Source organism: Lepidochelys olivacea (assembly GCF_965140295.1).
Source record: "Lepidochelys olivacea isolate rLepOli2 genome assembly, chromosome: 3".
NCBI lineage: Eukaryota > Metazoa > Chordata > Testudines > Cheloniidae > Lepidochelys > Lepidochelys olivacea.
In genome coordinates, this window is record NC_140413.1 from 908,188 (window position 1) to 959,718 (window position 51,531).

At 59.8% G+C, this 51,531-nt stretch overlaps 1 protein-coding gene across 1 annotated transcript; it reads right to left on the reverse strand.

Annotated features, from left to right (window-relative positions):
• Nucleotides 1–5,130: 5,130 nt before the first annotated feature.
• Nucleotides 5,131–39,305, reverse strand: SLC30A3 (solute carrier family 30 member 3). Its single transcript, XM_084623457.1, has 8 exons — nt 39,071–39,305; nt 26,240–26,448; nt 25,685–25,831; nt 24,382–24,535; nt 21,075–21,276; nt 16,207–16,312; nt 6,655–6,789; nt 5,131–6,197 (listed from the first exon to the last, which is right to left on the reverse strand). Exons 1-8 carry the CDS (start codon nt 39,160–39,162, stop codon nt 6,052–6,054), a joined length of 1,191 nt encoding a protein of 396 aa, XP_084479583.1. The 5' UTR covers nt 39,163–39,305; the 3' UTR covers nt 5,131–6,051.
• Between the last annotated feature and the right edge of the window lie 12,226 nt (nt 39,306–51,531).

The window sequence follows — 51,531 nt, forward strand, 5'->3', positions numbered from 1 at the left end:
TAAAGTGTTTGTTTTTTAAAGGGTCTGTGTGGTTTCCTTCTCCTTGGGGCAGGAGGGACGGGGGATGGGTGGGGCGCTGCGAGGGACTGGTAGGGAGCAGTGGGGGGCATTAGATGTGGGGGCCGGATGGGGCTGGTAGAGAGCAGGTGGGGGGCATGGTGTAGGCAGGACGCCGGGCAGGTCTGGTAGGGAGTAGGTGGGGGGCACTGGATGGGGCTGGTAGGGAGCAGTGGCGGGTCTGGTAGGGAGTAGGTGGGGGGCACTGGATGGGGCTGGTAGGGAGCAGTGGCGGGGGAACTGGGCAGGTAGGGAGCAGGCAGGGGGTACCGGTTGGGGTTGGTAGGGAGGTGGCGGGGGACACAAGGTGGGTGGGGTGCCATGTGGGGCTGGTAGAGACCAAGTGAGGGGCACCAGATGGGGCTGGTAGGGAGGAGGCGGGGTGGGACGCTGTGTGGGGCCGGTGGGGAGCAGGCAGGTGGTGGGCACAGCTCCATGTGGGGCTGGTGGGGAGCAGGTGAGAGAGTGCCATGTGGGGCTGGTGGGAGGGTGCAGTGTGGGGCTGACGGGGAGCAGTGGTGGCCAGCACATTCAGGGTCTGACTTGCGATCGGGTGATGGCGGAAGAGTCCCCTGGCTTGCACATGGTGGCGGTGGGGCCCAGGGATGGGCAGGAGTCCCCTGGCTTGCACTATAAGGTGGGTAGAAAGCTGGCTAAATTGTCGGGCTCAACGGGTAGTGATCAATGGCTCCATGTCTAGTTGGCAGCCGGTATCAAGTGGAGTGCCCCAAGGGTCGGTCCTGGGGCCGGTTTTATTCAATATCTTCATAAATGATCTGGAGGATGGTGTGGATTGCACTCTCAGCAAATTTGCGGATGATACTAAACTGGGAGGAGTGGTAGATACGCTGGAGGGGAGGGATAGGATACAGAAGGACCTAGACCAATTGGAAGATTGGGCCAAAAGGAATCTGATGAGGTTCAATAAGGATAAGTGCAGGGTCCTGCACTTAGGACGGAAGAACCCAATGCACAGCTACAGACTAGGGACCGAATGGCTAGGCAGCAGTTCTGCAGAAAAGGACCTAGGGGTGACAGTGGACGAGAAGCTGGATATGAGTCAGCAGTGTGCCCTTGTTGCCAAGAAGGCCAATGGCATTTTGGGATGTATAAGTAGGGGCATAGCGAGCAGATCGAGGGACGTGATCGTTCCCCTCTATTCGACATTGGTGAGGCCTCATCTGGAGTACTGTGTCCAGTTTTGGGCCCCACACTTCAAGAAGGATGTGGATAAATTGGAGAGAGTCCAGCGAAGGGCAACAAAAATGATTAGGGGACTGGAACACATGAGTTATGAGGAGAGGCTGAGGGAGCTGGGATTGTTTAGCCTGCAGAAGAGAAGAATGAGGGGGGATTTGATAGCTGCTTTCAACTACCTGAAAGGGGGTTCCAAAGAGGATGGCTCTAGACTGTTCTCAATGGTAGCAGATGACAGAACGAGGAGTAATGGTCTCAAGTTGCAGTGGGGGAGGTTTAGATTGGATATTAGGAAAAACTTTTTCACTAAGAGGGTGGTGAAACACTGGAATGCGTTACCTAGGGAGGTGGTAGAATCTCCTTCCTTAGAGGTTTTTAAGGTCAGGCTTGACAAAGCCCTGGCTGGGATGATTTAACTGGGAATTGGTCCTGCTTTGAGCAGGGGGTTGGACTAGATGACCTTCTGGGGTCCCTTCCAACCCTGATATTCTATGATTCTATGAGTCTGCCCTGGTGCCCCAGGTCTGGTCAGTGCCCCACTGCAGGAGGCCCTTGTCCTTGCTTCAGCCCCTGACTCGAGGCTCCGGCTCGGCCCCAGGGCAGGGGGTCGTGGCCCGCCTGGCCCCGGCTCGTGTTGGCTACTGGCCTGGCGGTGTCTGTTCCCAGCGGAGATCCCCTGCCCCACAGCTGGGCCCCACTTGCTGCCTTGTCCTCTGAAAGGCCAGTTGCCTGGTCCGCCAGCGAAGGGCAATGCTGGGGGCCCCCGGGTCTCCGTCACAGAGCCGGGCCGACTGGCTGGCACAGGGCAGGTTGTGCCCCACCCCGCTAGGCACATGAGCCCCCTACCCCCCCACCCCATCCTGGGCTGCGTGTAGCCAGCGCAGCCCACAAACAGCAGCGAAGACTATGGGGGGCTTGTCTGAGGGCGACCGTTTATTGGAGTCCTTGGTGGTGTCTCCTCGGCCTTACAGTTTGGACCCCGGTTTCCTCACCCCAGACAGACCCACAGACAGACACGGACGCACGGCACGGGGTGACGGACACCAACACCCCCCGCGGGGCGACACTGACCAAGCCGTGACATGGGCTGGGGCAGCGCGGCAGGGGGCTCGGCAGTACCTTGGCGGGGGGGGCGTGCGAAGCAAAGCGGGGGCGTGCAGGGGGCAGGGGGGCCCTGAGCCAGCCCCCTCCCTGGCTTGTTCAGGGAACCACAACTGCTGCCATCACAGCAGCCGAGGGGGGTTCCTGGCTTGGGCCTGTTGGCCCCTCCTAGGGCAGGGCAGCGCCCGGCACTTTCTGGGATCCCAGGCCAGAAGGGTCCATTGTCCTCTCGTCTGAGCCCCTGCATCTCGCAGGCCCGTGACCTGCCCCAGGGCCGAGCTGTTAGAAGAACATCCCCTCTGGAGTGAAAAAATCCACCAAGACCCTGGAGAAATGGTTCCCATGGGTAATTCCCCCCGCAGCATTCAACATTTACATCTTCTCTCCAGTCTGTGTCTCGCTTCAGCTTCCAGCCCTGGCCCCGTTCCACCTCCTTGGCTAGACTAGGAGCCGGGTGTTAAATATTTGTTCCCCATGTCGGCACTTCCAGCCTGGGCTCAAATCATCCCTTCACCTTCTCTTTGCTGGAGTCTATCGTTATCGGGCAGGTTTTCTAATCCTTTAATCATTCTCCTGAGTCTTCTCTGACCCCTCTCCAGTTGATCAACCTCCTTCCAGAACTGTGGGCACCAGACCTGGACGAGGGATCCCAGCAGTGGTCGCACCGATACCAGATACAAAGAGAAAGTAACCACAACTTCTACTCGAAATTCCTCTGCTTGTCCACCCCAGGGTCACATTAGCTTTTTTGGCCACAGCATTGCACTGGCAGCTCATGTTACAATGTAAGAACGGCCAGACTGGGTCAGAGCAAAGGTCCATCTGGCCCCGTGTCCTGTCTGCCGACAGTGGCCAGTGCCAGGTGCCCCAGAGGGAACGAACAGAACAGGGAATCGCCCAGTGATCCATCCCGTCGCCCATTCCCAGCTCCTGGCAAGCAGGTCTAGGGACGCCCCAAACAAGGCGTAGTGCCCCTGACCATCTTGGCTGATGGATCTGTCCTCCAGGAATATATCTAATTCCTTTCACAACATCCCCTGGCAAGGAGTTCCACAGGTTCGCTGTGTGTTGTGTGAAGAAATACTGCCTTTTGTTTGTTTTCAACCTGCTGCCTAGTAATGTCATTGGGCGACCCCTAGTTCTTGGGTTATGAGGAGTCAATCACACGTCCTTTTCTACTTTCCCCACGCCTGTAGTGGTTTTAATGACCTCTATCGTCTCCCCCTTCGTCGTCTCTTTTCCACACTGAACGGTCCCAGTCTTAATCTCTCCTCAGACCCAGCCTGCTCCATGCCCCTCACCGTTGTTGTTGCCCGTCTCTGTGCTGGTCTCGGTTGTAACACAGTCTGTCCCTCTTGAGCTGGGCCACCAGAACTGCACGCAGGGCTCCCGGTGCGGGCGTCCCATGGATTTATCCAGAGGCATCATGGTATTTTCTGTCTTCTCCATCCCTCTCCTGATGGTCCCCAGCAGCGCTGGCTTTTTTCGAGGGCTGCTGCCATGGTGTTGGCCAGGAGCCAGTCCCGCAACTCTGCCGCCTGCTTTGGATGGAACGAGAGCGCTCTGGGCCAAAGGGGCCCGAGCGGGGCCCGCACAAGGCCTCACTCCTGGCCGGTGGCTGTGGCTCAGCCTGCAGCAGGTGGGATGCGGGGGGCTGGGCTTTGCCTGCCCAGCTGCTTCCCTGGCCTGGGCACTGCCAGCAGGAATCCAGCTTCCTTGTCCACTTCCCCTCCCCACCAGCATGGGGGCCACACCCCCTCTTGGGTCACGCCCCATTCTCTGCAGCCCCGTAAGGTGTAAGGAAACTTCTGCGTGGGTCTGTCCTGCTCCCCACAGAGCTCAAGGGGGGCTGGCGGTTGCTGCAGCTCCTGGCCCCTGGCCCCGTTCTGGCAGCACAGGGGGCTTTGAGCGAGGGGCTCTGTGGGAATCCAGCCCCCTGGTCATGCTGCATGACCCAGGGCTCCCGGCCCCACCAGCGGCTCAGTCGGGGTTTGGCGGAGGGCAGGCAGACACGGGGCCATGGATCAGGCAAGGGGAGGGGGCCAGGCCTGGCCGTGAGTGGGGGCAAAGCCAGGAGCTGCATTTGCCCTGGCTGGGAGAGGCCCCTGGGTAGGGACTGCAGGGTGGGGGTGGGGGGCACGGGACAGCCCCTCTGCCCTAGCCTGGTGCTGCGGCCCCACCCTATCAGTGGTGCTGGCAGGGGGCTGCCAGGGAGGGGTTCCACGCAGGGAGCCTGCGTGGGGGCAAATACCCCTCTCTGGGGGTCCTGGTAGCCCCCCACCCTGCAGTCAGCTGGGTGCGGCAGGGAGCACGACAGACAGTGCAGGCCTGCCCCAGGGGACTGTAAGCCAGCCCCAGCCCCCCCTGGGGACCAGGCCCCTGCTGCTTAGAGGGCTGGAGATCTTTCAAAGCTCGCCCTGAGCCCAGGAGCCGCCCCCACCAAGGCACGGCTGGGCTGCAGCGGGCAGGATGGGGCCGTCCGGCTCCCTAACTCCCCACACAGCTGAGGGGCCCTGCGGCAGAGTCAGCTGCAGTAACTAGTGGCCTGATGCTGCCTTGGGACAAGTCTTGGGTGCCCCATCTCAGAAAAGCTAGACTGGCCTTGGAAACGGTTCAGAAAAGGGCAACACAAATGGTGAGGGGTCTGGAACAGCTCCGTATGAGGGGAGATTAAACAGACTGGGACTCGTCTGCTTGGAAAAGAGACGACGAAGGGGGGAGATGATCGAGGTCTATGAAATTCTGACCAGTGGGGAGAAAGTAGATAAGGATGTGTCATTTACTCCTCATAACCCAAGAACTAGCGGTCACCCAATTAATTACTAGGCAGCAGGTTTAAACAAACACAAGGAAGTATTTCTTCACACAACACACAGTCAACCTGTGGAACTCCTTGCCAGGGGATGTTGTGAAGACCAAGACTAGAACAGGGTTCAAAAAGAGCTAGCTACGTCCATGGAGGACAGGTCCATCAGTGGGCCGGGATGGGCAGGGCTGATGCCGCTGTTTGCCAGGAGCTGGGAATGGGCGACGGGAGGGATCACTGGGTGATTGCCTGGTCTGTTCACTCCCTCTGGGGCCCTGGCCCTGGCTGGAGACAGGACATTGGGCTAGAGGGACCTTTGGTCTGGCCCAGTGTGGCCGTTGCTCTGTAAGGAGCAGGAGAGAACAACGGGCATCTGGCGGTGACCGGGGGTGCAGGGCCCCTGCAATGTAGCAGCAGCTGTGGGAGCAGCCCCAGAGCAGAGCCGCCCCAGTCCTGGGCCAGGGGGCAGGGAGTGTGACACTCTCACCCTGCAGGGGGCGCTCTGCATCGCACCCCACTGCACAAAGACAGGCTGCCTGAATGGGCACCGGGGCGACGGCTCCCCCTTTCCCGAGAGCTCGGCAGAGGCAGACGGGGAGAACGGGCCCAGCATGGCCCCTCTGCCCTGGCAGTGGGGGCAGGGCAGCTCCAGCAGTCCCATGGCTCTCTCCCACCTGGTGGGGCGCAGCCCCTGGGGCAGTGTGGGTGGGGCTCTTGGCACAAGGTACCTTGGCCCTTGCGCCCCATTGGCAGTAGAAAGAGAGCCAAGACCAGGGCCTGATGGGGCAGCCCCACAGCCCGCTGGCTGCACGTGGGGGCCCGCCGGGCAGAGCGGAGGCTGGGGGCTGGGGCGTCTCCCTCTCTGGTGCCAGGTGCCGCGGGCCCGGTGCTCAGTCCCGGGGGTCCTGGCACTGGCGGCAGGTGGCCATGTCCTCCAGGTACCGCTCCACCTGTACCGTGCACGAGACGAAGCCAAAGGTCCTCTGCAGCTGGGCGGTGGCTTCCTGCAGCACGTCCTCCATGTCCGCGCCGGCATCTGCAGGCAAAGGGGGCAGCCCAGCCCCGTGTGAGCATCTCCTGGGGGCGGGGCCTGCAGGGACCATGTGTGGGGGGCGGGGCCTGCAGGGACCAGGGGGCGGGGCCTGCAGGAACCAGGTACTGGGGAGGCGGGGCCTGCAGGGACCAGGGGGCGGGGCCTGCAGGAACCAGGTACTGGGGAGGCAGGGCCTGCAGGGATCACCTACCGGGGGCAGGGCCTGCAGGGACCATGTACGGGGGGGGGCCTGCAGGGACCATGTGGGGGGGGGCAGGGCATGCAGGGACCATGTACGGGGGGGGGGCAGGGCCTGCAGGGAGCACATGCCAGGGTGGAACATGCACGGAGCCCATCCCTGGTGGCGGTGGGGGGCAGGGACCCCGTTCTGGTGTGTGGGGGGGTGCCCCACAGCTGGCGCCCAGCCACTCTGGTGGGAGGGGTTGGGGGGGGCACTCACCGACTGCCACGTGCACAGACACCACGTGGTGGCTGAGGGTCAGGGCCCAGAGGTGCAGGTTGTGGGCGTCCTTCACATCCTTCACGGCCAGTAGCACGTCCTTCACCGCGGTGAACTCGATGCCCCGCGGCGCCCCTGGGGCCAAGCAGGGAGGGTGAGGCCTGGCACTGGGGCAGCCCAGCTCCGGGGGGCTCAGGCAGGCAGCTCCCCCAGCCTGGCAGGGCTCCAGCCCTGGCACAGGGGCACCCCAGGGCTCTCTGGAGATGCTGCTCACAGCCCTGGGGGTCGGGGTGGGTGGAGGGGAAGCCAGAGCGGAGCTGGAGCAGGCTGTGGGGGGCCAGGCTGTCCTGGGGAGGCCCCATGGCACTGGCAGGCGTGGGGGCAGGAGATGCACCCAGAGCGGGGGCATTACGCGCAGCTGGAATGGGCTGGAGAGTGCTATGTGCATGGGGAGGCCTGTGCTGGGCTCAGGGATCACTGGGTGGCCAGGACCTCGGGGCTGCCCCCTGCCAGAGCTAGGGTGAGGCATGTCCCCCCCAGCACTGGCAGGAACATTCCAGGGCCAGGCTGCCCACGTCCTCCCATTGCCCAGCCCGGCGGTGGCCAGGTCCTCAGAACTCAGGCCAGACGGGCCCATTGGCCCCCTGGCTCCCACCAGCAGAGCCCCTCGTCCGCGACCCCGCCCTGAGCCCGGGAACCTGCGTTGGGCTAACGCGTCGGCCTGGAAAGCAGCCAGGAGCCGCCTCAGGCACTGGTGCCCTGGGCTGTTTGGGCCCGTGGGTCACTGCCCTGGGGTTAACACATGGGCCCGCTGGCCAATGGACTGGCTGGCATCAGTTTCCGGCCACCGGATTTTGCTACACCCTGGCCCCAGTTTAGAAAGCCCCATAGCAACCAGGCTTTTCTCCCCATGCTGGTGGGACGTGTATGCACCCTATGTGTGCCTCAGTTTCCCTCTGCACTTTGCATTGCTGCCCAGTGGCTGCAGCAGGGTTGCCAGCACTGGGGGGGTGGGGCGGAGCAGGAGCTGTGCCGTGTTATTGGGGGTCATTAAGGGCTGGCTGGAGCCGACCCATGTCGATGACACTGCCCAGAACATTCCCACCCAGCAAAGCTCCAGAGGAAGGAGATTTCCCATGCCCAGCTCTCGGCAGGGAAGCCAAGCCAACACCCCAGATCAAGAACAAAGGGAAAGGTGTCAGGGTTAAATGCTACCCTCCACATAGACCCCCGACCTCTCACCTGGGACTGAGAAAGGAGAGAGAGAGAGAGAGCCTGAAATGGAGTCCATAGCAGCTTGGCTGGCTGATTGCACTGGCTTGGCCAACTGGACTATGGCTTAATCTTTGTTTCTCTGTGCTAACTTCAGGACTTCTTGGTGCTGTGTCCAGGTGACTAATAAACCCTGCTCTGTTTGGAAAACACTGCCTGGTGTCACTGCAAAGCCTAGCCGGGGTGTATCAGTCCCTGAGATGTGGGTAGGAGTCTAGCTCAGCTGGACAGAGCTCAATGCATGAAGCAGGAGTGCTGGAGCCCAGAGGCTCAGGCGGGGACGTGGAGCACCCATGGGAGCCTGCAACAGCCTGTGCCAAGCCGGGGGTCGCTTCACTCCTGAGGCTTGGTGACAGGCTGACAGGCTGCTGGGGGTGTGGCACTAGAGGGGTATTGGGGGGGGCAAGGAGTGATTGCTGTGGGGGGGCTGGTTGCTGGCGGGATGGTGGGTTGATTGCTGTGGGGGCAGGATGTCGGGGTGATTGCTGGGGGGCTGTTGGGGTGATTGCTGGGGTGGGGGTGATTGCTGGGGGGCTGTCAGGGTGATTGCTGGGGGGCTGTTGGGGTGATGCTGGGGGAGGCGGGTTGTCAGGGTGGTGCTGGAGGTGGGGGGTGATGCTGGCAGGATGTTGGGATGATGCTGGGGGGCTGTTGGGGTGATGCTGGGGGAGGAGGGTTGTTGGGGGTGATTGCTGGGGGGCTGTCGGGGTGATGCAGGGGGAGGTGGGTTGTCAGGGTGGTGCTGGGATGGGTTGGGTTGATGCTGGGGGACAGCTCTCGTGGGGCGGGGGGGAATTGCTAGGGGAGCCCGAGAGGTGACCAGCAGCTGGGACAAGCACTGCCTTTGAGCGACACAGGGCTCAGCTGGGCATGCCAGACCCACACCCATGCCACAGCAGCCTGGCTTGTGTCCTAACCTTTGCTTCTTGGTGCTGCCCTAAAGCCACCCCAGGCTAGGGCAGGCGACTAGAAACCCACCCGTGACAAGGGCGAGTTTTCTGTGCTCTTTTTATGATGCCTAGGTGTGCCTCAGTTTCCCCGGTATGTTGCATTGTTCCCCAGGGTGGGGCAGGGGTGCGGTTGGCTTGCAGGGCAGGCTAAGAGCCCGAGGTGGGCGTCACCTCTCTGCTGGGTGGAATGAACAGCGTCAGCCCAGCGCTGGCTGATCGAGGGGCCCAGAGACCCATTGCCAGCTCCAGCGACTCCTGGCTCAAGGCTCAGCGAGGGGCTGGGCAGAGAGGTGGGAGGGGTCCCGGGGGGCTCTGCAGGAAGCTAAGGGCTCTCATCTGGGAACTGACTGAGGAAGGCAGTCAGAGACACGGCCCGAACATGGGATCTGTGACAGCGGGGCTGGGCGCTGGGCTGCCCAGACTGGCCTCACTTTAACATTCAGCTCTCTGGCTACACCACGGGCGTCTGCTGACGTGTGCCAGGTGGCTAATAAACCCGCCTGTCCGCCTGCCCTTTGAGAGTGTCACCGCAGACGCTGGGCGAAGGGCACTGAGCCCTGACGGTCTGTCCCAGACTCACTGCCCAGAGCTTCCGGGGTGGGGCAGGGGGGCTGCAGGCCCAGGGGCCCAGTCTCAGGAGGCGGTGAGACCACGTGGCCCACCCTGGGGGAAGAGCGAGACCCCGGAGGATCTGGGTCACTGCAGGGCTCCTCCCAGAGACTGTTCCCAGGCTGGGGCATAGCCCAGCCCTGTGCATCCCTGTCATGAGTATAAAGGGAAGGGTAAACACCTTTAAATCCTGCCTGGCCAGAGGCAAAACCCTTTCACCTGTAAAGGGTTAAGAAGCCAGGATAACCTCGCTGGCACCTGACCAAAATGACCCATGAGGAGACAAGATACTTTCAAAGCTGGAGGGGGAGAAACAAAGGTTCTCGCTATCTGTGTGATGCTTTTGCCGGGACCAGAGTAGGAACGCAGGTCAGAACTCCTGTAAAGGGCTAATAAGCGATCTAGTTAGGTATGCGTTAGATTCTGTTTTGTTTTAATGGCTGGTAAAATAAGCTGTGCTGAATGGAATGGATATTCCTGTTTTTGTGGCTTTTTGTAACTTAGGGTTTTGCCTAGAGGGATTCTCTATGTTTTGAATCTGATTACCCTGTAAGGTATTTACCATCCTGATTTTACAGAGGTGATTCTTTTTCCTTTTCTTTAATTAAAATTCTTCTTCTTCTAAGAACCTGATTGATTTTTCATTGTTCTTAAGATCCAAGGGTTTGGGTCTGTGTTCACCTGTACAAATTGGTGAGGATTTTTATCAAGCCTTCCCCAGGAAAGGGGGTGTAGGGCTTGGGGGGATATTTTTTGGGGGGAGACATTTCCAAGTGGGCACGTCCCCTGTTCTTTGTGTAACACTTTGGTGGTGGCAGCGTTTAACCTAAGCTGGTCAGAATAAGCTTAAGGGGTCTTTCATGCAGGTCCCCACATCTGTGCCCTAGAGTTCAGAGTGGGGAAGGATCTTTGACAATCCCTGACAGGTGGTGGGTGCAGTGGGATGCTGAGTGCACCAGTGGTGTTGTGCTGTAAGTGATGTGCGGCAGGAAAACAAGCGTAGTCAAAGGAAACAAGAAAATGGCGTGTAAGCACCTCCCTGAGGGGGACGTCGCAAGCCTGTGCAGGGGCAGGGAGAGACGTTACGTGTGCGGCAGCTCAATAAGGGGCAGCTGGTTGCACGGCTGGAGGATGGTCAGTCCGAGAAGCAGGTTCCAGGCCCAAGTGGGGTTCCCAGCGGGTCCGAGAGTGACAGAGGCAGCAGCCGGTCCTGGTTCGCCCTCGATGGATTTGGTGGAGTAGGAGCTGAGAGCGAAGGGGCTCCGGCTGGAGCAACAGAGGCTAGCAGCCCGTGAGAAGCAGCGAAAAGACGAGGAAGAACCAGGAGAAGCAGCGGAAGCGTGAACGGGGGCTGGAGAAGCCGAGGGGTGAGAGGACCCACAGTATTCTTGTCAGCAAGTTAAAGAAGTATGGGCTGGATGAATGCACTATAAGGTGGGTAGAAAGCTGGCTAGATTGTCGGGCTCAACGGGTAGTGATCAATGGCTCCATGTCTAGTTGGCAGCCGGTGTCAAGTGGAGTGCCCCAGGGGTCGGTCCTGGGGCCGGTTTTGTTCAATATCTTCATAAATGATCTGGAGGATGGTGTGGATTGCACTCTCAGCAAATTTGCGGATGATACTAAACTGGGAGGAGTGGTAGATACGCTGGAGGGGAGGGATAGGATACAGAGGGCCCTAGACAAATTGGAGGATTGGGCCAAAAGAAATCTGATGAGGTTCAACAAGAATCATAGAATCATAGAATATCAGGGTTGGAAGGGACCTCAGGAGGTCATCTAGTCCAACCCCCTGCTCAAAAGCAGGACCCATCCCCAATTAAATCATCCCAGCCAGGGCTTTGTCAAGCCTGACCTTAAAAACTTCTAAGGAAGGAGATTCTACCACCTCCCTAGGCAACGCATTCCAGTGCTTCACCACCCTCCTAGTGAAAAAGTTTTTCCTAATATCCAACCTAAACCTCCCCCACTGCAACTTGAGACCATTACTCCTTGTCCTGTCCTCTTCTACCACTGAGAATAGTCTAGAACCATCCTCTCTGGAACCACCTCTCAGGTAGTTGAAAGCAGCTATCAAATCCCCCCTCATTCTTCTCTTCTGCAGACTAAACAATCCCAGTTCCCTCAGCTTCTCCTCATAACTCATGTGTTCCAGACCCCTAATCATTTTTGTTGCCCTTCGCTGGACTCTTTCCAATTTATCCACATCCTTCTTGTAGTGTGGGGCCCAAAACCGGACACAGTACTCCAGATGAGGCCTCACCAATGTCGAATAGGGCTGGGGTTCTTGAACAGTCTCTGGGAGGAGCCCTTCAGTGACCCAGACCCCCAGGGTCTCGCTCTTCCCCCAGGGTGAGCCATGTGGTCTCACCACCTCCTGAGACTGGGCCCCTGGGCCTGCAGCCCCCTGCCCCACCCTGGGAGCCCTGGGCAGCAAGTCTGGGACAGGCCCTGGGGGAGACGTGTCCTCTCCTCAGGGATCACTGCCCGTCGCCCAGTGTCTGCAGGGCCACTCGCCCAGCGCTGTGAAACCAGGCGGGTTTTAGTCACCTGGCACACGGCCCAGGCAGCCCCTTGGGCGGCCCAGAGAACTGACGGTTACAGCCCAGCCCAGCTGCAGTGACCCCCATGGTTCGCACTCTGTCTGTCTCTCCATCCAACCTCCTTGGTCAGACTCCAGGTGAGAGCCCGACTCCTTGCAGCCCCCAGCTCTTAACCCCCCACTGCCCCAGGCCTTTGTTCCTGAGCTGGGGGATGCAGCTCGGCCCCCTGCGGAGGGGTGGGACCATCCATGGTGGTTGGTTGCCAGGTGTCCACATCCCAGCCATTGGATCTGCCCTTCTCTTCTCAAGAGCTGCATGGAGATGGAACTTAAGGGCCCAGGCCGCCAGGCGCCATCCACACCTGTGTCTTCACCTGCCCCAGAGCCCCCAGACCTTCCCACCTGCTGAGGAACAGTGCCCCGCACATGGGAAACTGAGGCACACACAGTCTTCATAAACATATTACAGAAAATTCCCACTTCGTCCCACTCACCCCCAGACCCACAGGGGAACTGTGAGTTCCATGGTCTCAGGTGTAACCTCAGCTGGATGCTGTGCCCGAGGGAGCCAGTGTAACCCACACACTTCCTGGGTGTGGGGTTCTGCCTCCTCGAGTGGCCCCGAGACCACTTAGAGAGAGAGAAAAGAAGTCTGACCCACAGCCTTAGCTAAGCGCCAGGTGGCTCTTAGCTCATGCGGTGGAGGCTCATGCCTTAAGCACCAGAGGTCCCCGGTTCAATCCCACCCACCAACAACCGGGGTCCACTGGCGTTACAGCAGCCTGGCCTGCCCTTGCTTGGGGGCCAGAGGCAGAGCTGTGTCTTGTGATGGCTGAGAGCCTGGCTGAGCGTGGGGAGCCCTGGGCAGGGTGAGGGCCAGATGGGTTTGTCCTGCCCAGGGGTGAGAGAGGACCCAGCAAAGGGTAAAGCTGCTGGAGGCCGATGCTGGTAGACCCGGTGCCACGACTGCAGGCATAGCTAAGAACTGACAAACTCGTAGCTGGCACCCAGACCGGTCCTCGGACTGAGGAGGCGGTGAGGGGTTTACTCCGTGACATGCTGTATTACTCTCCCTGGTGATGTTCGTTCTGCCCATGTGACACCAGCCACGGAGACAGTCCTACCCCGCCCCACACCCACTCAGGAGGGTGCTCAAACGGCAAGCAGGCCACCATTAGCCAAGCTTTGTTAAGTCCCCCCTGAGCCCCTGGAGACGTGCAGCAGCCTCGGCCCACCCTTGGCAGGCTGGAAGAGGGAAATAAAAAACACGATGTGAAGATTTTTCATCTCGTCCCTGTCTAAGCCCGCATCAGAGTGGCCAGACGGGGTCAGACCAAGGGTCCGTCCGGCCCCGTGTCCTGTCGGCTGACAGCGGCCAGCGCCCGGTGCCCCAGAGGGAGTGAACCGAACAGGTTCTCTCTCCTGCCATCCATCTCCACCCTCGGACAAACAGAGGCTAGGGACACCATTCCTTACCCATCCTGGCTAATAGCCATTAATGGACTTAACCTCCATGAATTTATCCAGTTCTCTTTTAAACCCTGTTATAGTCCTAGTCTTCACAACCTCCTCAGGCAAGGAGTTCCACAGGTTGACTGTGCGCTGAATGAACAACTTCCTTTTATTTGTTTTAAACCTGCTGCCCATTCATTTCATTTGGTGGCTCCTAGTTCTTATATTATGGGAACAAGTAAATAACTTTTCCTTATTCACTTTCTCCACCCCACTCATGACTTTATAGACCTCTATCCTATCCCCCCTTAGTCTCCTCTTTTCAAAGGTGAAAAGTCCTGGCCTCTTTAATCTCTCCTCATATGGGACCCGTTCCAAACCCCTAAGCATTTTAGTTGCCCTTCTCGGAACCTTTTCTGACACCAGTCTATCTTTTTTGAGATGAGGAGACCACATCTGTATGAAGTATTCAAGATGTGGGCGTACCATGGATTTATATAAGGGCAATAAGATATTCTCCCTCTTATTCTCTGATGATTCCTAACATCCCGTTTGCTTTTTTGACGGCCACTGCACACTGCGTGGACGTCTTCAGAGAACTATCCACGATGACTCCAAGATCTTTCTTGAGTGGTAACAGCTAATTTAGACCCCATCATTTTATATGTAGAGTTGGGATTATGTTTTCCACTGTGCATTACTTTGCATTTATAAACAGTGAATTTCATCTGCCATTTTGTTGCCCAGTCGCCCAGTTTAGTGAGATCCCTTTGTAACTCCAAAGCAGACTACAAAGAGTGAACTATCTTGAGTAGTTTTGTATCATTTGCAAATTTGGCCACCTCACTGTTTACCCCTTTCTCCAGATCATTTATGAATATGTAGAATAGGACTGGGCCCTGTCCAGACCCCTGGGGGACACTGCTATTTACCCCTCTCCATTCTGAAAACTGACCATTTATTCCTCCCCTTTGTTTCTGGTCTTTTAACCAGTTACTGACCCATGAGAGGACCTCCCTCTTATCCCATGACAGCTTATGAGCCTGTGGTGAGGGACCTTGTCAACGGCTTTCTGGAAATCTACGTACACTATATCCACTGGATCCTCCTTGGCCACATGCTTGTTTCCCCCCTTACAGAATTCTAGCAGATTGGTGAGGCCCGATTTCCCTTTACAAAAACCATGTTGACTCTTCCCCAACAAATTGTGGGTTCAAACTTCCCCAGGATGTTGGTTAAAGGGACCCTGCTCAGTTCAGTCGTGACGGGGAAAGAGATATTTGTACAAAGGGGGAATTTTCTGTACTATTTTTTATAAATGCTACGTGTGCCTCAATTTCTCTCATACTTTGCCACCCAGCAGGGACTCAGAGGGGTGATGGCTTGGGACGATCTGTCGAGGGTGTTGTGGGGAGCAGAGGGGCGGGTTGTTGGGAGGTCAGAGGGGGGTTTGGGGTGATCTGTGGGGGGGGTTGTGGGGAGCAGAGGGGCAGGTTGTGAGGAGGTTGGGGGTTTGGGGTGATCGACATTGGTGAGGCCTCATCTGGAGTACTGTGTCCAGTTTTGGGCCCCACACTACAAGAAGGATGTGGATAAATTGGAGAGAGTCCAGCGAAGGGCAACAAAAATGATTAGGGGACTGGAACACGTGAGTTATGAGGAGAGGCTGAGGGAGCTGGGATTGTTTAGCCTGCAGAAGAGAAGAATGAGGGGGGATTTGATAGCTGCTTTCAACTACCTGAAAGGGGGTTCCAAAGAGGATGGCTCTAGACTGTTCTCAATGGTAGCAGATGACAGAACGAGGAGTAATGGTCTCAAGTTGCAGTGGGGGAGGTTTAGATTGGATATTAGGAAAAACTTTTTCACTAGGAGGGTGGTGAAACACTGGAATGCGTTACCTAGGGAGGTGGTAGAATCTCCTTCCTTAGAGGTTTTTAAGGTCAGGCTTGACAAAGCCCTGGCTGGGATGATTTAACTGGGAATTGGTCCTGCTTTGAGCAGGGGGTTGGACTAGATGACCTTCTGGGGTCCCTTCCAACCCTGATATTCTATGATTCTATGATCTGTCAGGGGGGTTGTGGGGAGCAGAGGGGTAGGTTGTGGATAGGTCAGGGGGGGTTGTGCGGAGGTCAGAGGGGGGTTTGGGACGTTTTGTTGGGGTGGGTTATGGGGAGGTCAGAGGGGGTGTTGTGGGAAGGTCAGAGGGGGGTTTGGGATGATCTGTTGGGGGGGTTTGGGGTCATCTGTCGGGGGGTTCTGGGGAGCAGAGGGGCGGGTTGTGGGGAGGTCAGAGGGGGGTTTGGGACGATCTGTTGGGGGGGTTGGGGTGATCTGTCGGGGGGGTTCTGGGGAGCAGAGGGGCGGGTTGTGGGGAGGTCAGAGGGGGGTTTGGGACGATCTGTCGGGGTGGGTTGTGGCTGCCGTAGCTCAGAGTAATTCTGGTTTTCACAACAGAGAATCTGCCCAGCTCCCCGTTCCCTTTTCAATGAGACCCTTTGCCAAGCAACCCTGCCCTGGCCCCCAGCCCCACTGCCCCTGCCCCCCGGTCTGCCCCTGCTCCCCAGCTCTGCCCGTCCCCTGGCTCTGCATCCAGCTTCCCCTGCCCCATGACCCCTGTCCCTCAGCCTGACCCTGGCCCTGCCTGCTCCCCTTGCCCAGCAGCAGCAGCCTCTGCCCCCAGCCCCGTGAGCCCCCCTGGCACCATACCCGCTGTGCCCCCTCCCAGCTCACCTTCCATGAGGACCCGGAAGACGTCCCTGAGGATGGTGATGGTGGAGCCCAGCACGAAGACGGAGAAGAGGAAGGTGCTGACGGGGTCTGCAATCTTGTACCGGGGCTGCAAGGGGCATGGTTGGGGTTACACCTGGGCAGCCAGCGAATCCCCAGAGCCGCATGACCTCCCAGCCCCACCCAGTGAGGGGTCAGACCTAGGAGTGGAACCCAGGAGTCCCTGGCCCAGCCCCACTGTCCCCTCAAGCTGGGTGGGGGGGCGCACAGAGGAAACGAGGCAGCAGAGGGCAGAGCCCAGCATAGGGAGCTGGCATATGGCTCTTCCTTGGGGCTGAGCACCAGGGTCCCAGCGAGGGGGCCTGTGGGGATCTCAGTCTATTTCCCCTGGGCAGGTCCTGTCTCCCCACAGCTCACGGGCAGCACCCAGCCCCAGAGAGCCCTGGGACAGGCAGGAGGTGTATGACGTTATTGACATGAACTGGGACCGTATAGATCATTGTTGCAACCAAGGTCCTGTCGTGGCACCAAATCTTATATAAAGGGGGTCAAATGAGGTGTCTCAGACGAGGTGATGGTTGGCTGGTTAGGATTGTGCTGTCTGGATGTGGGTATCATTTTGTAGTGGAAGTTACGAATATTGGCTCTGTCCTGTCTGTGGTTCAAACTTGTGCTCTGCTTCCGGGGGACACCCCAGACACGTTGGCCTCAGCTCTGCCCAGCCTGCTGGACGGCCCATTAAGGACCATCAGGGACACAACTGACCCTCTGAGAGAAGGCAGACACGCCTGGGGACTCAGCCAGGTAGGCAGGGCCCTGCCTAGGGACTGAACTCTGAGGTGTTTCCAGGCCATGGGATGGGCAGCTTGTCCTTGGGACACAGAAAGAAAGGCCACATGGCAAGAGACTGTAAAAACCTGCTGCAGCTCCTCCAGCTTGTCTTCAGTCCTGCTTCCGACCTCTGGAGGGACTTGGCTACACTGAAGCTCTGAATCAAGGACTGAAAGACCCCTCCCAGCTGGGGATGTTCTCCAGAGACTGGATTTGAACCTGCTGTTTATTCCATCGCTGCTGCAAGCCTGAGCCAAGCACTTGGCCATCGCTGTGTGTCATTGATTCCATTTCACCAACTCTAGCTCTCGTCTCTCTCTTTTATGAATAAACCTTTAGATTTTAGATTCTAAAGGATTGGCAACAGTGTGATTTGTGGGTAAGATCTGACTTGTATATTGACCTGGGTCCGGGGCTTGGTCCTTTGGGATCGAGGGAACCTTTTTCCTTTTACTGGGGTATTGGTTTCCATCACCATTTATCCCCTTAATGAGGGGCACTGGTGGAGATACTGGGAAACTGAGTGTCTAAGGGAATTGCTTGTGTGACTTATTGGCCCCAACCGTCTCCTGGGCTCAGGTGAGAGGCTCAGGTATCATCCCTCAAGTGAAGTCACCCCCTGCTATCCCAGCACCATCCAGCACCAATGCAGACAGTCCCAGTAAACCTCCCACGCAACATTCCCAGGTCAAAACTCCCCACTCCCTGCTCCGTCACAGACTTGTGGTTAGCCAGCGGGGTGAGACCAAAGTCCTCCCTGGCTGGCTGGTTCGGTGCCTTAGAGGTGGAGAAACCCCAGCCTGGGGCTGTGACTGCCCTGCTCTAAGCGATTTGTCCTGACGTGACACTCTCCTTCGTGTCCTGCCAGAGGCACCATCCTTCCAAGGTGCAGTGCAGGGTCACTGGCCTGCTGCCACCTGGGACAGAGCAGCTCCCACTCCAGGAGCTCAGGGCAGGGCAGGGCTAGAGACAGGGGCTGGCCAGAGCCTCGGGCCACAGAGCAGGGCACACAAGTGTCTGTGTGAAGTGGGCACACGCAGGAGGGGTAGGTGGCCCCACAGAGGGAGGGACCTGGGAAGAGGGGCAGGAGAGGGAAGGCTGCGGTTAGTGGGGGCGCAAGGCAAGGGAGGGAGGGACGCAGTTAGCGGGGGCGCGAGGCAGCAAAGGGAGGGATGCGGTTACGGGGGCAGGAAAGGGAAGGCAGCGGAGGGAGGGACGCGGTTAGCGGGGGCGCGAGGCAGCGGAGGGAGAGATGCGGTTACGGGGGCAGGAGAGGGAAGGCAGCGGAGGGAGGGACACGGTTAACGGGGGCGCGAGGCAGCGAAGGGAGAGATGCGGTTACGGGGGCAGGAGAGGGAAGGCAGCAGAGGGAGGGACGCGGTTAGCGGGGGCGCGAGGCAGCAAAGGGAGAGATGCGGTTAGTGGGGGCAGGAGAGGGAAGGCAGCAAAGGGAGAGATGCGGTTAGCGGGGGCGCGAGGCAGCAAAGGGAGAGATGTGGTTACGGGGGCAGGAGAGGGAAGGCAGCGGAGGGAGGGACGCGGTTAGCGGGGGCGCGAGGCAGTGGAGGGAGAGATGCGGTTACGGGGGCAGGAGAGGGAAGGCAGCGGAGGGAGGGACGCGGTTAGCGGGGGCGCGAGGCAGCGGAGGGAGAGATGCGGTTAGTGGGGGCAGGAGAGGGAAGGCAGCGGAGGGAGAGATGCGGTTACGGGGGCAGGAGAGGGAAGGCAGCGGAGGGAGGGACGCGGTTAGCGGGGGCGCGAGGCAGCAAAGGGAAGGATGCGGTTACGGGGGCAGGAGAGGGAAGGCAGCAAAGGGAGAGATGCGGTTACGGGGGCAGGAGAGGGAAGGCAGCGGAGGGAGGGACGCGGTTAGCGGGGGCGTGAGGCAGCAAAGGGAGGGATGCGGTTACGGGGGCAGGAGAGGGAAGGCAGCGGAGGGAGAGATGCGGTTAGTGGGGGCAGGAGAGGGAAGGCAGCAAAGGGAGAGATGCGGTTACGGGGGCAGGAGAGGGAAGGCAGCAAAGGGAGAGATGTGGTTACGGGGGCAGGAGAGGGAAGGCAGCAAAGGGAGAGATGCGGTTACGGGGGCAGGAGAGGGAAGGCAGCGGAGGGAGAGATGCGGTTACGGGGGCAGGAGAGGGAAGGCAGCGGAGGGAGGGACGCGGTTAGCGGGGGCGCGAGGCAGCGGAGGGAGAGATGCGGTTACGGGGGCAGGAGAGGGAAGGCAGCGGAGGGAGGGACGCGGTTAGCGGGGGCGCGAGGCAGCGGAGGGAGAGATGCGGTTAGTGGGGGCAGGAGAGGGAAGGCAGCGGAGGGAGAGATGCGGTTACGGGGGCAGGAGAGGGAAGGCAGCGGAGGGAGGGACGCGGTTAGCGGGGGCGCGAGGCAGCAAAGGGAGGGATGCGGTTACGGGGGCAGGAGAGGGAAGGCAGCAAAGGGAGAGATGCGGTTACGGGGGCAGGAGAGGGAAGGCAGCAAAGGGAGAGATGCGGTTACGGGGGCAGGAGAGGGAAGGCAGCGGAGGGAGGGACGCGGTTAGCGGGGGCGTGAGGCAGCAAAGGGAGGGATGCGGTTACGGGGGCAGGAGAGGGAAGGCAGCGGAGGGAGAGATGCGGTTAGTGGGGGCAGGAGAGGGAAGGCAGCAAAGGGAGAGATGCGGTTACGGGGGCAGGAGAGGGAAGGCAGCAGAGGGAGGGACGCGGTTAGCGGGGGCGCGAGGCAGCAAAGGGAGAGATGTGGTTACGGGGGCAGGAGAGGGAAGGCAGCGGAGGGAGAGATGCGGTTAGTGGGGGCAGGAGAGGGAAGGCAGCGGAGGGAGGGACACGGTTAACGGGGGCGCGAGGCAGCAAAGGGAGAGATGCGGTTACGGGGGCAGGAGAGGGAAGGCAGCGGAGGGAGAGATGCGGTTACGGGGGCAGGAGAGGGAAGGCAGCGGAGGGAGGGACGCGGTTAGCGGGGGCGCGAGGCAGCAAAGGGAGGGATGCGGTTACGGGGGCAGGAGAGGGAAGACAGCAAAGGGAGAGATGCGGTTACGGGGGCAGGAGAGGGAAGGCAGCGGAGGGAGGGACGCGGTTAGCGGGGGCGTGAGGCAGCAAAGGGAGGGATGCGGTTACGGGGGCAGGAGAGGGAAGGCAGCGGAGGGAGAGATGCGGTTAGTGGGGGCAGGAGAGGGAAGGCAGCAAAGGGAGAGATGCGGTTACGGGGGCAGGAGAGGGAAGGCAGCAGAGGGAGGGACGCGGTTAGCGGGGGCGCGAGGCAGCAAAGGGAGAGATGTGGTTACGGGGGCAGGAGAGGGAAGGCAGAGGAGGGAGGGATGCGGTTAGTGGGGGCAGGAGAGGGAAGGCAGCGGAGGGAGAGATGCGGTTACGGGGGCAGGAGAGGGAAGGCAGCAAAGGGAGAGATGCGGTTAGTGGGGGCGCGAGGCAGCGAAGGGAGAGATGCGGTTAGTGGGGGCGCGAGGCAGCGAAGGGAGAGATGCGGTTACGGGGGCAGGAGAGGGAAGGCAGCGGAGGGAGGGACGCGGTTAGCGGGGGCGCGAGGCAGCGGAGGGAGAGATGCGGTTACGGGGGCAGGAGAGGGAAGGCAGCGGAGGGAGAGATGCGGTTACGGGGGCAGGAGAGGGAAGGCAGCGGAGGGAGGGACGCGGTTAGCGGGGGCGCGAGGCAGCAAAGGGAGGGATGCGGTTACGGGGGCAGGAGAGGGAAGACAGCAAAGGGAGAGATGCGGTTACGGGGGCAGGAGAGGGAAGGCAGCGGAGGGAGGGACGCGGTTAGCGGGGGCATGAGGCAGCAAAGGGAGGGATGCGGTTACGGGGGCAGGAGAGGGAAGACAGCAAAGGGAGGGATGCGGTTACGGGGGCAGGAGAGGGAAGGCAGAGGAGGGAGGGATGCGGTTAACGGGGGCGCGAGGCAGCGAAGGGAGAGATGCGGTTACGGGGGCAGGAGAGGGAAGGCAGAGGAGGGAGGGACGCGGTTAGCGGGATGCCAGGCAGCGCAGGGAGGGACGCAGTAGAAGCAGGCCTGAAGTTGTTCACTTCGTACCTCCACGTAGATGATGGTGGCAGCCGTCAGCACCCCGAGACTTTGCAGCAGGTCCCCCACCACATGTACGAAGGCGGCACGCACGCTGGTGCTGCCGGGCAGGGGGCTTCCAGGGGGTGCGCAGCCAGGACTCTCCTCCATCTTCTCATAGCCCCGGGCGTGGCTGTGGCCCGTGACCGACTGGTGCAGGATGTAGGCCATGCTGGAGGGAAGTGGGGAGCCTGAGCCAACCGCGGGCGGACACAGAGCCCCAAGGGCCGCGGCACCAACAGATCCCAGAGCCCCTCCGCCCGCCCGCTCCCTACCCCAGGCCAGATGTGTGGCATCACCAGGGCAGGCACAGGGGGGAATGGGCAAGGTGGATGGGCATTGACTGCGGGGCTGGGCAGAGAAGGAACAGGCCAGGTGGAGGGGTGTGGATGGGAGGGGTGGGCAGAGGCAGGAATGGGAGAGGTCTGGGGGGCTGTGATCAGGGGCTGGGCACAGGCAGGAATGGGAGAAGTGAGGGGGCTGTGATTGGGGGGCAGGGATGCTCTGTACTTCGGGGAAACACCCAGCACCCCCCATGTTCATCCTTGTAAAATGATTGTGTGGGATCCAATGCAAAGTTTGTCATGTCGGGTGTCTTCGGAAGGCTCACGATGCACTGAGGCATCACACTGGCCTAGGCAGCAATAAAGGATCTGTTGGACTCTCGAGGGAGTCACCCCCCCTTCCCTTGGTCAGTTTGGGACTGCGATGAGGTAATGCTCACCTGACTCTGAAGGGGGTGGGGGGGCAAAGCCAAGAGGGAAGAAAGGACATGATAAAAGGGAGAGACGTTTGCCATGCTCTCTCTCGCTTCCACCTACATCTACAGACACCAAGCGACTGAATGGACTGAATGGATAATGGAGTTTCCATTATCTTTGAAAACTCGTGGCGAACCGGGGAAGTCCCGGATGACTGGAAAAAGGCTAATGTAGTGCCAATCTTTAAAAAAGGGAAGAAGGAAGATCCTGGGAACTACAGGCCAGTCAGCCTCACCTCAGTCCCTGGAAAAATCATGGAGCAGGTCCTCAAAGAATCAATCCTGAAGCACTTGCATGAGAGGAAAGTGATCAGGAACAGCCAGCATGGATTCACCAAGGGAAGGTCATGCCTGACTAATTTAATCGCCTTTTATGATGAGATTACTGGTTCTGTGGATGAAGGGAAAGCAGTGGATGTATTGTTTCTTGACTTTAGCAAAGCTTTTGACACGGTCTCCCATAGTATTCTTGTCAGCAAGTTAAGGAAGTATGGGCTGGATGAATGCACTATAAGGTGGGTAGAAAGCTGGCTAAATTGTCGGGCTCAACGGGTAGTGATCAATGGCTCCATGTCTAGTTGGCAGCCGGTATCAAGTGGAGTGCCCCAAGGGTCGGTCCTGGGGCCGGTTTTATTCAATATCTTCATAAATGATCTGGAGGATGGTGTGGATTGCACTCTCAGCAAATTTGTGGATGATACTAAACTGGGAGGAGTGGTAGATACGCTGGAGGGGAGGGATAGGATACAGAAGGACCTAGACCAATTGGAAGATTGGGCCAAAAGGAATCTGATGAGGTTCAATAAGGATAAGTGCAGGGTCCTGCACTTAGGACGGAAGAACCCAATGCACAGCTACAGACTAGGGACCGAATGGCTAGGCAGCAGTTCTGCAGAAAAGGACCTAGGGGTGACAGTGGACGAGAAGCTGGATATGAGTCAGCAGTGTGCCCTTGTTGCCAAGAAGGCCAATGGCATTTTGGGATGTATAAGTAGGGGCATAGCGAGCAGATCGAGGGACGTGATCGTTCCCCTCTATTCGACATTGGTGAGGCCTCATCTGGAGCACTGTGTCCAGTTTTGGGCCCCACACTTCAAGAAGGATGTGGATAAATTGGAGAGAGTCCAGCGAAGGGCAACAAAAATGATTAGGGGACTGGAACACATGAGTTATGAGGAGAGGCTGAGGGAGCTGGGATTGTTTAGCCTGCAGAAGAGAAGAATGAGGGGGGATTTGATAGCTGCTTTCAACTACCTGAAAGGGGGTTCCAAAGAGGATGGCTCTAGACTGTTCTCAATGGTAGCAGATGACAGAACGAGGAGTAATGGTCTCAAGTTGCAGTGGGGGAGGTTTAGATTGGATATTAGGAAAAACTTTTTCACTAAGAGGGTGGTGAAACACTGGAATGCGTTACCTAGGGAGGTGGGAGAATCTCCTTCCTTAGAGGTTTTTAAGGTCAGGCTTGACAAAGCCCTGGCTGGGATGATTTAACTGGGAATTGGTCCTGCTTTGAGCAAGGGGTTGGACTAGATGACCTTCTGGGGTCCCTTCCAACCCTGATATTCTATGATTCTATGATTCTATGAAGCGCTGATCAAAGGGGAGAGCCTGGCTGAGGGGCAACCAGCCAGCCTGCGGTGAGAAGCATCTAAGTTTGTAAGGGCACGGAAAGTGTTAAGATCAGCTTAGAATGCGTTTTGCTTTTGTTTCATTTGACCAGATCTGACTTGTTGTGCTTTGATTTATAATCACTTAAAATTGATCTTTATAGTTAATAAGTTTGTTTGTTTATTCTACCTGAAGCAGCAGGAGGTGTGAGCGGGGGCTAAGCAGCTGGGCTGGGTAAGAAATGTGGGTGTTTGTGTTTATGAGCGCCCTGTGGCACTGGCCCGATCCCCGTGGCATCATGCCCGGGGAGGGTGTGATTTTTCTCCCTAGGCTCTGGCCCATCAGGTGGGGATTTGAGACAGAGCTGCCTGGAGCGTCCGGGCTAGAACCAACCCACCCACTGGCACGGCCGGCCCTGTAGTGCCCAAGGGAACCCAGCTGAGCACAGAGCCACACCCACTGGGGCAGCCGAGCACGTGGTCGCTGCATGGATCTGGGGGGCTGGGATCTGGGGGGGGCAGTGGGCAGGGAACCAGGGGGCAGAGGGCTGGGATCTGGGGGGCTGAGATCTGGGGATGGGGGGACAGCAGGCAGGGACATGGGGGGCTGGGATCCGGGAGGCAGTAATCTGGGGTTGAGGCGGGGCAGGCAGGGATCCGGAGGGCAGGAATCTGGGGGTTGGGGGGCAGTGGGCAGGGATCCAGGGGGCTGGGATCCAGGGGGCAGGAGGTGCGAGGGCAGCGGACAGGGATCCAGGGGGCTGGGAATCCAGGGGACAGGGATCTAGGGGGGCTGGGATCTGGGGATGAGGGGATGGCAGGCAGGGATCTGGGGGGCTGGGATCTGGGAGGCAGGGATCTGGGGTTGGGGGGCGCGGGCAGGGATCTGGGGGGCAGGGAGCCCACGTACATGACGTTGATGCCCACGGCGCAGGTGGAGGTGGCCAGCATGACGCGTGCGTCGATCTCGTAGTCGTTGCTGATGATGCGGGCTGAGGCCAGATACACCAGGACTCCGGTCACGACCCAGATGGACAGCACCGAGGCCAGGGCGCCCAGCGTCTCTGCAGGCATGGGGCAGCATTCAGCGCCGCTCGCAGCTGTGGGGCGGAGGGGAGCGGCCGGGGGCAGCCCAGCTGGGACCCATCCATGCCCCTCAGGGAGGAAAGGGTTAAAGACCTGCCTCTGGTGCCCATTGCTGCAGGAACGCTGGCAATGTCTGTGTGGGGCCCGCATATGCCTCAGTTTCCCTCCGTGCCTGGCACTGCTGTGCACACGGTGCCAAGGGGAGGAGACGGGGTGCCATAGGGCAGCCTAGGGCCAGCCCCGGGGGTTGTTCGGCCTGGCTAGAACCAGCCCATCAGAGAGGCTCTAGACAGATTGTGGGACCCGAAGGCCTGGAGCAGTGACCTGGCTACGGGAGGGCCCGATTGCGGAGCTGGGAACTCAGCAGGGCACTGCAGGAGAAGGGCCATGGAGCAGAGGTGACAGGCGCCGGGACCAGAGCTGGGCTCACCAGAGACACGGCAGCTCTCACCTGCTGGGACTGACAGACAGACTGACAGGGGCCCTGGCATTGGCCAGCAGGGACTTAACCCCAACTTCTCTGGGCAAGCCGAGGGCCCCCCACGCCGCGCCCAGGGGGCCGAGACCGGCTCTGGGGGAAAGGCTGCCTGGCGTCTCTGCAGGCACTGGCGGGCGCAGGGGGCCCTGCAGAGCGGCCGCGTCTCTCCCGGGCATCTGGCTCGGCAGGACTTGCTGGGCAGAGCTACGGGCTGAGGCAGGGGGCTGGAGCTCAGGGGCTCTGGATTGGAGGCAGTGAGGCCACGTGGCTGACCCCTGGAGGGAGAGCGGGACCCCCTGGGGGTCTGGCACAAGGACGGGGCGCTTAGCCGGGGCACAGCACAGACCCTGGGGGTCTGTGAAGCCTGTTTGGGGCAAGGCATCATTGGTAATGCGTTGCACTAAGGTGGCCAGCGGTGAGGGTCTGCCTGTGGCCTGGGGGTGAAGGCTCTGCACCCCCCAGCTCCCCACGGGCTGAAGGGAGGGGGAGCCACTCCCACACACACAGGCTGGGCCCTGCCCTGCTGGGCTGCCCGGGCTCAGTGAAATAAGCACCCAGGTCTCCCCAGCCCGGGCCCCGGCATGGCAGGGAGTTGGGGTGGAGGTCTGTGGGGCTGGGCGGGGGCAGCGAGTCCCGGCAGGGCCCTTACCTGAGCGGTGCCAGCCGAAGCTCATGGACTTGGTGGGCGGCTTGGCGGAGACCCACAGGGAGAACAGGCTGACCACCATGCTGCCCACGTCCGCTAGCAGATGGGCAGCATCAGTCATGATGGCCAGGCTGTGCGCCAGGTACCCGCCTGCAGCAGAGATTAGCCAGCTCAGCGCCAGCTCCCGGCAGGGCCCCCCCCCCACAGCCCCAGGCCGCCCCGGCCTGCCAGGGGCTGGCTCCTTCCACAGAGCGCTGGGCCCTGACACAGCGTCCCCTTGTGCTGCCATGGAGCCTGCCATGGCGGGGGGATCCAGCCAGGTGACTCCCAGGAACGTGGGGACTCTGGCAGTGGGGGAGGGGAGCTGCCCCCTCCCGCGGAGCTGAGGGCCCAGGGCCTGCACCAGTGAGCGCTGGGCCCGCACCGGGCTCCTGGCCCCCGGAGATCTGGGGGGCGCCTGCCAGCCAGCACTTGAGCAACGTGCAGAGCAGGACGTCCTGCAGCACGGGCTGAGCAGGGCCAGGAACAAGCCGGGCTGGGGCCCCGCTGCCACCTTACCGACGACCTCGCCGATCATGAAGACAAAGCAGATGGCGCAGGCGATGCCCAGCTTCCGGCAGGCCTGCAGCTCCGCACGGCTCTGGCTGGGGGAGCGGGGTCCATGGTGGCAGTGCCTGGCCAGGCACCCGTCCAGCTCCAGGGACGGAGCCGCAGGGCTGGTCTCCGGGGGCAAGCCGGGGAAGGGCTTCGGGGAGCCTGTGAAGAGACTGAGACCCAAGGAGGTCAGTGCAAAGGCCACCCCCGTTCCAGCAGCCCATGGGACACCTGGCCGGAACAAGGCGGCCCGGCTCCTCGCCCCCTGCCTCGCTGGGCCCAGAGCAGGGCTGGGAACCGGGAGGGGCTGCCCTCGTCTTTGGGGGCCCTGGCTCCACCCAGCTCTGCTGCTAGGTAGCAAGGGAGTGAGTCCAGTGCACCTGCTGCCACCTCGCCAGCACGGCTGGGGTCCTCCTGACTGCCCAGGTGCCTGGGCCTGCCACAGGAGAAAGGGAAAGGAGACTTGGCAAGTGTGGGAACTGGTGGCCCTGGGACATCACCCCAAGCCTGGATTCCACAGAGGTGCCCAAAGCTGGAACAGTTTGGGGGTGACTGCTGGTCAGGACTGAGGGGCAGAGCTGGGAGGGAGGGGGCCTATGGCTGGGATATGGGGGGCAGGTTGGGATTGAAGGGCACCAGCAGAGCTCGGGGCCCCAGGGCTGGGCTATCAGGGGCTGCGGGTCGGGAGTGACGGGCTGTCACGGAGTGTGGGGGAGTCCAGGCCCTGCACCCAACTTCCTGGGATTCACTGAGGCTCTCAGCCAGCCAGTAAAACAGAAGGTTTATTGGACAACAGGAACACAGCCCAAAACAGAGCTTGTGGGTACACCCAGGACCCCTCAGTCAAGTCCTTCTGGGGGAGCAGGGAGCTTAGACCCCAGCCCTGGGGTTCCCTGTGTTCCTCCACCCAGCCCCAAACTGAAACTAAACCCCCCCAGCAGGCTCCCTCCTGCAGCCTGTCTTCACATTCCTGGGCAGAGGTGTCACCTCCTGCTCCCCGTCCTGGCTCAGGTTACAGGCTCTCAGGTCTCCCATCCCCAGGGCACATTCCCAGGTCAACACTCCCCTCTCCCTGCTGCGTCACATCCTCACATCTCTCCCCCCTTCGAGACTGAACTGAGCGGGGTCACTGTGACCAGTGACCAGGGGAAATTCAGGGCCCCCTCTCCGGGACAGCGCGTCCGCTATCAGGTTGGCACTTCCCTTCATGTGCACCATGTCCATGTTGTAATCCTGCAGGAGCAGGCTCTATCTCAGGAGCTTGGCGTTGGTTCCTTTCATCTGGTGCAGCCAGGTCAGGGGAGAGTGGTCGGTGTAGACGGTGAAGTGCCGCCCGAAGAGATAGGGCTCTAGTTTCTTGAGGGCCCACACCATGGCCGGGCACTCCTTCTCGATGGCAGCGTAGTGTTGCTCCCGGGGTAGCAACTCCTTGCTCAGGTACACGATGGGGTGTCTCTCCCCCTTTTCATCCTCCTGCATTAACACCGCCCCCAGTCCCGTGTCTGAGGCGTCGGTGAACACCACAAAGGGCTTGTCAAAGTCTGGGTTTGCCAGGACTGGGCCACTGACCAGAGCCTCCTTCAGCGCCCGGAAAGCCTCCTGGCACTGCTCGGTCCAGACCACCTTGTCTGGCTTCCCCTTCTTGCATAGCTCAGTGATGGGGGTGGCTATGGTGCTAAAGTGGGGTACAAATCTTCGGTAGTATCCTGCCATCCCAATAAAGGCTTGGACCTGCTTTTTGGTGTGGGGAGCGGGCCAGTCTCTGATCCCAGTCTCCACCTTGGCTGGTTCCGGCTTTAGGCGGTCGCTCCCCACCCGATGCCCCAGGTAAGATACTTCCGCCATCCCCACCTTGCACTTCTCCACTTTTACAGTCAGCCCAGCCCCCTGGAGTTGGTCCAGCACTTGTCTAACCTGAGACACATGGTCCTCCAAGGTCTGGCTAAAGACACAGATGTCATCAATATACGCCACGGCAAAACTCTCCATCCCCCTCAGGAGCTGGTCCACCAGGCGCTGGAAGGTGGCCGGCCCTCCCTTGAGGCCGAAAGGCAGGGTCAGGAACTCATAGAGCCCCAGAGGGGTGATAAAGGCTGATTTCAGTCGGGCATCTGCATCCAGCGGCACTTGCCAGTAGCCCTTTGTAAGGTCCATGGTGGTAAGGTACCGAGCTCCTCCCAGCTTGTCTAGGAGCTCGTCCGGTCTGGGCATGGGGTAGGCATCAGATACAGTGATGGCATTGAGCTTCCGATAGTCCACACAGAACTGGACCGACCCGTCCTTTTTGGGGACCAGCACCACCGGCGAGGCCCAAGGGCTGGTAGATGGCTGGATCACCCCCAAAGCCAGCATGTCCCGGACCTCTCTTTCCAGGTCCTGAGCAGTTTTCCCTGTGACTCGGAAGGGGGAGCATCTTATCGGCGGGTGTGACCCTGTCTGCACCCGGTGGACAGTCAGATTAGTGCGTCCAGGCCGGTTGGAAAACAGCTGTCGGTACGGATGCAGCACCTCCCTGACCTCAGCTTGCTGGGCAGGGGTTAGCTGATCCGAGAGGGGAATTGTTTCCAGGGGGGAACCAGCTCTGGTCCCAGGGAATAGATCTACTAAAGGGTCATCTCCCTGCTCTTCCCACTGTCCACACACGGCCAACACCACATTCCCCCTGGCATAATATGGCTTCATCATATTCACATGGTACACCCGGCGGTGGTGCGCCCGGGTCGACAGCTCCACCACATAGTTTACCTCATTGAGCTGCTTGACGATCTTGAAAGGGCCCTCCCAGGCGGCCTATAGTTTGTTCTTTCTCACGGGGATGAGAACCATCACCTGATCCCCGGTGGCGTAGGCACGGGCCCGTGCCGTGCGGTCATACCAGACCTTCTGCTTCCTCTGGGCTCGGGCCAGATTCTCCCTGGCCAGGCCCATGAGTTCAGCCAGTCTCTCTCGGAAGATCAGGACATACTCCACCACTGACTCTCCATCGGGAGTGGCTTTCCCCTCCCATTCGTCTCTCATCAGGTCCAGGGGGCCCCTCACCCTCCTGCCATATAACAGTTCGAAAGGCGAAAATCCAGTAGACTCCTGGGGCACCTCCCTGTATGCGAACAGCAGGTGAGGTAAGTACTTGTCCCAATCCTGCGGGTGCTGGTTCATAAAGGTTTTCAGCATCATCTTTAGCGTCCCATTGAACCTCTCCACCAGCCCATTAGACTGGGGGTGATACGCTGAGGCCCAGTCGTGCCGGACCCCACATTTCTCCCACAAGCACCGGAGCAGGGCCGACATGAAGTTGGAGCCTTGGTCTGTCAAGACTTCCTTGGGGAACCCCACTCGGCTGAAAATGGTCAGGAGCGCATCGGCCAAGGTGTCAGCTTCAATGGAAGCTAAGGGCACTGCCTCGGGGTAGCGGGTGGCAAAATCTACCACCACCAGAATGTATTTCTTCCCCGACCGGGTCGTCCTGCTGAGAGGCCCCACGATGTCCATGGCCACCTTCTGGAAAGGCTCCTCTATGATGGGCAAAGGTCTCAAAGCCGCTTTCCCCTTGTCCCGGGCCTTCCCCACCCTCTGACAGGGGTCACAGGATCGGCAATACTGCCGGACCGTGGTAAAGACCCCGGGCCAGTAAAAGTTCTGTAGCAACCTCTGCCGGGTGCGCCGGATTCCCTGGTGCCCTGCGAGGGGGATGTCATGGGCCAGGTACAGGAGCCTGCGGCGATACTTCTGGGGGACCACCAGCTGCCTCCTGATCCCACAGGACTCTACTTCCCTTGTGGGAGCCCATTCTCGGTACAGGAACCCCTTCTCCCACAGGAACCTCTCCTGGCAGCCTCTCCTCACGGTCCGTCCCACACTGAGGTCAGCCAGGTCCCTGAGCTTCCGCAAGGAGGGATCTTTCCTCAACTCGGCCTGGAACTCAGCGGCTGGGGAAGGGATGGGGCCCGGTTCCCCCTCACTGACCAGGTCTGAGGCCACAGCCTCTCTGAGCCGTGACCCTCGGCGCTCCCTCCCCACCAGGGTAGGGTCCTGCGCCTCCGGTGTGGTACCCTCCCCAAGGTCAGGGTGCAGTGCCCCTCGCCGGCTCTGGCTACGGGTCACAACCAGGGCGGTCTGGGGCTTGCTTGGCCAGTCCTCTAGGTCTCCCCCCTTCAAAACTTCAGTGGGCAAATGGTGGTGCACCCCCACATCCTTGAGGCCCTCCTTGGCCCCCCATTTCAGGTGTACCCTTGCCACGGGCACCTTAAATGGGGTCCCGCCCACTCCTGTCAGGCTCAGGTAGGTGTTGGGCACCACCCGATCTGGGGCCACCACCTCGGGCCGGGCCAGCGTCACCTCCGCGCCCGTATCCCAGTATCCATTGACCTTCCTCCCATCCACCTCCAGGGGAACAAGGCACTCTCTCCGGAGGGACAGCCCCGCACCCACCCTGTAAACCGAGCACCCTGAGTCCAGAGCCTCCAGCCCTCTGGCGGAGTTGGCCTGGGGTACTCTTCCCTCCTGAGCAGGTGGTAAACTGGTAGCCCCCCTTGCCTGGGTCGTCTGCCCTTCGTCCAGCTGAGTCCCTACCCAGTTAACCCTGGGTAGGTTGGGTTGGCTCAATTTGTCCCTGAGCCCGGGGCACTGGGTCCGTACGTGGCCTCTCTGGCCACAGTGATAGTAGCCCTTGTCACGTTGGTGCCCTCGAGCGGGTCAGATGGTCCTGACACCAGGCGTTCCCCTTGGGAGGGGGTTCTCCATATTTCCCTGCTGGGACGTCCCATGGTGACTCTCTCTCTGCACTGTGAGGGGCCTGTTCTTTTGGGACTCCTCCCTGCTATCTCCTGACCAACTGTTCACAAACTCGTCGGCCAGCTGCCCTGCGTGCTGGGGGTTCTCGAGCTTTTTGTCCACCAGCCACAGCCTCAGGTCGGAAGGGCACTGTTCGTACAGTTGCTCCAGTACGATTAGGTCCAGCAGGTCCTCTTTAGCTCGGGCCCCAGCTGTCCACTTGCGGGCATACCCCTGCATCCGGTTGACCAGTTGTAGGTAGGTGACCTCAGGCGTTTTACGCTGACTCTGGAACCTTCTCCGGTACATCTCGGGGGTCAGCCCAAACTCACGGAGCAGGGCCTGTTTGAACAGTTCATAGTCCCCTGCCTCCACCCCGTCATTCGGCTGTACACCTCCACGGCTTTGGGGTCCAGTAAGGGGGTGAGGAACTGGAGCCTGTCCGCAGGGTCAACCCTGTGCATCTCGCAGGCATTCTCAAAGGCCGTCAGGAAGCTATCTATGTCCTCCCCTTCCTTCCGCTGGGCCAGGAAGCACTTATCAAAGCTCCTTGCAGTCTTGGGTCGCCCCTCACTCACCGCAGCCAGGTCCCACTGCTCCTCAGCCTGGCCAGCTCCAGTTCATGCTGTCTTTGTTTCTCCTTCTCCTGACGCTCCCTCTCCTTCTCCTGACATTCATGCTGACACTGCTTTCCATGATCCTCCAGCTCCCTCATTTTCATCTCCCTCTCCCATTCCAGCCGCCTCCGCTCCAGGGATGGGGAGCTCCGCCGGGAGGATCCCCTGCTGGGTGCCGGGGTCAGGGTGCCCTCGGTATTCACTGGGCTTCCCCCAACCCCTCCCCCAGGCATAGGTAGGAAGGGTCTCGGGGTGTCCTGGGCAGCAGTCTGACCCCTCCCAGCCTGGTCAGGCCCCAGGGCCCACGCTGCGTCCGCCGGGCGGCTTCCCTCAGGGACAGGGATCGGGTCATCCAAGCGATCCCTCTCCTCCAGCTGGGCAATCAGCTGTTCCTTGGTGGACCTCCCAGTGCGCAGCCCCCTCTGCCTGCACAGCTCCACCAGGTCGCTCTTAAGGCGTTTAGCGTACATCTCCCTGCTCGCCGCTCGCCACTCGCAAGCTGGGCAGCTTTCTACGGTTTCCAGGAAAAGCCCTTAGTGTGCCAGCCCTTCTTGAGGTCACCACTTCTTTGCCAGGGTTGAGCTGCAGACTCTTCCGCCCCTGGGACCGCTCGCTGCGATCCCCCGGGGGACCCTGTTACTGCAAAAGTCCTTCTCTCTGGTCACTCACTCCCAGGGGTTAACTGCCCCCTGAAACGGTCTCTCTCTGAATCTTCAGCACGCCTGGTCCCCATCAATTCCCCTTCATTTTACTGTTCCCCAGTCACTTACTGCAGGAAGCGCCGTTCACGGGGTGCAGTACATCCCACCGCTGCCACCAGTTGTCACGGAGTGTGGGGGAGTCCAGGCCCTGCACCCCTCTTCCTGGGATTTACTGAGGCTCTCAGCCAGCCAGTAAAACAGAAGGTTTATTGGACAACAGGAACACAGCCCAAAACAGAGCTTGTGGGTATAACCAGGACCCCTCAGTCAAGTCCTTCTGGGGGAGCAGGGAGCTTAGACCCCAGCCCTGGGGTTCCCTGCGTTCCTCCACCCAGCCCCAAACTGAAACTAACCCCCCCCCCCCCAGTAGGTTCCTTGCTGCAGCCTCTGTCCACATTCCCGGGTAGAGGTGTTACCTCCCCCTCCTGGCTCAGGTGACAGGCTCTCAGGTCTCCCATCCCCAGGGCACATTCCCAGGTCAACACCCCCTCCCTCCCCCCCGCTGCGTCACATCCTCACATCCGCACCGGCAGAGCTGGGGATGGGAGACCCAGGGCGGGGGAGGGGGCTGCGGGTTGGGAGTGAGGGGCACCGGCAGAGCTGGGGGGCACGGAGCTGTGCATCGGGGGCAAGCGGCACTGCAGGCAGGAGAGGGGTCTTGAGGCGGCCGATCTTGCTCCTGCTCCCCTGAGAGCGGTTAGTTATTTCACGCCTCAGCACCCCACAAATGGCTCCAGCTACAAAGCAGCTGGTGATTCTGGCAGCAGAACAATGTGTCACTTCCCACGCTTCGCTCCCCCACCCCTCGCCCCACACAGCAGCCCTAGCTCCACGTCCCTCCCGACCCCAAAAACGCCCCTCGTCCCATTCTCCCTCCCCCGGGGCCTGTCGCTGGCCACCTGGGGGCTTGGGGAAGGGGGGCTCTGTCCCAGGACTGGGGATCCAGCGGGGAGCCCAAAGAGCTGCCCCCCAGATCTGGCAGCACTGGCATCCCTGGGCTGGTTGGAGCTCGGGCAGGGCACCTGAGTCCCAGGCCAGAGCCAGGAGCCCCATGGGCCAGGCCCCACCCTGGCTGCTCAAGGCAGCTGTGGCTAGTGGGTAGAACCGTGGGGCCGAGGGCTGGGCATGGCCGGGAGACACTCCCTGAGGAGGCACCTCCCTGGCCACTTGTCCATCTAGGGGCTGCAGAGACCTGGCGGCTGCTTCCCGGGAGCCACGATAAGTGCTGTGGGGCCCCTGCACCCCAACTCCCTGCCCCAGCCTGGAGCCCCCTCCCACACCCAAACTTCCTCCCAGAGCCCTCACCCCCTGTAACATTATGAGTGTAATTTAATATCTCATTGAAAGGTGACAGGGCCAGAAAGAGTTAATGAACTCCCAGACTGACCTGACCCATGGCCGAGCTTTAAAGACTAGTTAGGAAGATACTAAAGAGGGTTAGGAAGATCTGTAAATGAACACAGCTTTGAAATGCAGCTGGCATTCTCAGAGAGAGAAGGGGAGCTGTGTGCTCAGGTCTTGTGATGTCAACAAACAAATCTTGTCTATTACCATGGCTTTGAGTCAAAGATCAAAAAAGGAATATTAACATTTAGGAAGACACTTGAGTGACATAGTATGATTGTCTATATGGCTCTTTGAAGGTTGTGATAACCTGTGTCTGAACTGTTTAATGGATAAATTACCCTGGGCTAATTGTCAGGATGTTTAGGAGAAGGAAAGTGAAGCCGATTGTTTTCTCAGGCCAAATGGCTGCTGGAAATATATAAAGACCTTGGGACACGATCCTTCTTCATCTCAGATCTGCTTTGGGTTTCAAGAAAGGGAAACCCTGAGCCATAAGGATTGAGATCCCCAGTCACTGACGGGAGTCACCCTGAACATGGACATTGGACTGTAACCCGTGGACTATTTCTAAAAGGACTTTTGGCAACTACAAACTCAGCTTTGCTCTGTATCTGAACCTCAGGAACTGAACCCAAGTCTGTCTGTATACTGATCTTTTAACCAGCATGCGCTCTCTTTTCTTTTTTAATAGATTTTAGTTTAGTTACTAAGGATTGACGGTAAGCGTGTATTTGGGGTAAGATCTGAGTTATCATTTGACCGGGGTCTGGGGCTTGGTCCTTTGGGGTCAGGAGAATCTTTTCTTTTCTGTGATGAAATAAGATTTTCAGAATTTAGCATCCTATGTTTGACGTGTGTGTCTGGATGGAGGCTGGAGGCTGGGCACTTTAAGGGCACTGCGTTGTTTGGACGTCTGAGTACCCAGGGAGGTGCTGGAGAAGCTGGTTTGTGCTGGCTGGGTTAATCTAAGTAGTGGAATATCCACCAGCGTTTGGGGTTGTCCGCCCTGTTCTGTTTGCAGTTCACCCTGACTGAGTGACCTCAGCTGGCTCCACGGGCACCACTGTCACACACCCCCAACATCCCAACCTCCTGCCCCAGCCTCTCCTGCCCCCCAAACACCTCATCCCCAGCCCCACCCCAGAGCCCACACCCCGAGCCAGAGCCCTGACCCCCCACACACACTCCAACCCCCTGCTCCAGCCCAGAGCCCTTCCCTCACCCCAACCCCCTCACCCCAGCCCCACCCAGAGTCTGTGGGCTTCCCCCACATGGTTCTCCTGCATCGCCTGCCTGCAAGCTCCCCCGCCCCGCCCCGCTCTCCAATTTCTCCCATCTCCCTGCCTACCACTCTGGCACCGCCCCCGCAGCTCCCATTGGTCATGGATCCTAGCCAATGGGAGATGTGGAGCCAGCACTAGGGGCGGGGGAAGTGCGCGGAGCCTCCCTGGCTGCCCGTGCGCCTAGGGCCTGCAGGGACCTGGTGGCTGCTTCCGGGAGCCGCGGGGAGCCAGGACAGGCAGAGAGCCTGCCTTAGCCCCAGGGCCCCGCTGCGCCGCCAACCAGACTTAACGGCCCGGTTGGCAGGGTCCCTTTTCCACCAGGCGTTCCGGTTGAAAACCGACCCTGTCATTCCCCCATCCTTCCCGCTCCCATCACCCCCCTTACCCGCACTCCCCCTGCTCCTATAACCCCCCTTCCCCGCGTTCCCACCCCGCTCTTTAAACCAGCACCTCCCAAAGCCTGGGCCATGCCCCAGGGCATACGGATCAAGGCCAAGTGGGGCGGGTGGGGGCAGGTCCCTCCACTTCTCCTGGGTCAGGTGTGAGGGAGGCAGTGCTGGTCTGAAAGCACAGCTCTGGGTGCGGACGCCCCAGCTCTCAGCAGAGGCTTGTGACGAAGTGGGAATTTTCTGTAAGATGTTTATGAGTCCTGTACATGCCTCAGTTTCCCCTGTATGCTGCATTGTTCCCTAGTGGGGGGAAGGGACTCTTTGCTATCAGGGCAGGCAAAGACACAGGTGTGGATGGCGCCTGGTGGCCTGGGCCCTTAGGTCCCATCTCCATGCAGCTCTTGAGAAGAGAAGGGCAGATCCATGGCCAGGACGTGGACACCTGGTGACCAGCGACCCAGAGAGACGGGGATTCCCTGCCCCTCTGCAGGGGGCTGAGCCCCATCCCCCAGCTCGGGAACAAAGGCCCGGGGGTGGAGGGGGCTAAGTGTGGGCTGTGGGGAGCAGTCAGGGGCACCCCGGGAGTCTGACAAAGGAGATCGGACAGACGGGGGGGACAGAGCTTGAACCATGGGGGTCACTGCAGCTGGGCTGGGCTGTAACTGTCAGTTCTCTGGGCTGCCCGAGGGGCTGCCTGGGCCATGTGCCAGGAGACCAATAAACCCGCCTGGTTTCACAGCACTGGGCAAGTGTCCCTGCAGACGCTGGGCGAGGGGCACTGATCCCTGAGGAGAGGACACGTCTCCCCCAGGATCTGTCCTGGACTCGCTGCCCGGAGCTCCCGGGGTGGGGCAGGGGTCTGCAGCCCCAGGGGCCCAGTCTCAGGAGGCGGTGAGACCACGTGGCTCCCCTGGGGGAAGAGCGAGACCCCAGGGGTCTGGGTCACTGCAGGCCCCTCCCAGGGACTGTTCCCAGGCTGGGCTGTAGCCCGGTCCTGTGGGCCCATGACAGGGCTCACACAGGTGCCCGCGATGGTAAAGCCTGTCTTCACTAGGAGTAGGGGCCATTCAGCAGCTGCTGTCCGGCCTCCTCCCTGTGTCGGTGGGGGGGCGGGTGCTGAGCCCTGTGCAGGCCTAGCACAGAGCTCCCTGCACCGCACCCAGCCCGGGGGCAGCCCCCAGGCAGCCCGGCTTGGCTGTTGGCCCCCGGGGGCTCTGCACGGCTGTCCTGCAGCAGGGGTCAGTCTAGCTTCTGTGGGTACCAGCAGCGGTGAGGATGTGGCACTGGCCACGTTCTCGGGCTCGTGGCCTGGCCGCCGTGTGCCGTGCTAGCCATTGCTGCAGAGATAGGCGACAGCCTCCCTCCCCCACGGGATGGACCCATTGATCTCCAGCCCCATGCATCAGCTCACCAGTCCCCCTCCCCTTCGCCTCCAGGGCTTATCTCTGGGCCCAGGCCCCGCGGGGACAGGAAGAGTGATGAGTCTGCCTGGGCTGGGAGGGGCCCTGGCGGGGCTGGCTATCTGTGTGGCACCAGCACAGGGCCACGCGTGCGCCCCCCATGGAGAAACGAAATGCCCCGGCGCCAGGAGGCCATTGCCTCACCCGCGGGGGGTGTGCAGGGCTGGAGTCACCCACAGCCCAGGATTTCAGTGGCTCTTACCATGCGGGGTATTTGGGCCCTTCTACCAGCCAGGGAGGGTCTGTGCCAAAGGCCCCATGCCCTGAGGCTGCAGATCTTACTGGCAGTACCAGCCAGGTTCCCAGACGGGTACTGCCGACCGCCCAGTGGCACCCACCTCCTGCGGTAGGATCCAGAGAGGGGAAAATCCCCTGCGGCTCCCTGCCCTGCCCCAACCTTCCTCCCCAGCTGCACCCCTGGCCTGCTCCAGGAGCTTTTGTTAGTGCTTACCTTACCAGTTCCCTGGTTAATGTCCCCCCTTCCTCCCGGCACCCCTTGCCCCGCCCCTGGCCCTGCGGAAGCTGCAGCGTGGTCTCTTTGCTGATACAGATGTAGCTGGGGGCTGGGGGTGAGGAGCATGTGCCCGCTGCTCCCCAGGGCCCAGCTTCCACCCGCCAGGATCCTGCTCTCAGCCCAGCGCCAGGAGTCACATGCGTTTGGTGCAGTGGCCCAGCAAAGCCGACCGCAGCAGCGAGCCTGAGAGCAGGATCACACCCCGTGGTTACTGCGGCCTGGGGGGGAGTCGCCCAGACAGTCCCCGGCTCCTGCCGCACCCCCATTCTCCTGCCGCCTGCAGAGATCCCAGGGAGCCCAGTCCCCCCTCCCCATCGAAGAGCAGGGCTCTGACCCCTGCACCATGGCCTTCATAGAGCCCTAAAGTCCCCAGCGGCCCTCACAGCCTGGGAGCCCCGACACTCCCCCCACCCCACAAACCACGCAGGCCAATCGCCGACAATCATTTACCATGGGGCATGGGGAAAGGGGGACCAAGAGACAGGACCCCACAGACACTCACTGGGGGGGAGCAAAGGGGCTGACCCTCCTGCCACAACACACACGGGGGGGCAGAGGGACTGACCCCCCCAGACGCATGGGGGGGTGGCAGATGGCCCAACCCTCCCCAGACACACACAGGGGGCAGAGGGACCGACTCTCCCCTACAGACACACACTGGGGGGTGGCTCCTGGGCATTTCAGCCCCTGCAGGAGGCTGGGTGGTGCCCCCCCCGTGGGGCCCGCTGCGGGCTCTGGGTCTCTGTAGGGAACGTGTCCTGGGCGCTGGGCTGGAACGAGCTTGTGTCTGAAAGGAGGGGGGATGGGGGAGCTCCGGGGCGCAGCAGGGGAGAAGCAGGGGGGAGGCGGGGGTCCGGGGCGCAGCGAGCGTGGGGGGGAGGACTGCGTCCAGGGCGCAGCATGGGGGAAGAGGCGGGGGTCCGGGGCGCAGCGCGGGGGGGAAGGCGGGGGGGAGGACCGGGTCCGGGGCGCAGTGGGGAGGGGATGCAGGGGGGAGGACCGGGGCCGGGGCACAGCAGGGGGGCAGCAGCGGGGAGGGCCGCAGGTTTCTTTCCCCCCGGGGCGCTCCCGGTTCCCTGCCCTGGAGAAGGGTCACGTCCAGGGGCAGCATCCCCGCCTCCGCCCGGTCTCGTGGCAGAGCCGCGCCCGGTCAGGCGGCCCCGATGGCGGGGTCCCTGCAGCCCTGGCCCCGTGCCCGGCTCCCCGCGCTGGCGGGGGTGATGGGGCAGCGGACGGAGCGGCTGGCGGGGGATAGGACGGGGCTGGAGGACAGAGAGATGGAGGGGCTGGGGGTGGATGGAGGGAGACATGTAGGGGGATGGAAGGGGGGGTGGGTGAAGGGTGTAGGGAGATTTAAGGGGGCATGTAGGGGGCAGGGGGGATGGATGGAGGGGTGGATGTGGGGGGTGCAGACAGATTGGTGGATGGACGGGGTGGGTGGAGGGGAATTTAAGGGGGGATGAATGGGGGATAGGGGTATGGATGGAGGGGGATAGGGGAGGGATGGAGGGGGATTTAAGAGGGGATGGATGGAGGGTGATAGGGGGAGGGATGGAGGGGGATTTAAGAGGGGATGGATGGAGGGGGGATGGAGGGAGGGATGGAGGGGGATTTAAGAGGGGACGGATGGATGGAGGGGGACAGAGGGAGGGATGGAGGGGCCCCGGGCGGCAGGCCGTGGGGCGCATCTCAGAAGGGCTGGCGGCCCCTTTACCTCTTGAGGCGCCGGGTGCCGGCGCTGCGGCTGCCCAGGGCGCTCACCAGGCGAGCGGTCTCCAGGTCCCTCGCCCCAGACGCGGGGTCCATCTCGGCTCCGGATGCTGCGCCCTGGCAGTGCGGGGCTGAGCCCGCGGCTCGTGCGGGTCGAGTCCCGCCAGCTCCGGCGGGTCGGGCTCCCCAGGGGGCTGCGAGCGGCACCGGCCCCGGCTGCGGGACCCTGGGCAGCCGGCACCGCGCGGCTCCGGACCAGGTGTGTGCGGGCAGCGGAGTGCGGGCAGCAGTGCCCGCAGAGCCCCGCCCCTTCACACAGAGCCCCGCCCCCGTGGCCTGGCCCCGCCTCCCAAGCCAAAGCTCCGCCCCCACATCGGGAGTCACGTCCCCGTCCCCGTCCCCGTCCCCTCCAGGAGGAGCAGCATCAGAGCCGCGGAGCCAGCCCCACACCTAAGGCCAAGCAACTCTCTAGGGCCTGGCCACACGCCTTACAGCCAGAGCCCCGCCCCCAGTTCTGAAACCCCGCCCATAGAGTCAGAGCCCCGCCCCCAGTGCTGGAACGAGATGCCCTACCCAACACACCTTCCGTCCCCAGCACTGGGGCCCGCCCCCAGACCTAGTACCGCGCCCCCAGGCAGTGCTGGGGCCCCGCCCAGGGAGCCGGACCCAGCGCCCCGGCAGTGGGGTGGGAACCCGCCCTGTCCCCAAAGCTGCTCCAGACCCTAAGGCAGCAAGAGGAAGAGCCACGCCCCTTCGGGGTGGGCCTCGGGGGGGGGCGCAGCGTGGGGGAGTGAAGAGACCAGTGGGAGGGGGTGGAGCTAAGGTGTGGGGGAGGGGGCATGTGCCCCCCATGTTGGGCAGATGGGGTGGTGGGGGTGATTGGCATCGTAACTCCGGTGAGCTCCAGGATTTGTTGGGGGGGACATGAGGGGACCGGAGGGGGTAGGTGTCAGAGGTGGGGGGAAAGTCCCCCCTGGATGGGCATGAGGAGCACAGTGCTCCCTAGTTAGTTAGTGGGGGAAGCAGGTACCCCTTAGTTGTCAGTGGGAGACACAGTGTCACTGGGGGGGGCGGGGAGTGGGAGACACTGCCCCCTGTCTGGTGGCTTGGGCTTGTTGCCCTCCGGCTGGACAGAGAGGGGAAGCGGTTGGGGGGCACAGTGCTGGTGAGGGGTGAGGGGTGAGGGGCCGCGTGGCAGGCTGGGCAGTGGGGGGTGATGAGGAGCCGTTGGGCAATGGGGGCTGAGGGGCCATGTGGCAGGCTGGGCAGTGGGGGGGTGATGAGGAGCTGCCGCGCATTGGGGGCTGAGGGGTCACGTGGCAGGCTGGGCAGTGGGGGTGATGAGGAGCCGTTGGGCAATGGGGGCTGAGGGGTCGCGTGGCAGGCTGGGCAGTGGGGGGTGATGAGGAGCCGTTGGGCAATGGGGGCTGAGGGGTTACGTGGCAGGCTGGGCAGTGGGGGGTGATGAGGAGCCGTTGGGCAATGGGGGCTGAGGGGTCACGTGGCAGGCTGGGCAGTGGGGGGTGATGAGGAGCCGTTGGGCAATGGGGGCTGAGGGGTTACGTGGCAGGCTGGGCAGTGGGGGGTGATGAGGAGCCGTTGGGCAATGGGGGCTGAGGGGCCATGTGGCAGGCTGGGCAGTGGGGGGTGATGAGGAGCTGCCGCGCATTGGGGGCTGAGGGGCCATGTGGCAGGCTGGGCAGTGGGGGGGTGATGAGGAGCTGCCGCGCATTGGGGGGTGAGGGGTCACGTGGCAGGCTGGGCAGTGGGCGGTGTCTTGGATTCACAGGGTCTGGTCTCTGCCCAGCCTGTGACCAGTCCTTTGGGAGCGACCTCTTTGGTGGGCTGGGTCCCAGGGACCCCCACAGCTGTGCAGGAGCAGGCCCGTGGCCTCTGAGACGGGGCCTTGGGCCACAGCAACCCCCATCTGTCTGCGTGGCTCCTGCAGCGAGTCCAGCCCGGCCAGGCCCCTGCAGGAGGCTTGTCCCTTGCCCCATCTGAGTGTGATGCTCCTGGGGCAGATCTGCAGCGACACCGGCCACCTGCCCAAACAGGGGAGCCATGGATCAGCCACCTGGCTACAGCGTCTGCCAGCCCCTAGCACTGAGAGGCCAAGGTGGAGCCATGGGCCAGCCCGGCCAAGCCAGTGCGAGGAGCCAACCGAGCTGGACCGGACCCATCTCGGTCTCTGAGTCTCTGTCTCCTTGTCATTAGGTCCCCAGTGAGAGGTGCGGAGTCCCACCAAACACAGCCCTTATTCCAGCCTGCTGTTCCCCTTTGCTCTCCAGCTCCATCACAAGGCCAGTCTGCTGGGGGCTCCTGGCAATTGTTGGGGTTTCTCATAGTCTCTCCAGATCCTTTGTTGATCTGGGTCGATTTCAGCCAGTTCTTTAGTGACCCCATCACTCCCCACAGACAGCGAGTGGCACATGTGCTGCCTGGCTCAGCATTAACCCTTTTAATATATTAGGTAGCAATGCAAAATACAGGGGAAACTGAGGCACACATAGGCATTATAAACCTGTTACAGAAAATCTCCTCTGTCCCACAAGATGAAGTCAGAATTTCCTGGTGCATCACCAGGAGAGTGAATTTGTGTGGGGGGGTGGAGGGTGAGAAAACTGGATTTGTGCTGGAAATGGCCCACCTGATGATCACTTTAGATAAGCTATTACCAGCAGGACAGTGGGGTGGGAGGAGGTATTGTTTCATATTCTCTGTGTATATATAAAGTCTGCTGCAGTTTCCACGATATGCATCTGAGGAAGTGAGCTGTAGCTCACGAAAGCTCATGCTCTAATAAATTGGTTAGTCTCTAAGGTGCCACAAGTCCTCCTTTTCTTTTTGCGAATACAGACTAACACGGCTGTTACTCTGAAACCTGTTTCAGAGTAGCAGCCGTCTCTTAGTCTGTATCCACAAAAAGAACAGGAGGACTTGTGGCACCTTAGAGACTAACACATTTATCTGTTACTCTGAAACCTGACATTTATTTGAACATTGGATGCATCCGATGAAGTGAGCTGCAGCTCACGAAAGCTTACACTCAAATAAATTTCTTAGTCTCTAAGGTGTCACAAGGACCCCTGTTCTTTTTATTGCTCCTGTGTGTGCCTTGGTTTCTCCTGTATTTTGCATTGCTGCTTGGTGTAGGGAAGGCCTGTCTGCTCACAGGGATGTCAGTGTGGATGTCACCCAGCCATCTGGGCCTCAGGCCCCCTATCAGGGGCGTATCTAAGAAGACAATGGAAACCTGCACTTTCCTGGTTTTGTCTGTCTTTGCTGAGCAAGACAACCCCCCCCCCCCCCAACTCCGCTGTCACCACTGGGCAGGGGAATCCCAGGTGTCAGGAGCCTGCCATTCAATGGAGAAGCCTGAAGCCTCCCCCTCGCCCCACATTCTCAGCTCATGGTGCAAAAGAGCTATGAATGAGCCATAAATCTACTAACCTTGCAAACAAAACAGCACCATTCATAACTTAAAACGTTTGTTCTGTTTTTTTAACCAGTTTATTCTCCCCAAGAGGTGCACCATTCCCAGAAGAGTTACAATATCGGGTGAATGTGTGGAGTGGACAGACCAAGCTCCTCTTCCATCTCCCTGCTCCAAAAATCCATTTAATACAGAGTTCTTAGCTAGCAAAGGTGTCAGATATTCATAGAATCATAGAATATCAGGGTTGGAAGGGACCTCAGGAGGTCATCTAGTTCAACCCCCTGCTCAAAGCAGGACTGATCCCCAACTAAATCATCCCAGCCAGGGCTTTGTCAAGCCTGACCTTAAAAACTTCTAAGGAAGGAGATTCTACCACCTCCCTAGGTAACGCATTCCAGTGTTTCACCACCCTCCTAGTGAAAAAGTTTTTCCTAATATCCAACCTAAACCTCCCCCACTGCAACTTGAGACCATTACTCATTGTCCTGTCCTCTTCTACCACTGAGAACAGTCTAGAACCATCCTCTCTGGAACCACCTCTCAGGTAGTTGAAAGCAGCTATCAAATTCCCCCTCATTCTTCTCTTCCGCAGACTAAACAATCCCAGTTCCCTCAGCCTCTCCTCATAACTCATGTGTTCTAGACCATTGGCCTTCTTGGCAACAAGGGCACACTGTTGACTCATATCCAGCTTCTCGTGCACTGTCACCCCTAGGTCCTTTTCCGCAGAACTGCTGCCTAGCCATTCGGTCCCTAGTCTGTAGCGGTGCATTGGATTCTTCCATCCTAAGTGCAGGACCCTGCACTTATCCTTATTGAACCTCATCAGATTTCTTTTGGCCCAATCCTCTAATTTGTCTAGGTCCCTCTGTATCCTATCCCTACCCTCCAGCGTATCTACCTCTCCTCCCAGTTTAGTGTCCTGTGCAAACTTGCTGAGAGTGCAATCCACCCCATCCTCCAGATCATTTATGAAGATATTGAACAAAACCAGCCCCAGGACCGACTCCTGGGGCACTCCACTTGATACTGGCTGCCAACTAGACTTGGAGCCATTGATCACTGTGACAATGTGACACAGCAGGGAGGGGGGAGTGTAGACCTGGGAATGTGCCCTGGGGAGGGGAGATCTGAGAGCCTGTCACCTGAGCCAGGAGGGGGAGGGGAAGGTAACACCTCTGCCCAGGAATGTGAAGACAGGCTGCAGGAGGGAGCCTGCTGGGGGGGTTTAGTTTCAGTTTGGTGCTGGGTGGAGGAACAAATTACTGGGAACCCCAGGGCTGGGGTCTAAGCTCCCTGCTCCCCCAGAAGGACTTGACTGAGGGGTCCTGGGTGTACCCCACAAACTTTGTTTTGGACGGTGTTCCTGTTGTCCAATAAAACTTCTGTTTTATTGGCTGGCTGAGAGCCTCAGTGAATCCCAGGAAGAGGGGTGCAGGGCCTAGACTCCCCCACACTCTGTGACAACTGGTGGTAGCAGTGGGATGTACTGCACCCCGTGAACGGCGCTTCCTGCAGTAAGTGACTGGGGAACAGTAAAACGAAGGGGGAGTGACGGGGACCAGGCGTGCTGAAGATTCAGAGAGAGACGGTTCCAGGGGGCAGTTAACCCCTGGGAGTGTGTGACTAGAGAGAAGGACTTTTGCAGTAACAGGGTCCCCCGGGGGATTGCAGCGAGCGGTCCCAGGGGCGGAGGAGTCTGCAGCTCGACCCTGGCAAAGAGGTGGTGACCTCAAGAAGGACTGGCACACGAGGGGTTCTTCCTGGAAACCGTGGAAAGCTGCCCGGCCTACGAGTGGCCAGCAGGGAGATGTACGCTAAACGCCTTAAGAGCGACCTGGTGGAGCTGTGCAGGCAGAGGGGGCTGCGCACTGGGAGGTCCACCAAGGAACAGCTGATTGCCCAGCTGGAGGAGAGAGATCGCTTGGATGACCCGATCCCTGTCCCTGAGGGAAGCCTCCCAGTGGACGCAGCGTGGGCCCTGGGACCTGACCGGGCTGGGAGGGGTCAGACTGCTGCCCAGGACATCCCGAGACCCTTCCTACCTATGCCTGGGGAAGGAGTTGGGGGAAACCCAGTGAATACCGAGGACACCCTGACCCCGGCACCCAGCAGGGGATCCTCCCAGCAGAGCTCCCCATCCCTGGAGCGGATGCGGCTGGAATGGGAGAGGGAGATGAAAATGAGGGAGCTGGAGGATCATGGAAAGCAGTGTCAGCATGAATGTCAGGAGAAGGAGAGGGAGCGTCAGGAGAAGGAGAAACAAAGACAGCATGAACTGGAGCTGGGCAGGCTGAAGAGCAGTGGGGCCCCGGCTGTGGTGAGTGACGGGGGACCCAAGACGGCAAGGAGCTTTGATAAGTGCTTCCTGGCCCAGCGTAAGGAGGGGGAGGACATAGATAGCTTCCTGACGGCCTTTGAGAATGCCTGCGAGATGCACAGGGTTGACCCTGCAGACAGGCTCCAGTTCCTCACCCCCTTACTGGACCCCAAAGCCGTGGAGGTGTACAGCCGAATGACGGGGTGGAGGCAGGGGACTATGAACTGTTCAAACAGGCCCTGCTCCGTGAGTTTGGGCTGACCCCCGAGATGTACCGGAGAAGGTTCCAGAGTCAGCGTAAAACGCCTGAGGTCACCTACCTACAACTGGTCAACCGGATGCAGGGGTATGCCCGCAAGTGGACAGCTGGGGCCCGAGCTAAAGAGGACCTGCTGGACCTAATCGTACTGGAGCAGCTGTATGATCAGTGCCCTTCCGACCTGAGGCTGTGGCTGGTGGACAAAAAGCTCGAGAACCCCCAGCACGCAGGGCAGCTGGCCGACGAGTTTGTGAACAGTCGGTCAGGGGGTAGCCGGGAGGAGTCCCAAAAGAACAGGCCCCCCCCGATGCAGAGAGAGAGTCACCAGGAGGCCTCCCAGCAGGGAAATAGGGAGAACCCCCTCCAAAGGGGAACGCCTGGCGTCGGGCCCCCCCGACCCACTCGAGGGGACCAACGTGACCTGAGCTGCTACCACTGTGGCCAGAGAGGCCACGTACGGACCCAGTGCCCCAGGCTCAGGGACAAACTGAGCAGACCCAACCTACCCAGGGTTAACTGGGTAGGGACTCAGCTGGACGAGGGGCAGACGGCCCAGGAAAGGGGGGCTACCAGTTTACCACCTGCGCAGGAGGGAAGAGTACCCCTGGCCAGCTTCGCCAGAGGGCTGGAGGCTCTGGGCTCAGGGTGCTCGGTTTACAGGGTGGGCGCGGGGCTGTCCCTCCGGAGAGAGTGCCTTGTTCCCCTGGAGGTGGATGGGAGGAAGGTCAATGGATACTGGGATACGGGCGCGGAGGTGACGCTGGCCCAGCCCGAGGTGGTGGCCCCAGATCGGGTGATGCCCAACACCTACCTGACCCTGACGGGGGTGGGCGGGACCCCATTTAAGGTGCCCGTGGCAAGCGTACAACTGAAATGGGGGGCCAAGGTGGGCCCCAAAGATGTGGGGGTACAGCACCATTTGCCCACTGAGGTTTTGATGGGGGGAGACCTAGAGGACTGGCCAAGCAAGCCCCAGACCGCCCTGGTTGTGACCCGTAGCCAGAGCCGGCGAGGGGCACTGCACCCTGACCTTGGGGAGGTTACCACACCGGAGGCGCAGGACCCTACCCTGGTGGGGAGGGAGTGCCCAGGAACAAGGCTCAGAGAGGCGGAGGCCTCAGACCTGGTCAGTGAGGGGGAACCGGGCCCCATCCCTTCCCCAGCCGCTGAGTTCCAGGCCGAGTTGAGGAAAGATCCCTCCTTGCGGAAGCTCAGGGACATGGCCGACCTCAGTGTGGGACGGACCATGAGGAGAGGCTGCCAGGAGAGGTTCCTGTGGGAGAAGGGGTTCCTGTACCGAGAATGGGCTCCCACAAGGGAAGTAGAGTCCTGTGGGATCAGGAGGCAGCTGGTGGTCCCCCAGAAGTATCGCCGCAGGCTCCTGTACCTGGCCCATGACATCCCCCTCGCAGGGCACCAGGGAATCCGGCGCACCCGGCAGAGGTTGCTACAGAACTTTTACTGGCCCGGGGTCTTTACCACGGTCCGGCAGTATTGCCGATCCTGTGACCCCTGTCAGAGGGTGGGGAAGGCCCGGGACAAGGGGAAAGCGGCTTTGAGACCTTTGCCCATCATAGAGGAGCCTTTCCAGAAGGTGGCCATGGACATCGTGGGGCCTCTCAGCAGGACGACCCGGTCGGGGAAGAAATACATTCTGGGGGTGGTAGATTTTGCCACCCGCTACCCCGAGGCAGTGCCCTTAGCTTCCATTGAAGCAGACACCGTGGCCGATGCGCTCCTGACCATTTTCAGCTGAGTGGGGTTCCCCAAGGAAGTCTTGACAGACCAAGGCTCCAACTTCATGTCGGCCCTGCTCCGGTGCTTGTGGGAGAAATGTGGGGTCCGGCACGACTGGGCCTCTGCTTATCACCCCCAGTCCAATGGGCTGGTGGAGAGGTTTAACAGGACGCTAAAGATGATGCTGAAAACCTTTATGAACCAGCACCCGCAGGACTGGGACAAGTACTTACCTCACCTGCTGTTCGCGTACAGGGAGGTGCCCCAGGAGTCGACTGGATTTTCGCCTTTCGAACTGTTATATGGCAGGAGGGTGAGGGGTCCCCTGGACCTGATGAGAGACGAGTGGGAGGGGAAGGCCACTCCCGACGGAGAGTCAGTGGTGGAGAGTATCCTGATCTTCTGAGAGAGACTGGCTGAACTCATGGGCCTGGCCAGGGAGAATCTGGCCAGAGCCCAGAGGAAGCAGAAGGTCTGGTATGACCGCATGGCGCGGGCCCGGGCCTACGCCACCGGGAATCAGGTGATGGTTTTCATCCCCGTGAGAAAGAACAAACTACAGGCCACCTGGGAGGGCCCTTTCAAGGTCGTCAAGCAGCTCAAGGAGGTAAACTATGTGGTGGAGCTGTCGAACCGGGCGCACCACCGCCGGGTGTACCATGTGAATATGATGAAGCCATATTATGCCAGGGGGAATGTGGTGTTGGCCGTGTGTGGACAGTGGGAGGAGCAGGGAGATGACCCTTTAGTAGATCTGTTCCTGGGACCAGAGCTGGTTCCCCCCTGGAAACAATTCCCCTCTCGGATCAGCTAACCCCTGCCCAGCAAGCTGAGGTCAGGGGGTGCTGCATCCGTACCGCCAGCTGTTTTCCAACCAGCCTGGACGCACTAATCTGACTGTCCACCGGGTGCAGACAGGGTCGCACCCGCCGATAAGATGCTCCCCCTTCCGAGTCACAGAGAAAACTGCTCAGGTCCAGGACATGCTGGCTTTGGGGGTGATCCAGCCATCTACCAGCCCTTGGGCCTCGCCGGTGGTGCTGGTCCCCAAAAAGGACGGGTCGGTCCAGTTCTGTGTGGACTATTGGAAGCTCAATGCCATCACTGTATCTGATGCCTACCCCATGCCCAGGCCGGACGAGCTCCTAGACAAGCTGGGAGGAGCTCGGTACCTTACCACCACCATGGACCTTACAAAGGGCTACTGGCAAGTGCCGCTGGATGCAGATGCCCGGCTGAAATCAGCCTTTATCACCCCTCTGGGGCTCTATGAGTTCCTGACCCTGCCTTTCGGCCTCAAGGGAGCGCAGGCCACTTTCCAGCGCCTAGTGGACCAGCTACTGAGGGGGATGGAGAGTTTTGCCGTGGCGTATATTGATGACATCTATGTCTTTAGCCAGACCTGGGAGGACCATGTGTCCCAGGTTAGACAAGTGCTGGACCGACTCCAGGGGGCTGGGCTGACTGTAAAAGTGGAGAAGTGCAAGGTGGGGATGGCGGAAGTATCCTACCTGGGCCATCGGGTGGGGAGCGGCCGCCTAAAGCCGGAACCAGCCAAGGTGGAGACTGGGATCAGAGACTGGCCCGCTCCCCACACCAAAAAGAAGGTCCAAGCCTTTATTGGGATGGCAGGATACTACCGAAGATTTGTGCCCCACTTTAGTGCCATAGCCACCCCCATCACTGAGCTATGCAAGAAGGGGAAGCCAGACAAGGTGGTCTGGACCGAGCAGTGCCAGGAGGCTTTCCGGGCGCTGAAGGAGGCTCTGGTCAGTGGCCCAGTCCTGGCAAACCCAGACTTTGACAAGCCCTTTGTGGTGTTCACCGACGCCTCAGACACAGGACTGGGGGCAGTGTTAATGCAGGAGGATGAAAAGGGGGAGAGACACCCCATCGTGTACCTGAGCAAGAAGTTGCTACCCCGGGAGCAACACTACGCTGCCATCGAGAAGGAGTGCCTGGCCATGGTGTGGGCCCTCAAGAAACTAGAGCCCTATCTCTTCGGGCGACACTTCACCGTGTACACCGACCACTCTCCCCTGACCTGGCTGCACCAGATGAAAGGAGCCAACGCCAAACTCCTGAGATGGAGCCTGCTCCTGCAGGATTACGACATGGACGTGGTCCACGTGAAGGGAAGGGCCAACCTGATAGCGGATGCGCTGTCCCGGAGAGGGGGCCCTGAATTTCCCCTGGTCACTGGTCACAGTGACCCCGCTCAGTTCAGTCTCGAAGGGGGGAGAGATGTGAGGATGTGACGCAGCAGGGAGAGGGGAGTGTTGACCTGGGAATGTGCCCTGGGGATGGGAGACCTGAGAGCCTGTCACCTGAGCCAGGAAGGGGCGGGGGAGGTAACACCTCTGCCCAGGAATGTGAAGACAGGCTGCAGGAGGGAGCCTGCTGGGGGGGTTTAGTTTCAGTTTGGGGCTGGGTGGAGGAACACAGGGAACCCCAGGGCTGGGGTCTAAGCTCCCTGCTCCCCCAGAAGGACTTGACTGAGGGGTCCTGGGTGTACCCACTAGCTCTGTTTTGGACGGTGTTCCTGTTGTCCAATAAACCTTCTGTTTTACTGGCTGGCTGAGAGCCTCAGTGAATCCCAGGAAGAGGGGTGCAGGGCCTGGACTCCCCAACACTCCGTGACAATCACTACCCGTTGAGCCCGACAATCTAGCCAACTTTCTATCCACCTTATTGTCCATTCATCAGCCCATATTTCTTTAACTTGCTGGCAAGAATACTGTGGGAGACCGTGTCAAAAGCTTTGCTAAAGTCAAGTAACAACATGTCCACCGCTTTCCCCTCATCCACAGAGCCAGTTATCTCATCATATAAGGCAATTAGATTAGTCAGGCATGACTTGCCCTTGGTGAATCCATGCTGACTGTTCCTGATCACTTTCCTCTCCTCTAAGTGCTTCAGAATTGATTCCTTGAGGACTTGCTCCATGATTTTTCTAGGGACTGAGGTGAGGCTGACTGATTAAACTGATCAGAACAGATTGGAAAATTTTATTAAAGCTAATGTTAAAATTATATAATACACAGGTTAAGGGAAGAGCATCTGTACATCTGGGGGTAGTGCTTAGATTATCCACAGATACAAAGTTTGTTTTTAAAAGTCATATGATACATATAGTGCATAATCAGCAATAACCCAAATGTAGGTGAATAGATTTAACGATACAGTTTAAATATTAGGAGCCGTATACTCGGGTACATCACTCATGAATAGTTGTACAGAGAGTTGGTTGTGGAAAGCAATTAGAGGCATGAGTGGAGACTGTCCCTCAGTAATTGAGAGGTAGGTTTGTCCATTTAGAAAATACAATCCACAAGGGAAGTCTTTCCGTTACTTTCCTGACTGCGCTTCACATCAGCCTCCAGCTCATCCTTCCTGGTATTCCCGATGTCCAGTGACAGGGCCGTCCCTGTCCAATGTACATGGCAGAGGGCCATTGCTGGCCCATGATGGCGTCTATCATGTTGGTGGATGTGCAGGTGAACGAGCCCCTGATCGAGTGGCTGATGTCATGTTGGAGCAGTGCAAGTTTCAGTGATTTAAGCAGCAATTGGATTGAAAGTGAAACTCAATTAGCCAGTTATTGGGGTAACCGGTTTTATGAATGAATGTTGTTGTTTCATTCATAAAACTTTACTTATGAAGTTATATTAATAAAGTGAACAATTAAAAACAATTTAATTGATCAGTTCTACAGTTGCCGGGGCTGGTGCTGCCGCGTAGGCAGCATGCAGCTGCCTAGGGCACCATGAAATTTGGGGCAATTTGGTGCCCCAAATTTCATGGTGCCCTACGCAGCTGCGTATGCTGTGTATGCCTAAGGATGGCCCTGTCTGGTGATGTGTTCTAGGTAGATGTCCCTCAACCACCTGATGGTGTCCGACACCATGAATTGCCGAGCGTAGAGCTAACCAATTCCGCATTCTCTCAGCACTCGCTCGTTACCAGGGTCCCATGCACCCAGGGCTTCAATGATCAGTGCGTGTGTCTGGACCTGGTAACCCTGTAGCTCTCAGGTTGTTGGCCAGAGGGGCGTATTTCTCCAGCTTTCGAGCTCGGGCGTCGTGGAAGGCCGGGTCCTGTTCTTGAACAGCACCGTGACATCCACCATGATGATCTTCTGGTCCTCCATGGTAATGATGCTGTCTGGTCGCAGTTGGCTGTCGGTTCTGGGCATGGTGGAGTTCACAGCCACCTTCCCCACGGGTGGCAGGATGGCTCTGGCCGGGTGGTCTTGGATGGCGTTGTGTCGCAGCTGCCAGGCTCTGGAGTGGCACTTCCAGCTACACAGGACGTGAGGTAGCGTCTTGTTGGCATAGCCGCACTTCCTGCATCGCTTGTCCCGATTCCCATGGCAGATGGTTCCATTCGGCAGGACACAGTTGAGCCAGGCCCTGTAGATGAACCTCCAGTCAGCAAATTGGGTGAAGCTGCCCCCGGGGAGAAAGTGGTTGCTGGCGTCCCACTTGCACTCAGAGGCCTTGCCCTGGTCCAGCTTCTGGTTTTCCACATATTGGCAGAGGATGGCTTCTTTCAGGGTCCTCTCCCGCGCGGTTCTAGCTCTCGGACGGAGGATTGTGGGCTCCGTGTCCTTCTCCTGTGGCACCAGGACTCCCGGCTCCTGGCGTTCCTTGCACCACATCCAGTGGCAGCTGACAGGCTTCTCCAGTCGTTGCGTAGCATTGCGGGCACGAG

Excerpts from the sequence above, each read along its gene's own strand:
- SLC30A3 (XM_084623457.1), bottom strand. The coding sequence starts at position 39,162 with ATGGACCCCGCGTCTGGGGCGAGGGACCTGGAGACCGCTCGCCTGGTG. Across the intron at positions 26,449-39,070 it reads GGCACCCGGCGCCTCAAGAG|TCTCTTCACAGGCTCCCCGA; the intron begins GTAAAGGGGCCG and ends CTTGGGTCTCAG. Across the intron at positions 21,277-24,381 it reads GCCGTGGGCATCAACGTCAT|CATGGCCTACATCCTGCACC; the intron begins GTACGTGGGCTC and ends ACTTCCCTCCAG.